The sequence below is a fragment of the Pelmatolapia mariae genome, linkage group LG13 (assembly GCF_036321145.2).
Source record: "Pelmatolapia mariae isolate MD_Pm_ZW linkage group LG13, Pm_UMD_F_2, whole genome shotgun sequence".
In the NCBI taxonomy this organism is placed as follows: domain Eukaryota; kingdom Metazoa; phylum Chordata; class Actinopteri; order Cichliformes; family Cichlidae; genus Pelmatolapia; species Pelmatolapia mariae.
Genome location: NC_086238.1, coordinates 11,280,621 through 11,336,684, shown reverse-complemented (window position 1 = coordinate 11,336,684; position 56,064 = coordinate 11,280,621). Strand labels below are relative to the sequence as shown.

Here is a 56,064-nt window from a genome sequence, read left to right as displayed (position 1 = left end):
GGGTGCTTGAATAAAAGAATAGAGCATACAGAAGTTTAAAAACTTCCTAAGCAGAATTAGGTTTAGACAAATACACTGAATCGTCAGAGCATTTTCGGCGACTTTTGTTGGGCGAACTCAATGGTTGGCTTTCTTTAAGATTTATTTTACCACCTCCAATGCGTTTATTTTGATCGATCGTGAAAAATATCTCATGTAAAACATATATAGTCGACATATTCATACATCAGCAGAATCTTTAACGATGCGAAATTTTTTATACGCATATATTTCTTTTGGTTTTGTTTGGCAAACTATTTAATGTGTAATTTTATCAGGAAAATTGTCTGTCATCCTAAAGTCATCCGACTTTAGGATGACAGTTGGAGTGACAGTTTTACAACTTGTTTTGCTGTTTTTTGTCGTCTAAGTAAAGTGTGGCAATGACTGTTTGCCCTTTGCGCCTTCAGTTTTCTGCATCGTAAATCCCACAAACCGGTCACCGAACTGAGATGCGTTAGATCTGAACCAGCTGATCACTGAACGGTATATAATAATAACAACAACAATAATAAAAATAATAATGGTGACAATAATAATTATAATAATAATAATGATCTGTGGGACTTGATTGTAATTATTTATTTACAACTTAGTTTGTTTTTACAAAAAATACAAAACGAACAAACAAGAACAATCCTCTTCATGTCAACATTTAAACGTCATGAAAGTCAGTAAAAAGTTGTTCCTTGTCATATAATCTTTAAACAGAGGCTAATATTTCCAAAGCGTATAGAAGTTAAAAGTGATATCTATAATATATATATATATATATTTACATATATATGAAATGTGTGAGTGTTCTTTTAAAGTAGATTTAGAGATAGCGACACTTTGTTTTAATTTGTTAAGGGATGCGGATACTAAAACACAAACTATTATAACAAAGATTTTAGAAACACATTACATTTATGTGTTTATCCTGAAAGGCAACAAGTACAGTTTTTCAAACTGTACTGCACCGAAAACAGGTGGCGATGCTGCCATCTAGTGGGGAGTTTAAAATTGTAAATAAAAAAATAACTAAAAATAATAATGAAATAAGAGTCTGAGCTCTGCACTAACGCACAAACTGGCACACAACACAATGCAGTATTTCTTTCTATTCATTTGGTTACTTGATACACATCCCAATTTTTCTCATTTAGTTTCTTTTTTGTATTCAGCTTCTGTCTCTCTACTATTTAGCAAGTAAATATCTTCCTCTGGCGTAGCTGTAGGGGCTCTATCGCATGAATCATAAATGACTGGGCATTTCCTGCTTTCTATTTATAGAAAGCAGTAGAAAGCAAATAAGCGAGGCTTACGTCAGCATTTGTCATTTATATTTAAGGTGCCAGCTCACAAACACACAAACACACACACTTGAATTCCTCTCTCTCTTTCTCTCTCTCTCTCGCTCCCTCTCTCTCCATGTTACCCAGCTGCTCCATCCATCCCATCCGCAAACCACGTGACCCAGTTCTCCCGTGTCCTTCAGCGGCTCATTCAGCATGATGGCTGCGGATGCTGCGGATGCTCTCTGCAGCATCCTGCATCCGCGCCGGCTCTCCCTCCTCTTTCTTACCGTCACCATCTCCTCCCTGCCGGCCAAGACAACGGCGCTGCTCGGCGTCCGGCCTGAAGACACCCAGAGCGGAGAACTGTCCGTGCAGGACGGGATACTGAGGGCTATCGAGGGGACCCGCTTCATGCTGAGGGTTTACTACTCCGCTTCTCCAGGTACCGAAAATCCCAACAGCCTGAACATCAGCGGCAAACCGGACGCAGCACCTGCCGCTCCGTGGATCGCGTTTATAGAGGAACCAGGTGGGGACATTGGAGATGCAGAAAGTCCACTCCTGTCCAGGGGGAATCCATGCGAAGAGGAGAATGCCCGGAGCTCAGACATCGAGCTGCTGGGTTCCTTCAGATCCACCTCAAGTCATAACTCAGTCTTAGTGGAGCTGCTCGCCAAAGACCTGCGGAGAGACGAGGTGATCAAATACTACTCCATGTGCGCGTTCGATGGAGTGAAATGGGAGCACTTGAGCACCAAAGACTTCTGGTTGGCGGTGGTGGAGAGACCTCCAGAGGCAGATGCTTGGCTGCAGGCAGGAGTCTCTGTGCTCTTGTTGGGGCTATCTGCTCTATGCAGTGGGCTGAATATTAGCATGCTGTCTCTGGACCCGGTCGAGTTGCGGGTCCTGCAGAACAGCGGCACAGAGAAAGAACAGAAATACGCGCGAAAAATAGAGTCAGTGCGTAAACATGGCAACTACATCCTTTGCACTGTGGTGCTGGGTAACGTGCTTACAAACACGTGTTTTGTGGTGTGGATGTGCCAGATCTTAGGAATGACCGCTCTCTCCACTGCCTCATGCACTTTGGGGATATTTTTTATTGGCGAGATTTTACCTCACTCGGTGGCATCCAGGCACAGTCTCGCCATCGCATCCAAGACCCTGTGCGCGACCCGCCTGTTGATGCTGATATTTTTCCCCATCGCCTACCCGGTCTCCAAGATTCTGGACATTATGCTGCACCAAGAGATCAGCAACTTTTACACCAGGGAGAAACTGGTGGCCATGCTGCGTGTCACAGACCCCTACCACGACCTAGTCAAAGAGGAGCTCAACATTATCCAGGGAGCCCTGGAGCTTAGGACCAAGACCGTAGAGGATGTGCTGACACCGCTGTCAGACTGTTACATGCTGTCCTCAGATGCTGTGCTGGACTTCTGCACCATGTCGGATGTGATGCAGAGCGGTTTCACACGCATCCCTGTTTATGAGAACGAAAGGTCCAACATTGTAGACATCCTTTTTGTCAAAGATTTAGCCTTCGTGGATCCTGACGATTGCACTCCTTTGAAAACAATTACTCAGTTTTACAAGCATCCCATGCACTGCGTCTTCAGTGACACCAAGCTGGACGTGATGCTGGAGGAATTTAAGAGAGGTAACTCGCTTCACTTTAAATCATATCAGAGGTTTGGTCTCTGCAGTCTCCATATCTCCCTGTGTGTCCTGTCTAGGACCTATACACAACTTATGAGTAAGAAGTCAGCTGAGCATGTGAGACGCCATATGTTTTAAAGCAACCTCCCACCAGTTAGGAGTTAAATGTTCTTTGAAGTGACTGTGCACTTAAGAACTACATTTTCAGTCCAGAAGTCAATGTATACATCAGCCCACTGGCTCAAAGTGGGCCTGCCAGTAAAGCCCTTTGATCCCCAGAGCAGTGAGAGACATATGTGAAATCTGATACTGTGTCACACAGTGTGTTTGGTTCAGCTAGAGTTTAGAGGCTACCATAATAGGGTTATCTTAAGAATTTATGTGATGAGAGAGATTTAAGTCGCTTTCCCATGACAACACTGTGAACTTCATCTGGCCCCAGGCTCGGTACCCCATTTCTATGCAAGTATCAGTTATCGGCTCCTCACTTAAAATGCTTGAAATGCTAAACTGTATCAAAAAAGGAATTTTGCACGATTTGCCTACACCAGAATCCGTCTTTCTCTCTCCTCTGATATCCATCTTTGCTGATAAGTGAATTGACAGCATTGCCACACATGCAGTGATAGCATCAGTTTACTATAGAGGAAAAGTGCATTGCCTCTCTTTAGGGACTATGTTCAGTCTTGATAACATTAAGTATGATTCAGATTTAGCGCTCAGTAGCGAAAACCTCTGACTCCTCGACTGAAAGTGTCACATTGTAAAATAAAGACACGCTGCCACAGCTGTTATGCAATGAAATCTGTTTTATAGACAAAGAAAGGGCAATACATGTCTGCTGAATGCAGCTGGCCTTGGCAGGGTAATGAATTATGTTGCCACTTACAGTTCAGGAGGTCCACTACACTTCACCGTGCCTGGGATTATGAAATATAGCTTTGGTCTGGCACAAGTGATCCATGAGCTCACACTTGACCCACATGTGTGTCGGCATCGCTTGTGTGTCTCTCTTGGGTGTGAAGCCTGGTTTCACCTTTACATTATTTGTGCACACTTAATTGTCAGCCCACTGTGACTTTGAAGTTCCTTCCACTCTGTAGGTCATCGCCAACCAACCCTGCAGAGCAACCATGAAAAATTCAGCTCCAACCTTTCCCTTCCTCTCTCACCTCCCTCCGACTTTGCTTTCATGGCTAAAAGCCTCCTGCTGGTCAGGAAGCCTGACTGGAAGCTGTGATGATGTCTCACTGAGATGGTTGGTGGGCAGAGGTGAGGTCTGTGTTAGAGTAAAGAATGGAAATGTCACCAGGAAGAAACTATCGTCTGCAAACATACTGTTGAGTGGAGAACTTAGCCATGCAGACAGTTAGCATTTTTCAGTTTTTCAGGCCTCAAAAACATTCAAGTTGAAATAGAAAGATTCTTCAGTCTCAGCTACAATTATCTTTTTTTATTTTTTAAAGTTGTTTGGTAAAAAGGTGACAGAGCAAGTGAAAAAGATAATGCAGTTAAACAAGTAAAAATCTATCAGACAAATATAAAAGTCTTTCCAAAATCGATAGCAAAGAAGCTGCTTTTCTTGTGGATGTTCATGCTGAAGAAAACCCCCCTTTATGATTGCACAGCAACTCAAAAATGCTTTCCACAATGTTCTTTAGAGGCATGTTTTTCTTTGTCAGCCATCAACAAAGAGAATACTTAATGACCACAACCTCAGACAATTCAACACGAGATACAAAATTCTGCAAACATCTAAAATAAAAAAAGATGGAATGCACTTTACAAAAACATACAAAAGGAAGGCCGGGGGAGTCGTGGAAAGCAAATCCTAAGGATTGTTGAAATAAACATCAGCCTCTATCCAAATGAAAGAGGAAATACCAGAGAATAAAAAGAAACAGTTTATGAGTCAAAGCATACCACCTCATATGTCAAGCATAGTGGTACTCCTCTTATGGCTTGGGTGTGTATGGCTGCCAAATGAACAGGCACGCTGGCTTTTATTTATAACTGTCTATTTATTCATTCTGCTGGTGAAGGGCCAGGATAAGTAGCCTGCTCACTCTGAATCATACGCATCAAAACTCTCAGGGTGAATTTTTATCAAGCAACAGGACGGTTATTCTAAACACATGACAACAAAGACATTTTCAGGGTGAAGAGGTGGGATATCCTCAGCTACCAATAAGCAGAATCAACTGATTCCTGAAGACCAGAATAAAGATAGTAAGACTTCACAACGAGTATGGCTCGTTTGAAGATGGCTGCAGTAAAAGTCTGGAAAGCTTTACCATGGCACCTTCTTGTGTTTGTGGGTCAGAGCCTTCAGGCTGCAAAAGATTTTGAATATAACAATTATTATGTTATCTCTCATATTATTTGCGAACATCCAACCCTTGGAAAGTACACTATAAGAGGATTACATTCTCAAACAGTTGCTCGTATATTGATGTAAGCCTGCTCAATGTAAAGCTAACACACGGCACTTGGCAGTCAAATTGACTGAGCTGATGTACGAAACCTGAACAGAGCAGACTTCCATTTATACATTTAGGCTTTTGCAGCCAGAGTGTTTTATGCTGCTGTAAATATTTGATTTTTATAAGGAAAAGACAAGGTTATTATTCTTATATTATTCTTAAGTAATAGTAGCAACACCCCTATAAAAACACTGCATTATAAATTTTACTAGAATGCATTAAAAATAGTAGGTTTTTCCTTTTAATATTGCTTTTGGTTGAACTCTAAACAACATTATATAGAATTATAACACATTTATCATGTGTGTGTAAAGACTTGTATCTAAAAACAGAACCGAATAGATTCAATTACACATATTTTGGAAAATAAGCCACTTTAATACAGCATCATCCCTGCAACGACTCGATAGAGTGAATGTCACAAGAAGTCAACGCCGCAACTACACTACAAAAAATAGGCTCAGACTCAATTAACAAACCACAGAAGGTAGACACAGTTTAAACCAACTGTTTTCATAAGCTGTTTGTGCATCAGTGTAGATAAAAATGACTGCTCCAGAGACATAAAATGAAATATTTTATTCCAGATCTCATTACAGCTTTAATGCTGTGGTTAAATATGCAGATAGAAATGGGTACAAACATATGAGCAATCTAAAACACAGTTTTCTAACATAGACTGACGGAGCCACAGAAAGTGGTAGAGCAGAAACGTTTTGCAAAAGGGACAACCATGGAGGACCCAGTTTTGCTCCGGGCATGTGTGTCTGCGTGTGTGAGTAAGTGTGCGTCATTCTGCAAGAGTATTATGTAACATATGAATGATGTAATGCGGTGCCCAGGCACATCAGCAGCTGAGAGCAAATCCGTCGCTGACTCACCTGAGCTCTGCAGAGACATCGACCTGAGTGAGTGCAACCTCACCATCTCAGTCAATCCCTCACAACCCAGAGGTTCATGTTTGGATATGACTGCCAGTCAGTCAATCAGATTTTTTTTCTCTTGTTGCAGTGGATTAAAGCATTTGATCCATTTTATCCCTTGGCGGTGATCCCCTAAATCGGCCCATCTTATTTGAGCCACAGATTTTATTCAAAGTGAGGCTGGAGACTTTTTTTATGTGTCTGTTGGAACCTGTGGTCTAGTGACATCATTTTGGTTAGGTAACTTATTTGGTCACCAGACTAACTTGTGTTGATGAAAGCAGAACAGACTGATGAGTTCAGCATATTTCAACATATCTGATTTTTAAGTGAGTGGAACAGAAAATAATGATAATAAAAAAAATATCAATATAGAGCAACTTGTTTGTGTTGATAATTATTATGTTTTTTACTTTTCTGTCCTTGTATGTTCAAGTTTGGTTGCGGCGTTGACTTCTTGTCACATTCGCTCTATCGAGTCGTTGCAAGGATGATGTTGGCGAGCTACGTCATTGTGTCCGACAGGCTTGTCGCGTTCAGCTAAACACAGTCGCAGTGAGCCCTCGGTTTGCTCATGGATGTGTACAGATGTGCTGTGGGTGTGTGTACGTGCAACACAGCGTGTGGGCATGAGTGTTTACCGAGGTGGCAGCAGCATGGGCAGTTTATTCAGCAGATGCAGGCATCCCCAGACTGATTGTGTAATCTCTGTGTTTACGTAAGGAAGCCAAGTCTTCCAACTGTCAAAGTGTCTGGAGACTAATCCCCCAATGTCCACTTTCTTTTTGTCTGAGAACACAAACAAGGGCAAGTCTGGCATTGAAGTCATTTTCAATTTAACCTCTGGGATAGATCCCTCAGGTTTTTAGTTGGTGAATTAATGCTGATTTTCATCTTGACTGCACAGAGCCAGTTGGAGGCTGTTGACTGGAGTTATTTTTATCTGCTCACTTTGCCTCTCAGCACATTGCACGAGCAGTTTTTAGCCTGAGCTCCCATTTTGAAAACATTCTAACCTGTCCTCTTCTCTTTTGTGATGACTGCAGGAAAGTCCCACCTTGCAGTGGTGCAGCGGGTGAACAGCGAAGGCGAGGGAGACCCCTTCTATGAAGTGATGGGCATCGTCACCCTTGAGGACGTTATAGAGGAGATCATCAAGTCTGAGATTGTGGATGAGACAGATCTGTACAGTATGTATAAACATAGTGTTTATGAAGCTCTGCATCAGGGCTGTCTTATTGCTTCCAGCTCCCCTACTGAGAAGATTTTCGCTTAATTTATTGCAGCAGCTGTCACATTTTGTTCAGCTTTGTGCTCTCCATCAGTCACTGGAAAATGCCCAGATAATCAGCATAAATTCCCATACCAGTTATTAGGACAGCAACTAATAATGCTGTAGTATGAATTGTGAATGGAATGGGGTTTTTTTGTGGTCCATCTACTTTGCTATTTTCTCATCCCGCTATTGGTTCCACCTTCTCTCCCCTGTTGTTCCCAGCTCCTTCCTAATTCTTAATTAAATAATGTGACTAAATGACCCAGTCTTTTCAGATAATCGCCATAATCCCCTTATTTTTTTAATTGGCTGGAAACGCTCTCCACGGATTCAAATGAATTCAAATGCAAAGCTCCCTTCATTTCATATCTAGTCCAGTCTGCACCTGCTTTCGCTCACTGAATTTTAGTTTCCTTTGTTATTCTCCTGTACGTTTTCACAGCAGCCCCTGCTCTCAGAAGACATCAAGATATAATATAAGTGTGCTGCAGTTGAAATTATATACAGTGTCTAAAGCAGTTTCTGTGAGTGGTGCACCTGTGTGTCTGCATATAATGTTTGCGTGTTTATATATAGCACGAGGGACCTAATCTCTTCAAGCTTTGTCATACAGTTTTTCATGAACCCAGCTGTTCTAGAAATAATGTTGTAGCAATAATGCATTTAATGAAAAATATATAAATATATATATAATACTCTGCAGAGGATAAGCCAATTTATCAGTCAGAGGTTACAGCACTGGATAATCTCCAGCTCTGTACAGCTTTAGATGAATATACTAAGCATGCAGAATATAGAGGTGCACCAATTAATTAGTGCCACATCAGAGTAGTTTCTAATTAATTATAGTGCAAACAAAAACATTGACCTCGCTCTGCATATATGGCACATTAAGTAATTAAACCTAATTAATGAGGTAAGAACTCTTTAGCTTCTCTAACTTATCATCAGAGAAAGTGCTACATTTTTTTATGCACTTTCTCGGATTTGTGTCTGTTCATAGCTGATAATCGCACAAAAAGGCGCGTCTCCAACCATGAAAGGAAACAGCAGGACTTCTCTATCTTCAAAGTGGCAGAAAATGAGCTGAAGGTGAAGATCTCGGCCCAACTGTTGCTTGCAACACACCGCTTTTTGGCTACAGGTAGCATTTGTGTGTTTGTCTCCATGAGCTGAATGCTAAGCATTTGCAAATAACATGAGAACAAAGGCCGGGGGACGTGGTGTTCCTCCCTTGACTTGTGTTGTTTCACAACAGAGGTGGAGCCCTTCAGGCCGTGTCACCTGTCAGAAAAGATCTTGCTGCGGCTGATCAAACATCCCAGCGTTGTGCAGGACCTAAAGTTCGACCCCAAGAACAAGCACGCTCCTCAACACTACCTCTTCCAGAGAAACAAACCTGTTGACTACTTCATCCTGATCCTGCAGGTACTTCTAAACTGATAAAAAGGGTTTGAATAAGAATTAGGAAGCAAGCAACAATTATCTGTGTGCTCAGCGTTGTTCTGGCAGTGAATTTGCATTTGAATGTGCATTTTTCCCTGCGTGGGACGCTCCATTAGATGAGTAATCAATTGACTGTTCACATTATTAGCGCAGTGCTCAGACCTAATCCATGTAAATGGCTGTGTTAATCTTGCAGGGACGGGTGGAGGTGGAGATAGGAAAAGAGGCTCTTCGGTTTGAAAACGGAGCATTTTCCTACTATGGCATGCCAGCGCTCATCCCACCACTGCCTATTGGTAATTCACTGGAAATATGAAGCAATATGGATGAGTAATTTTGAAGGTTCTCACATGATGAAAACATGCAGTGCATTGGGGGAGGTGAAGTGTTTTTCCTGCCTTAATGCCACCCTGTGTCTGTATAGTGTCAGCCTGCTGAGCAGCAGCAGCCGTGGGAAGTAAGTAATTAAAAGAAGAGATTTCAGAGAATTTCCCAGTGGAAGGACATGACCTGCACAGGATTATATGAAATCCAGCTAAGACTGCAGAGCAAGTAGAAAGCCTGTCTTTTGCTTTCTCTCCCTGGTTTCTTGTGGCGGTAGTGTGTACATTTTTTACGTGTGATGTTCAGGGTGAGCTTAAAGCTATTTGCGAGACCTCATTAAAAATCTGAAAATCCCTACTTAGGACATTTCAGAATTTTCTCTCAAACAGCTGCACAATCATCACATCTCAGAAGAGCAGCTTTTTACAGTTTTTTTTCTCTCTTTCCGACTCATCGCTCTGCAGTGAACTGACAAAAATAGCTTTTCTTGCCATTTCACTAGACAGTGCTGAACACAAAAACAGGCAGAAAACAGTGTAGATGAATTAAAAGGGCCTGCATGACCTTCCGTAAAGCATGCTCAGTTACTATTCAAATACATTTTTACTGCTCTCTTGTAAAGCAGGGGAGATATCTTTTTTTTTAATTGCGAGGGAGTCACTTAAAATGCATTTGGGGTTCAAATATGACTTCATTTTCCAAGCATGAAGTAAAAGATGAGGGTGGCCAGTGCAGCATACGGCACCATGGAGGGTCCTGTTGGACCACTTCACCCACTGTGTAAGTAAAAGTTGCAGCACAAGGGCCCAATTTTTAACTTTTGCCTGTATTTTTAAGTTGTTACACACGAATCACATCATGAGAACGATTGTTGACGCTTTTAATTTTTATCTGTGCCAGAAATCTTTTTTAGCCTATTTTTCTGACAAAGACATTACCCGTGGCTGCTGTGCTACACTGAAATAAGATGATTAAGCCAAGGAGCTGAGCCAGAGTGTGTCTTTAATGTAGTGACAGCAGATTGATTAAATGTGGAAGACTGACATGCACTGTTGAGATTGTGCCTAATTTCTCTTGACAGATTGCTGGTTATTCATCATTTGTTTTGCATATGAATGGCTCATTAAACGAGGACCTTTTTAACACTGAAGGAAAGAGATTAAAAAAACATTATTATGCAATGGTTTTATTGTATAATGTGGTCTAGTGACATATTGTATAATAGTTACAATTAAAGTACCTCAAGAATAACTAAAACTTGAAGGAGAGTTATGAGATTTGCTTAAGTGAGCTTAGAAATATGACTCAACACTTTTTCCTAACTGACAATTGAGCATTTTGTTGAGGTATATAGAAGAAAAAGACATTATAACTTGCACTTGTTTGTGTGAACTCTTTATGCTTATTCTGGTTAAGGATTTTGACCCTTTACAAATGATGTATGTAGAAAAAAACAGACCTCAAAATATGTTTCCTTCTTCTGCTCTGTTCAGGTCAGAGGTATAGCTCCCGGGCCAGCAGCCTGAACCAGTCGGATTCATTACTGAGCGGAGGCAGTGTGGGTCAGCTCACTGCAGGTGGAGGGGTCTATTTACCCGACTACTCAGTCCGGCAGCTCACAGACCTGCAGATCATCAAGGTTACAAACATAAACGGCTGCACACACATAACCCAGAAAAATATGAAGAAAACCACTGTTATTATAGGCTAAATTAAATCTCTAATTTCCTGCGCACTGAAGGAAAAAATTGGGACCACAAAGGAAGAAAATGCATTTTTAAGCTCCCTCCATTTAATCTTGAAATTTCCCAAAAATGCTTCCGCTGCTGCTGGATTTGCCTTTGATATGTCCTGATCCCCGTTTCTGACTGAACACAGACATCCTGTCTCTAACTCTCCCACCACACAGCCTCTTTCCGCTAATCACTGTGGATAATTGAGCTCCTTTTCAAGCATGAATATCTTAACCTTAAATGATACATGTGCCCTCTCACTTCACCTCACCTCCCTTTTCTTAAACACAGTGCACGCTTCCTCTCGGCCACATGCGCAACTCTTAACGGTGGCCGCACACACAGATCTAACGCTGATGATAATGGCAGATTTCTTGGCGCCCCACAGATCACTAGAAACCACTACCACAACGCCCTAACGGCCACCAGGATGGACAGCAGCCCACAGACACCAGAAGCGGTGGACCCTGATGGCAAAGGGAGGCCTCCGGTCCCAGAGGCCCGCTCACACAGCATCGCCCTCCCCCTCACGCACACACACACTCGACTGGGACTGGCACGCCTTGCACATCTCCATCCCCATGGTGGCCTTCGCAGCACCTCGCAGCTCAATGAAAGAAACCGTATTGTTCGTAAGTAATATAGATGCCTTTATTTAACAAGAAGTCAACTAAAAACTGTAATTTGTTCATGAGATTTCTCTCAGGCAGCACCAGGTTTTTACACCACCTAAACTTGAAGCATGAGGAATTTCCTTGTGTTGGTAAAATTTTCTTTCAAAGAGGAAGACGAGCTTTAAATGCACAAATTGAAGTTTGTGCATCTGAAAGCAGGGATAGAGAATTTTAAAGAAACACCATTGATTCATTTAACTATTTTAAACAAACATACTGATGGCCCGTGATGTGGAAACACAGCTTGTTGTTGCCCAAGTTGTTATTTGAAGATGAGCTATTCTGTCAATAATTATGGCAAAACTAAGAAATTAAATGAAATCAGCTGCTCATAATAATAAAATTTCATCCTCTAATCTTACCCTACTTGTTCATAAGTATGCATGTGTGAAATCAGCACATAACTTGGAACAAATAGCTTCTTTTATACAGTACAAAGACTTCTGTCCCTGTACACCACAGCAGTGGATTGTAAGTCAACATGTGATTGAACTGCAGACTTTCAACTTCACTTCAAGGAGTGTTACAAAACTTTTGCACAAACTGTTTAAGAATTGCACTCATTTTTATACACACTTTCCCAATTTCAGAGGTTCAAAACTAATGAGACATGCTGAAATAAATTTAAAGATGTTTTTAATACTTGAAAAATGTAAAAACTTGGCTGCCTAGAACACGCCAAACGTTACCAAATGTTGTGTTTGCTCTCTTGAGATTCTCTGCCAGGCCTTTTCTGCAGCCAGTTGTTGCTTGTTTGTGAGTCATTCTGCATTCATCACACACCGATGAGTTGAGATCAGGTGACTGACTTGGCTGTCGAAGACTATCTAATTTCTTCACGTGGAGAAAGTCTTTGTTGCTTTTGCACATAATGAGCAGATAAACAGTGTGGCATGCTCTGGATCCCAAGCCCTTTCTCTCCTTCTCCACATTTTTCTCTTCCCACCATAATCATTCAAGTTCATCTTGTTTTCATCTGGTCGAGTGATTTTTTTTTTTTTTTTTTTTTCAGAACAGTGCAGGCTCTTTTAGAGGTTTTGTTTTGGCAAAATCTAATCTGATCTTTCTATTCTGGAATGTAAATTATGCTTTGCACCTTGTTGTAAACCCTTGAATTTCCATTCATGAAGAAGTCTCTTGATTGTAGGCTTTGACAGTGATACAAAACCTCCTCAAGAGAGTTTTTGACTTGGCTAGATGACGTAAAGTTGTTCTTCAGGTAGGCCTTTTGGTGTTGCTGAGGTTGCCAGTGCATTCACTCTTTTTAAGAATGTATCAGATTGTTGTTTTTACCATCTCTGTGAGGTTTTTACTGTCTCTAATGATGCCAAATGATGGTGTTTTTTACTTGCATTAACATTTCATTGGGCCTCATATTTAAAATCTGAGAAAAATTATAACGAAAAGCTATAACATAGAAATTCAGCACTTTGAATGGACTTCATTTGTCATGAAATAGCAAAGAAGCAGGTCTCATAAATGCTTTGAAACTGCTGGTCAGTCAATTTTCCAGTTAATTTTGAACCTTTAAAAATGGGAGACATGTATAAAAATAGCTGCAATATTTAAACAGTTCATGCTAAAATTTTTGTAAAACCACCATTAGAGTTGAAAGTCTGCACTTCAGTCACATATTGATAGTTTGATTTACAATTCGCTGTGGCGGCATACAGATGCAAAACAACATAAACTTATGTCTTTGTGCAACATAATTATGGAGGGCACTGACAGACGTAAAGAATGACTCACAAACGGCAAATATTCAAAATGACTCACTCACAGGAGTCATTCAAATGTGACATCAACCATTCTGTACTTGTTTCGAGGCTTAAAGAGTGTCCCACATACCATCTGTCTTATGCAGAGCCCGCCACCCACTTTTGTGTGTTTGTTAGTTCCATTAAGAAAAGTCGCGGACAGATGGTTCCACTCTGGTTGTCAAAAAAAAAAAAGTGTTTACAGCTTTAAATTACCATGTAAGAATTAAACCCCCTCTGCTAGTTGTAGGTCCTCTTTAGCTCGATTTAAACTTTTTACTTTTAATCCTACCCTGGGTACTATTTTTAATATTCAGCCTCTTCGTTGGAGGCCCCCAAAACACTTGAATAATACTAAGCTCTCTAGCTCCCTCTTTAGGTAGAGTTACAAATATGCTGCTTCTTGTTTTTGGTGATTTACTTGTTTAATTTCATTTTACAGGCAGTAAATCCGATGGGCAGAGAAGTCCAAATGATACCGTGTTCCTTCGCATGGATGAGATTCCCTATATCCATGAGGACCGGCCAGAAAGTCATGGAGAGGATGGTGAGTGCAGCTCGATACAGCCAACAATCAAACATTTAATTTTTTCATCTTCAAAAGAAAAAAAAGTTTCCAGAAAACGTTTTTTTTTTTCATAAGTAAAGAGATACATTCATTGGTCACTTTATTAGATACACCTGTTTCTGTTTAACACAAATATTTTTTCATGTAGCAGTAATTAGGCTTGTAGACAATGTCTGGACAACCTGAGCATAAGAATTGGGAAGAGAGGTGACCTGTGTGGCATGGTTGTTGGTGCCAGAAACTGCTAAGCCCCTGGAATTTTCCTACACAACCATGAATGATGATGAATGATCAGAAAAAGAGAAAACATTCAGTGAGCGATGAGTCTATGGGAGAAAATGCCTTGTTGCTGTCAGAGTTCAGAGGAGAATGGCCGAGCACCTTAGTATCAGCGTTTATAGGATAATGTGACATCACACAAATCTTAAATGATGTCAGACTGTTCTACTGAACATGACAGTGAGTTCACTGTACCCAAATGGCCAGCACAGAGGTGAATCCAATAGAGGTCCATTTGGATGTGATGGAATGGGAGATTCATATTGTGGATGTGGAGTCAACAAATCTGCAGCAGCTGGGTGGTGTAATCATGATCATTTAATAAAGAATTAAGGCAGTTCTGAATGCAAAAGGGGGTCCAATATGGTACTAAGTGTACCTAGTAAAGTGGCCATAGAGTGAATATAGCTCTGTATTTCATGGTTTTCAAGCTGTGGAGGATGTGTTTATTTTTTCTTTTTACTTACGTCACAAGTTAAGGAATCTCAGTTTAAAGCTACTCTACCAAATCTTTTGCAGAACTTGTCACCTAGTGTGGGCCGTGTATCTACGTAGCATCCCCCTCCCTTTCACTCTCTAACTTTCTCCTTCAGATGTGCCTACAGAGTCTCAGCCGTCCACCTCTCCCTTCATAAGCTCTTTGTCTCTGTCCAGCTCTGAGGAGAACATTGGCAAGAAGCTATTGCGTAAATTGAGTGAGTAAGCCATTTGTCATGAACACTAATGCGACAGCACTCCCACACATGCTGTCAGATGTGCCCCAACTTTTCTGTCAGACATAGCGACAGTGCCGAGTGTATCTTAGCAACAGGTGATGTGCTACGTCCTTCTCAACAGCCTGCTGCTTCCTGCAAAGCTCATTCTCCAGATGCAACTAAGCCATTCTGGCTCACATACAATATGACACAGTTACTTTTATTTATTTATTTGAGGATGTAGCTCTGCTGTACTGTACATCTGATGTTATATCAGTTTGTGACAAGTTTAATTTAAAACTAGTACAAGTATCATGCTTTTGGTCTTTATAAAAATGAGAGCTGCTGCATTTTCACAACGTGTTCTCATCTGTTTCTAGGTAACAAGAGGAGGAAAAAGTCTCGGGATGGAGAAAACAGTTTGGAGGAAGGTTCAGAGCAACAGCCAGTGACGAGCTAGCACAGCGACATATAGGAAGAGGGATGACGCACACATCCTCTTCCTCTGTATCATTCACAAGATTAACTACATTAACTACAACCTCTTCGTATACCCCCTTCAACTCTCAGGATACTGAGCCATCTTATCTGCTGTAGCCATCAAAACTACTCAGGTCCCAGCCTTGCCCACTTGATGTATAAAACGTGATTGGACGGATCTAAACTGTAGTATTTGAGTTATCCAGCTTTGCACCAGTACATCTTTTGTAGTTACTGGCGCATCCTTCTTTTGTTTGTTAGCTCTATCCACAAGGTTAACATTTATTCATAACATTTAAACTGTAACTTGTTTTTGAATTTTGTCACTATAAACCCAACGAGGGCCTTAGATAGTATCTGAGCCAGCTGATACACTGATATTTATTATTGAGTTATGTTAACAAGGCAGTTTCCACATACTGTACTGAAACCACTGTTTGCACAGGGAACTGTCCTAATGTTGCCATAAGGGTGCCACCTACTGCCACACAACCCAACACACACTAACCAGTGGCGGAAATAGAAAGCCAAACAATAAGAGCACAACTTTTTTTAAGAGAAACATTGTAACTATATACCTATATTTAAAAAAAAAAAAAGCCACCAATTAATCCTCAGCTTGAAAGACTACTTGTTGTATTCAGTGACTCAGCAACGTTAGAGGGTTATAGTCACATACCCAAGTTTTTATATGGAACTGTGAGGAAAGTAATTTAAAGATAGCAATATAAGTCCTCCTAAATACTGTAAATCGCTTGGATTTATCGCTGCACTCCACGTTCATTCATAAAATTCATAAATGTAGCTGCACAGACACACCTTATGTGTTTCTATCAAGCAACCACCATTCCACCTTTTTTCCTCGGTGTCTTCATATTTTAGATAAACAGTCATTAATCTGTTGTTTGATTGCATTCAGTAGAACACATTGTCTTTTGTGCATTTCATAGGGAGCATAGAAAGTTGTCTATGTACAGTTCATTTCACACAGGGTCACTCACTAAAGCTGCACACACCAATTAAAAATAAGCTAGGGGTTTATGGGATTTGGATCTTTGGGTTTGGGGATCCAGATGAACATTAGGGGCATTACTGAAGAAGAAGTTGCTACTTGCATGTTTCTCTGTGCTGCTTTTACTATAGAATTACCCCCTGCTTTTCCATATGCATGACTACAATGCATGACTAGGCTGCAGTACGTTCTCAGCACTGAGACGCTGTTTGACTTTCCTGAATCCTAAGTAGATTTTAAGATGGCTTACACATAGGCAGCAGACATCGGGTTTTAATTGCTAAAGTTGAAGAGAATCAGCAAATGCTGCCAGCTAATGGAGAAGCACAAAACAAGGCTGCAGACTTCATAGAAGGTTCCGCTTTAACAGCTACTAATGATGTACACGGGGTTTGGGGAATTCAGAGGAAGCACGAGAAAGCTCCTCAACAAGGAATAATTTAATAGGAAATAGGAAATAATCTCCTACGGCAATAGTAAATGAATTGACTCTATTTAAATTGTGAGTTAGTCCCCCAGTGGACTACGCTGATCTCTTTTCTTGAAATCTTGAACCTGAACAGAGGGAGATTTGCCTGACGAAAGCAATATGACATACACTGACGTCAAGCCACCGCCTCTTTTCAAATGCACACAAAGGTGGTGTTCTGGTACGCTCAGTGATTTAATTCAATCTGCCTGGTAAGGCTAAGTACAAAGGTTATTGCACTGCTAAGCTTTTTACAATGACCCCGCTGTACCAAACACACGGGGGGAGTGTGTTTTAATCCGTTGACTCTAAGTGTGAATCTGGAACTTTAAGGGCGATGCTTTTACAGAATTTGCAGTTGGTTTCCACCTCTTTATATTTGTAAGGATTGATGTACAGTTTGTTTGGGCTAAACTAACAAAGATACATTTTGTAATGCAAAATTCAGAGGAATATATTAGCAACCCAAAGATATCAAGAAATGGATCAATCATTCTACATAAGGGTAAATTAATTTATTAATAAATCTACTGGAGTATTGCTCTTGTCTGCGTCATTTGTCTTCATCTGCAGGGCCTGCTAAAGGTCAGTGCTTATATGCAAACACTATCACTCAGTTTCACACACATCTGTTTGACAGTTTTTTATTGAAGTAGTTCATTCATTTGATCAGAATGTCTGAGGACATTTTCATTGCTAAACAATACGACTGTTTCGTAAATGCCCTGCGTAGTAGTGCGACAGCAACCTGGTTGATCATTAGTTTGTTTGTGCTGTGACAAACGAATGTTGCGTAACAGTGCCCGGCTGCTATGAACAGTCAACATCCACTGGCAGGTACCTGACAGAACCAGAAACATCAAAACCCTTCAGCATGCAGTGACGACCCCAGGTTCACGACACCTGTTCAGAACGCTCAGTGTCATTTGTGCTCGCTGAATGTCAACTGGAAGCAAAAAAAAGACTCTACAAATACAGATTAAATGTGAGGTCATTAGCATAGAGCCTTGTCATGAATATGATTACATAGTTCAGGCTTAAATCCTCCTTAGAACATTTGTTCACATTTAATCTAGAAATGACAAACACTGCCTCTTTATTCTTCATTCATCGTCGAGGTGGTAAACACAAATATACAGATTAGTCATGTTAATATTCTCTTTTTCTCATTCCCCTTAACAACTCTTACTGCTGTCCACACAAATAATTATATTTCACACTTTGAATGGATGAGTCATGAACAGTATAACATTTTTAGACTGTAGAGTCAGCGCTGCTGAGGTAATCGTAATACAGCCACAGACTTGTTTCTAATGATGCATAAAACTTGAAATACCAAACACATATTTTGAGCTACAAACAATACATTGGGGACTGAGATAAGGGTGAAAAATTATGAACACAATTACATAAGTACTACAGAGTTTGGAAAATTGTGGCTCTTAAAAAAGATCCAAACCATCTTTGTGCAGTCTATAGAGAACTTGGTCCCAGCATGCATTTAGCCTAGCATAGCACAAATACTGAAAAAGAATGAGAAACCAGGGGCCTGTGAGCCCTCTGTGCAAATGAGAATTTGTATTTGCTCCAGAAAAATCTGGAAACCTGGATGCAAACACATTCCCTGTGATCAGGATGGATCAGGAATGGGCAGCAGGAAGTGGTGAGAATTGGAGGTATGGTGCCGTTCTTCTACTGGACCTTGGTGACGGCCTCGTGGATGGACTCGGCCACGTAGTCGATGTTCTTGGTGGTTAAACCGCACATGTTGATGCGACCGCTCGCCATTAAGTAGATATGTTTCTCCTTTATCAAATATTCCACTTGTTTGGCTGCAGGAAATTCAACAGATACTGGTTTAGATTTTACTGACTGTGCTGTACTGTGAATCATTTTAAGATCTTTTTAAAATCGACCCCCCAAAAACTAAAACAACTTAGATGCCCTGAAATTTTTAGTTAACCTGACTAGCTTCTAGTGGAATGTTTTTGCAGACCTGTGATTGTGTGCATAAGGAAGCGGCTGCTGTACTCACGGTTGAGGCCTGTGAAGCTAAACATGCCAATCTGGTCTGTGATGTGGTCCCAGGTCCCTGGTGTCCCCAAAGCTTGGAGCTTAGCTTTCAGCTGAGATCTCATCAGCAAGACCCTGTTAGCCATGGTCTTCACATTCTCTTGCCTAAAGTCAGAGAATGAAAACACTCTGCGTGTCTGATATCGACTGCTTTTTAATATTGCCTCATGCACAGGTAGGAGTCATCTTTTAATGATGCTATTTTACACTTACCATTCACTAAAAAGCTCAGGTGAGGTAAGAGTGATGGTGACAATGCGAGCTCCCTGAGACGGTGGGTTGGACCAGGTGATCCTGACAATCTTCTCCATCTGGGAGAGAACTCGCTTCAGGTTATCCGCATCGCGAGCCACAACGGTCAGGTTGCCCACACGCTCGTCTGATGGGACAAAAACATGTCACAGTTAAACAATACAGCAGCTAATACCTATTACCTGATGTTTAGGTGCAGTATCTGATAAACAGCTCCTCCTCTGGTGAATCTGAGACTTGCTAAAAGTGAATTTTGTGGCTATTCCCTTCAATTTAACAGAGTTTTTGATGTATTCTGCGCACATTATACTCAGCATAATCTGAAAATAAAACCGATGTATATTAAGATTACTCTTCCTGCAAAGTTTAATCCCTGCAGTTGATTTAGCTTAGGTTTTTCTGTAGATTCATACCAAGCACACTTTACATAGAGGATCACTCACTGTAGAGTCCGAAATTCTTGGAGAACGACTGGGCACAGAACATTTCAAAGCCCGAGGAAACAAAGTAGCGCACCGCCCAGGCATCTTTCTCCAGACTACCTGAGGCGAATCCCTGATAAGCCGAGTCAAAGAACGCAAACAGCTTCCTCCTCTGTGAGAGAACAGGATAAAAGATCAAAGGGTTATCGTACTGAGATAAACACTGTGCATGCAAAATGATATCCTGTTTAAAATGACACCTTTTGCCAGTAGTGGCAGTTCAGACCACAGTACAGACACTTTGTATATGTTTGCATGCACTTTATACGCATGTTACCATCATAACTTCAGCGATTTGTTTCCACTGCTCCTGCGTGGGGTCTGTGCCTGTCGGATTATGGGCACAAGCATGTAGGACAAAGACTGAGTGCTCTGGACAACTCTGTAGGAAACGGAGACATGAAGAAGCAATGTGAAACCCAGAAGACCAAAATGTAGTAATAAGTGAATAGTACGCTGCCACGCAGTACTTACTTCCAAGTCACCAAGGAAGCCAGCCAAATCAAGGCCTCTTTTCTCCGCGTCCCAGTACCTGTACGGACGAACATCCTCGAAGCCAGCGCTGCTGAACACAGCATTGTGATTTTCTGAGAAAAACAGCAAGAAAAACTCTGAGGGCAGTGTTCGATTTTTATCATTGTTTTCTTTAGATAAAAGAGTGAATAATGTTTTTTTAAATGCTCCTCACATCCGACCTGATAATACAGCCAAGCTCACTGATAACATGCAGCTGTAACAAGACATTTATCAATAGAACACTTTATCAACAACTACAGTTTAAAGTCTATGGAAAGTTCACAAAACAACCTGTAAATTAAAGTCCTCTACAGGTGTGTGCTACTTCACTGCTTGTTTGTGGGTGTGCTTGAATGTACCCCAGGTAGGTGCAGACACATAGATGGGTGTTTTGGTGTTGTTGCTCCCATTGTAGAACCGCCTTAGAAACTCTGCGCCTATCTTCAAAGCGCCCGTACCACCCAGACACTGGACAGCCCCGACCTAGCAGTAACATTCAAACAGTCAGTTTAAATGTAAAAACATTAGAAATTCAAAGAGTGTAGTATGGCTTTTGACTCCACAAACCCTGTTTTCCTGGATGGCAGGGCTGTTGTCTCCCAGTACTATTTTGGAGGCTGAGGATCTGAACTCAGGCAGGCCCAGGATGGGCAGGTACTCGTGGTTTAGCCTGTCATCATGCACAATGATCTTCTCCACTTTTTTCACCACCGGCAAAACCCAGGGCTGGCCTTCATCTGTCCGATAGGCTGCAAGGAACAATGCGATTTAATGTTACAGAAAAAAGTGAAAGAATGGCTTAATATAGTAGGAAGCGGCCCTTCCCTCCTGCATTAAAATGTTGTTTTTTAGTGAGTTTTAAGCAAAAAGAAACCTCTAAGTAAGATTAAATATAACATTCCTTAAACAAATTTAAATTGCTCAGTAAACAGATACAGCAGACAAAAGTGGTTAGCTTGCGAGCTTAACACCTGTACCTTGGTAATCCTGATGTTTGTGACTTTATGGGACTCTTGAGTCATAATAGAAGTGCAAAGATCACAGGGTTTTGTGACAGGCGCACTTTCAATATCTGTTGGGTGATTTAGTCAGGTGATGTCGACGATCTACCTTTTTCTCTCTGTTATGTCCACTAGCTGGAAAGGCACTGATTATCTGTAATAATACATCTAAATTAAGATCTAGGGCCAGAACTAATGACGACAACATCCCACTAAAGTCACGTGTGACAGAAAAGTCACAGAAAAGCAGAAAATCCTTACAGTCAAGGATCTTTTTCAGATCTCAGTGTTTTTTTAGGTAGAGAGAAATGTGTGGCCTACATTTCCCAGCTGCCATTTAGCAGCTGACCATCTGGAGAAAGAAAGGGATTACGAGGCCTCGGCCTCCTCTGCTAATCACAGGACTCAGGTATCCTTGTCCTGCCAAAACAGAGCTAAGCGGTCAACGCTTCTCACACTGTTCCTGTGAAATGCAAGCAGCGAAGAAATGACTCCTTGCAGAGAGGTTTAGCACAGAAAACAGCTGCTCTCAAGGACGAAATGTGGCAGTGGTTTGTTTCGGAGAGAAGCACGACTGAGCTGTAATACATTTAAACTCCTGCTTGTTCTTGTGTAATGACAGAACAGTAATCCAATCAGCTGCCTGGTCTGCTGAGTGAGAGGTGCAGGATAGCAGACACAGAGATGATTCAGCTCTCAGTGTCACACTAATTGCAGAACAAAGATATATTATCAACAGAGCTGCAATCGGTAGTTGGTGTGTGTGTGATGACTGAGCAGCCTGTAGCGTGGCCAGATTAACGGATCCTCACAGTCTCTATGTTAATCCGAAAATGAATTTAAGCAATAGCAATAATTACAGCACAGGTGAGCCATCACCATTCTGGACTGCCTGTTGTACTAAACTGATTAAAGCTACATCTAAATAGCCTCTGTTTAGATTTTACAGCTCAGATATCAGTCAGCAGGCTGTTTTAACTATTACTGGGCTTAGTTTGAGCCTAACAGTCAACTGACTTTGTGTCTCTTTCTGATTATAATGACAACAACTTGTTAGAAATTCACATGAGGGCACCATCATACAAACATAGATGAATTAGGTGTAAGACAGGCTGGAGAACTTTTCCGCTCCGGGATACAATGAATGACTGACAGCAATGCACAACTTACCTCCTACTCCGAGGTTCACCTTATTTGGAAACTGGTCGTTATTGAAATCCTGCGTCAGCTTGAAGACAGCCACAGGGGCAGCCTGGGGGACTTCAGAAAACAGCGACATTTTTAAATATATATATATATATATATTTATTTATTTTTTTGACTTTCTTTGCACTGTGGGAGGCTGCGGCAGCACGAAGAGACGAGCTGTCACTTGATCAGCTGGCTGAGCGGGATGATGGAAGACTTTCACCTTCAACTTGGATTTGGTCACTGCAAAGTGGGTGTGAGTGGATTTACCAATAGAAATCGCTCTCGGCGTTGATCCCTGTCATTTCAAAGGTCAATAAAACAAACGCACAGGCGCTGTTGCCCAATGAACGCCGCGGGCAGGGGATTGACAAATCCTCTAGCTAATGTGTGGGGTTGAGAAAGCGTCACTGCGAGTGGGCGGTGCATGAGATTAGCGCATTTAATTTCTACGCCACAAGGTGGTGCTATAAACCTGCTTTAAAGCTCATATCTAGAGCATCTAACCAGAGCTTTTGTTGGCATGACTTGGTACAGAAAGAATTCTTCCATTAATAAATAATAGAACACAAATTAAGGTCAGAGCTCACAGACTGATTGCTGTATCTGTATCAGTATCAGAAGACGCATCGTCATCATAAATGTAAATACGAGCTGATCAGACAGCTATCACGCTTAGGTCACCACGCTCTGCAGACGAATATGTGCAAGTGTCCTAATCTGTTCTGTCCTGAGGGCCTCGGCTGAGCTGTGGTGTAAACACACTGGCTCCTCTGTGCTCTCCCCACAGCTGTCTGCAGGAGCTGAAGTGGTTGATAAATGAAGGCCACTCCAGCCTGCTCTCCCGGACCAGGAGGGCGACATTGTGGGAAGACAAGACTTAGTTATGTTTTCTGTCTAGTATAATAAGAGTGCAGTTGCACGGCTCGACTTTAGTTCTGTAGTTCAAAAGTTTCGCATTATGACAAATGATGGGTTGTAAAAGTTTATGTGGGGTGAAATTAAATACACATATTTGTCTAGTGCTGAAGTGCTGGCTTTGAGTGTTTTCATGCTACTTACATTTTTTTAAATAAATTATTTTATTTTTTCTATTTTATTTAACTGTAAGCCATTTTTAACATATCTAATTTAAAGTGCTTTTGAAGATTAGATTTAAAACATGAACAATACAATCAGATTATCCATGCACTGATGGACTGTTATAGTTTAAAATGCTGATTAGAGTACAAAATACAATTTAGCTCCACTTTCTGCATGGACAACATAAAAATCACACTTACATGTCCTGGATAATAATTTGCGATGTGCAATAATTTGCACAAAACATATTTTAAGGAAATATATTTTTAACATTCATTTCCAGATTAGGAATATTTCTCTTCTCACATTAACAAGTGTGCATTTTAGCCTTTTTTGCAAAGGCATCCATACTATATTTGTAACAAGAAGTAACAAGAAGATATCCCAAGCATTATTTCTTTAGTATTTTGTGACAAACCAGTTATGTTGGTAATCTTATTGTAAGGAGAAGTTATAAGTCATTAATTGCTGTTAATGTCTCTGACAGATAAAGTAGAGAACACCACATGGACCAAGCCGATGTAGTTAAGACTGTGCTTATTATATTTCTATACTACCATTGGCTCAAATGACACCACCAAATCTGAAGCAGCTCACTTATAGCGATAAATGAGCTGCTGAGAACTGTCATCCTACACTAGTTCTTCATTTTTCTTTGTTTTGCTCCTGCAGCTTTGCTCTTTTTATTCAGTCCCAGGCCCATCTGCCTTGATTTTAGCTGCAGCAGGATGATATCTTCACTAAGAGGTTCTTACAAATCTCTTGCGAAATATTTGCCCAGCACTAAACAGAAGACAGACAGAGTTGGCAATGGGTATAATGAAACGTAATTGCTATAGATGATTTTTCCCCTCCCAGCATTTAGTGGAGACCACGAAAACAGAACAGGATTAAATACAAGCAGCAGAAATTTATTGTTATCATTAAATCATGTGATAAATATGTACACAGGTGTAAATAGTCTTAAATATATATTGCTATAAGCTGATAATATACTGATATTATTTTTAAATATTGCTTCTGTTCCTACAGTTAACCAGGAAAAAATGCTTTAAAAAACGTTTGTGGAATCCATTTATTCAAGGCATTCATGCTTTATGACTCTGAGAAGCACTACTATAGACAAACTTTTAGGTGGAGCAGTGGTTAGCTCTGTCTCCTCACATCGAGAAGGACTCTAGATTTGAACTTGCAGAGGCCTTGCTGTGTTTTAGTTTGCATGCTGTCCTTGTGCTTTTGTGGGTACAAGAAGCACTGTGGGTGCTCAAGACAATTCCCAAGTATTTGTCCGGATTCTTGCATCCAGAAAAACTGAATCAACGTTCTGCAACACTGTAAGCATTCCTCCTTATACAAATACATGGCTATTATATTAATTAAGTGTGAATATGAAGTAATGCTTTTGGAGCATACGCATTTTTCAAATGTATTTTCACAATCTTCACCTCCCACCCTACCCCTCCTAAAAAAAATAAAATAAAATAAGATAATGATAATAACTAGCAACAAAGTCTAACTTCTGATCTTTCAGCCGTGGACAAATCATTATTTAAGCATTTTTTTTAATCTTTGGTTAAGCCTTATGAACCCCTTACAAAAACATACCTAGCTAAAGTGCTACAGTTAATCCCACACCTTGCTATCACACAACACCCAGTTACTATTTTCCCCAGTGTTTTGTCCCACATGTTGCTAACTTTCCTCACCACTTGGTCCCACCCCCACTCATCTCCTCACTTCACGCTGACAGTAGATGTTTTCATTCTTTCCAACCAGGTGAGGGTGTCTCGTATGTTAGCTATCACTGTCAACTCTGCAATTATGGGATTTGAGCTCCCAGAACAAGGCTTGGGGGCCTGGGGCGGGGCTCAGTGTGTGCATACAGAGGAGGCCCAGGGCCACGATCTGGGCTGTGATGTGAAGCGTGAGTCAGAGCAGGGAGTGACAGAAGTAGCCTCTGGCAAGACAGTTTCTCCAAAGAGAGTGTGTCACAGCTAGATCGATCAATTACTCAGCCCAACATTCACCGGCACTTTCTCTGCATTTCCCTGAGAAGGAAACATGGAACATTTGTTTTGGCATCCAGCAGAGTAACACAAATATGACCAAAAAGGCAAAGTGTGAATGGGGTTTTGTTTAATCTGATTTTTTTTTTCTCTTTAAAATTTTGCATGCAGGTTATCAGCGCTGCTTATAGGAAGCTGACACTAAAACACACAAAGGCACACATTCAGGCACAAGACAGTCACATTCCAGCTGCGGTATCACTGAAACACAAACAAGAGCGTGTGCGCACACCACTGTGCATTCCTAGGGCAAAGTTTCAGCGCTGTTCACATGTTGCTCTGGCCCCAGTGTCTCTGGGTCAGAGAGCTGTGGTGAGTGACCACCTTTTTAGCTTCCCGCCTTGTTTGTTTTCTAAAGACAGTGTCATCAATTCTCTAACAAGGAACTAGACACAGCAACAACAAAGAGCACAGGACCTCCCTGTTGCTCCCTGAGCAGATCAGTGACTGACGGACCGTGCATGCAGTAATAGATATCAGTAATCTCTGTGTCAGACTACATTCCAACCAGAGTGCATGAGCGTATGTCTGTGCAAGTTTAGGTTGCAAATGTCTTTTGTGCTCCATTTGATATCATGACATAAAATCTCCTTCTTTTTTTTTTTGTGCATGCAGATTTCTACCCTGCTGACAGAAGATGACAACCTACAACTGGACTCAGTGAACTACCGTAGTATGAGCCAAGAATACATCCAAGTGCAAACTTAGTTGAATTGTACTGGAAGATGCAAAATCTCAGACATCTCATGCCTAATATTGCTTTGACGGGGTCTGTATGTTCCACAAGTTCAAATGTATGGATCTCACAGCTGGAGGCGCATTGTTTCCACAGTTAAAAACATGGAGGCAAAAAGCAAACTCACCGACACAAGGGCTACACACCATTGGAAGAAGCCTGACAATATGAGACTGCATGTGCCACTCACGCAAAATAAAACAACACCTAAGCGCTATAGGGAGCATATTTCAGATGGATAAGAAGATATATAGTCGTCTTGCACCTGACAATACAGAAAAGGGCAAACTGCCAGCAGTTAGTTTAACACAACTGCTAGAAACAGATAATAAGATACAGGAAGTCCTATATTTATTTTACATAACATTCTCCTGAAATTTGTCTTAATTAATCAAACATTTCCAAAAATACAGAGTTAAATCAAAACAAACCATTAAAATGCCTTAGCTGTTTTGCTGGAGTATAGGTTGGTATGTATACATTCACATACAGTGAATAAGAACGTGTACACAGGGCAGTATGCAGTCTTGTGAAACTTTCAGAGAAACTGCAGAAAAACTAGAAAGCTACATCTCAGACTCTACAAACCTTAATTAGCATGTTAAATGTTAAAGTTCACGACAGTACAATTATGAAAAGACTGAATGTTTATGGCTTGTTTGGAAGAGTTTCCTCTTTCTAAAAAAGGACATGGCAGGATGGTTTAGGTTTACAAAGTTGGAGCTTGCACTCATTGAGTCGACATTGAACCCCTCTGAATAGCAAAGTATTGTAGAAACAAATGTGAGGCCATCTGTCTAAAAGCTAAAGCGTCGCTAAAACTGGGTCATACAACAAGACAGTGATTCCCGGCACAGCAACAAATCCACAGCAGAATGGATGAAGAAGAAAAAAATAAATCAAGGCGTTGCAATGGCCCAGTCAAAGTCCAGACTTCAACCTGATTGAAATACTATAGAGGGATGTGCATAAATAAATGCCCACAAACATGAACTGAAGCATTAATGTAAAAAAGAGTGGGCCAAAATTCCTTCTTAGCGATGTGAGAGACTGATAAAGTTAAACAGAAAATTATAATTTCGAGTTACTGCTTCTAAAGGTAGCCACTGAATCATTGGGTGCACTTTTTAACAGGACTGCATTTGGACTTTGAAGGAATATTAAAAATGTTTGTGTCTCATTGTTTTTCAATGATGTGGCCTTCAAGCTGGGTGGAACCTCAAACACAAGGTCTACGTTGTGTTGTTCCACTTGATTGATTTTGTCTTTTGACCAACTCAGGCACTTTGGCTTTATACAAATATGCATGCTAAGACACAAAGACAGGAAGTGGAAGACGTTTTTTAGTTTTTTTTAACCCAAAGTACTTGCTTTTTTGTCTGCATTAGGTAAAGAGACACAAAAATGATAAGTGACAAAGGAAACAAACTTTATCTTTCATGACTTCTAATTATGTTGTATATTTTGAATCCAGATGGCGAGACCAATTTTCCCTTTTGCAAGGAGGTCAAAGTTCAGGGTCAGCTACAGCTTCATATATGAGGATGAATGCCTGCCAGCGCTGGAGCTTGTAGCAAAGCTGTCCGATTGAAGGCCTGGTCAGCTTTGATCCTAATGGTTAATCTGAGCATCAGCTTTGCCAAAACCCGCTGCGTGCTGAAGCTGCATTGTTAGATATTTTATACAGTTAGTATTTACAAAAATGGGACTTTATTGATAACTAGTCAGATATTCGCCAAAACAGTCTGTCACTTTGATAGAAATACCACCGCGGTTGCTGGACAGACGCTAATATTTTCTCTCAAGGATGTTTACCTCTGGAAGCCAGGATGCACGCATACTTTTATTTTATGGTAACATTGTCCTTCCCAAGAGAGCTGTTACTGATTCAGCAAGTTAGAGAGAGTTCCTCCAGCAGCAAGCTGAACTTGATTCAACCTTTTGATAATTTTTTTTTGAATTTTTCACCAGCTCTAGCCAAGTGGGACAGCGTATATAAGCAACTAGAGGCACACACATCCTCTCATTTGAAAGCCTGCCTCCCCGCACTGTCTTTATCTACATTGACTGCGTGGCAGCAGAGAGGATAAGCATATTTAGGTTGCTTGTTTCCTCCCAAACTACATTCCCAACACCGTAGATCATAGATATTACAACCCTTACATCCCCCTCTGTTCGCACTCATATATACAAACACACACCTGCTGGGGCAAGGCCGTCTGGGAGGGAATTACAGCAGCCTAATTTATGAGGCCCAAGGGAGGGCAAAGGGCAGGGGGTCCAGACTGGCCTGACCTCACTTCCTCTTTTCATGGTCACTAAGTTAGAACTGTGATACACAGAACAAGGTGTCAGCTCTCAAACAAATCACCCTCTCACAGTCTTTCAAACAAGGCAGCTAATTAGGGTATCTTTTTTCCTAACCTGGTTAACACAATGAGCCCTGAGGGAGTGTTAACTATTATCATAGGCCTGCCATTGTGGACTATATGGCTCTATCAGAGTCCAAAGTAAGTGGGTGAGAACAGGGTTTTTGCTGAAAAATCTGGCCCGACGCGGGCTCGCCTTTGGCCTCCTCATTTCCTTCAATGAGAAGGTGCTGTCATCCGTCACTCGGTCCCAGGCAGCGGCACAATAGCACAGTCTGGGTCCTGGCTACTGACACCATCACATGGGTTGCTGATAAGACTCACCTTCCGGGACCCAGAAGAACTGAGACATTACTGCCACACAACAGTTTGGTCCACTGCCATTCTTTCTGTTGACCATGAAATTAAAGGAAAACGGAAAGTTCATTATGAGCTACATGAGGCGGACACACTCTGTAGCTGCTCTCACAACCTTTTCAAGTTTTTTTTTTTGTAATGCACAGCCTCATTATTTACATATTACATGCCCTAATGCAAGATGGGGAAAGCGTCACACCCAGTTAAATAATCCTGTTGGACTTGTTGGACATTGGGGAAAACGCACTTGAGCTAATCTATTTTTCTAAAGTAGCAATCTATTGTTGTTATTGGCTGATTAAGAGCACTTTAAGACAAATGGATAGTCACACTTGAGTTCCTCGTCACACATGCTGTTGGTAGAGCCTGTTAATAATCACCTCCATTGTAAAAGGATTGTAAGTGCTCTTCTACACAACTCTGTCAAGTCATAATATCAAACCTTCATTCTTTCGTAAATAAACAGCTGTTTGCATCAACCAGTCAGACACAAAACCCAGAAGCAGCGATGGATGATAAATGTCGTTATTTCTTCAAACGTCTGGTCTGTGCTCTGTGCACCCTGTATCTCAGTGGTGTACTGTACACCTGCCCCTCTGATGCCGAAGCCCTGCTTCAGTATACGTTAGACTGCCAGAAATATGGAGATAAGGAGGGAAACAAGAAGAGACACGTTAAGCGCTGCTTGGCAAAACACTAACTTTGAAGAACTCACCAGAAAGTGAATTGTGCGGAGTGATTGAAATTTGACTCCCACGGAGACAGAAAGCAGATCGGGTTTTTTTTTTTTAAGTTATTTTTCAAAATCCCTTTAATTTTTTTAACGCTTAGGCCTCTGCAGCCTGTATCCGCTCTGACCTCTGCTGTGGACTCGACCTTACCGAGGCTATCAAGACGATTCAGAAATGAAGATGATGTATTGGGGAGTCGCATTCACCAACGAGTAGCTCCTTGACACTCTCTGGGAGTCTGGGTTTTGTTAAAGGCAGGAAACAGACTCTTCCGCTCCGTAAACACGAGTCTTTACTTGGCCACTTTTGGACTGCCGGTGGCACGCGAAGCCCGTGATGATGGTCAGTTGGGGGCTTGAGAGGCCCTGCGCACTCAAGGTCGAAAGCGTGGTGACTCTGCTCGGACCCGTGTATACAATTAATTGTTTTAACCGCGTAATCTCTTTTGGGGTATTAATAATTTTCTCCTAAACACTTTAAATAAAACAGAACAAAGCAAACCCCCCCCCCCCCCCCCCCACACACACACACACACACACACAGCTATTACGCATTTATGTCTATGTTTGGTATGTTTAAATCATTGCACTCATTAAAAAGGAATGGGTAAATATTTGGGAAACAAAATGACCAGATTTACTGCCCTTTGGGTTGCTTTACGAGCTAATTCTATCACATAAATTCCACCTAACTCGCGCAAACTTCCACTGTGTGGAAATGATTTTTCCTTATTAGTAAATCTTGATAAATTATTTAATGTTTAAATTTACGTCCAAGCAGCACTAAGTGACCACTATATTTTTGCAGAGCGCACAGAGAGTTACTGTGACCCTAAAGCTTTTCTTTTTTTCAGATTCAGTTGAGCTCTTGACTTAAACTACTCCGCTTAAACCGGCCTTTTTTGAAAAGACGTGCATCTCCATGGGAGGGGGTGACGCTATCCATTTCTAAACAGCGCCTTGTTGATGGTGAGCGAATGAGATTATGTGGACATGCTCTTCTTTTCTTTCCACATGGTTTGAGAGCAAAGGGCCCTCAAACCCTGGCGCCTGGACCGGGCCAAAGATAGTCGACCAGAAGAGAGGTGTCCCGTTTCAGCACGTTTATCCCTTAAGCACAAAGGTAAATTAAAATGAAAGCTCAGTGTATTAATATACAATATAATATAATTATTAATATAATAATTATTATTTTCTTTCCTTGTAGCGCTTGAAGCTGATCATTTATTTATTTATTCAAAAAAGGTTTTAGCTTTCCTTTTACCAGTGTCAAGGGGAACTATTGTGGCCAAATTTTCGTGGCCAAATCATCCTAAAACTCCCACAAATAAATAAGCCATAAATAATTCACAGACAACAATTTAGCGCTGACCATTCTTTATGCCTCTCACGGTTGCCGGATTTATCTCATTTCCCACACTCTCGTTATATGATATTATCAAGAAATTGCCGTGAGGGGAAACAAGGATAGGCCTAATCTTAAAAATCGCCAAATCTGCGATGTTGTGGGACCGTCCAAGAAATAAGTGAAATTCTTTAAAAATAAAAAATAAATAAACGAATAAATAAATATTGGTTCCATCAAGTTAAGTATTTTTGTAGGCTATTTGCATTAAACTACACAACATAATATGCTTTGCCTAATTATTACAATTGTGTGACAGCGTTGATGCAGTTTATTAGAAACACTTAAAGCATGAATTAAGAAGTTCCTTACCTTTCAAAATATTTCCCAGTTTCACTGCAGTCGATGGCATCAATATTATTTCATAAATTAGGGATAACTTCCTGACATATGTAGGCTACACCTAAATAGAACAGAGGGGGAAAGGGGGAGGAAGAGTGCGAGTGAGAGAGAGAGAGAGAGACCCTACCAATCCCTCCTCCGCTTCAGAACGTCACTGAGAGGGAGAGGACAGCATCTTGGCTGACCCTCTCTCGCTAGATAACTGAATTCAGCCAACCAAACGGGATCGACCTTTCTCTTGCTCTCTCAGCCATCCAGCCACAGACGCATATGCAACTAAGAGGGATGTCACAGCTGAGAGAAAATCAGTCGTCATCGGTGTGTACGCAAAAACAACAGAGCGCGGCCGTTCCTCGGGTTTACGCACGTCTAATTTTCTTCTTTTGCGCGTCCGGAGGCGAATCGGTCCCGTTCTTGGACTGCTGATCGGTATATTTTGCCATCTCTTTCTTGGTGGTAATAATGATTCCTAGTCCGGTCATAGGTTCGTCCTCCACGCCTTTTTCTGTGAAGGACATTCTGAAGTTAGAGCTCCAACAACAGTCTCAGCAGCACCAGCTACAGCTGATCTCCTGCTTCGGTCTCTCTGGTGCGCTCTCACAGCCTGGAGCTCTATTGAACAAATCCTTCCGTTCTCACTCGCCGCCCTCCTGCATGCTGGCGGGCAGAGACACCCCAAGCCCCATCAGCTCCTGCCTGTCGGAGAGCGAGGAGAGGATGGCGTACCTCAACTCACTGAATGTGCAAGACCGACTGACGGACTCCGGTATCCAGGTGGAGGTGTTCGGCAACCTGGGGCAAACCCACTCTGCAGACCTCCGGCCGGAGACAGAGCAGGACGAGCATGACAGCAGTGAGTACACAGTCTACTGAAGCGAGTTACTCTGAGGATGTTAATTGTATAAAAATGCACATGGACGAAAATGCCAAAGGAGAAAATCAAATCATAAAATATGAATTAAAGTTTCCTACGAGACAAAAAAAGGCTCATCTAATCTGACATTGATACACGTTTCTGGAGAAACGTTTTCCGATTTCTGTTTAAATTATTATAAATTGATCACCTAGCACAGACAACAAAAAATAGGCCCCTGGTTAATATAATATACATAATATATATTTTCATAATAGGACCAAACAATGGACGGCAAAGAACAACAACAACAACAAAAAAAGATTATTATTTCATACAATTCATTAGCTGCCAGCTGAGTAAGACTGGCAGAGATTAAAGTGTTTACATTTGCAAGCTGCTAATTTATGTTTGCTGAATATATTAAACTGATGATCCAAATTGTCACGCATTTAATAAGACGTAGACACTTCCAGAAACACAAGACAGAAACTATATTTAGCCTCATCTGATTTTAATGTATCAACATTCACGTTTAGTTAATGTTCGTATATAACATGACGTCATTATTGGTATGCCTCCCTAATTTTATTTTTCAATACATTTTACTAGCAATTTTCAATTAGGCCACTTCCAATACACTTGTACAATAAATAATAATAATAATAATAATAATAATAATAATAATAATAATAATAATAATAATAATAATAATAACAATAATAATAACAATAATAATAAAATGATTAAATTTGTAAAAGTAAATATATACTTGAAAATAATCAAGATGCTAGCTCTGATGTGTAATTAAACATGGTTTCTCCATGCAGGGAGCTGCGGTGTCTTGCCGGGTGAGTGTGAGGATCCAGACTCGGAGAAGCCGGCCACCAAGCAGCAGAGGACCAGACGGAAACCTCGCGTTCTCTTTTCCCAGGCTCAGGTGTTTGAGTTGGAGCGGCGCTTCAAGCAGCAGCGTTACCTGTCCGCCCCGGAGAGAGAGCACCTGGCCAGCTCCCTTAAGCTCACCTCTACCCAGGTCAAGATCTGGTTCCAGAACAGGAGGTACAAATGCAAGAGGCAGCGGCAGGACAAGACCCTGGAGATTGCGGGTCATCATCACCACCATCACCACCCACCACCGCCTCCAAGGAGGGTGGCTGTGCCGGTTCTCGTCCGAGACGGGAGGCCTTGTCTGGCTGGATCTCAGAACTATAATCCCCCTTACACAGTCGGAGCTCCCAATCCGTACAGCTACAACGGCTATCCAGCCTACAGCTATAACAACTCGGTGTATAGCAACACTTACTCTTGTACTTATTCTAGTTTCCCTTCTCTCCCGCCCAGCAACGCCTCTGCCAATGCTTTCATGAATATGAATTTGGGGAACATTAGCGGGCAGACGCAAAGCCAGGCTCCCCAAGGACCAAGTGTCACACCCTGCCAAGGAGCTCTGCAGGGCATCCGGGCATGGTAGCGCGGTCTTTGCTCACAATCAGAAGCCTGTCTTGATGGATAGACTCGAGCATGTAAACATCTTCAACTAATGCCGTGAAAACCACAATTTCAGATTTCGTAACACATTACAGAGCGCAGGGGTCAGTTTGTTCTAACTCCACAGGCATATGAAGAAAAATGGACTGAAATAAAATATATCTATTATAATTTTTTTCCCCCTCTGAGCCACATGTGTTTAGAAAACTTAGTGAAGTTGTTGTGTTATGTTTGACGGAAATAATTGTGCAGATTGGCCAAAACTAATGGTTCAAAGCTGATGTATTGTGCTTAAAAAATAAAGGAAAATCCCATGTAAATTTTCGGTTACGCAAAGACCTATAGATTTCATTAAGAAAGTGAAGTCTTTCATGAATTTTATTTGGATGCATAAAGTTGCAAGAAATTAACATGGATCACAAATGCTGGACAATTTAGCATTATTTCTATTAAGCTCTTCCCCCCTCTTTTTTAAATTTGTGTGACTTGGGTTTAACCTTAAGGCTTTGTTTTTTCACTCCAAAACTAAGTGAGTGACGCTGAAAGCCAATGAACTGATTAAAAAAAGAGGCGCTCAAATAAGGCTGTTTCTAGGCTCGAGTTAAAAACCACAAAACGATGCAAGTTATCAGCGATGGTGGAATTAAAGGGCATAATAACTGTCATGGCACGACTGATTGAAGTGGAGTGTTCTTTGTGTGTGAGTCTGTACGTGTATCTGTTCTTTTTCTTTTTTTTAATGATGTTGACTGAGGTTTATTCCAACATTTCTTATCGTCTGAAATCTTTTCTCAAGCCAAGAAAACGGTTTTTTTTTCTTGTGTGAGAAAGCTTGCACTAGACTTCGGCTTGAGACAAGAACCAGAAACAGAGAGAATTTAAAGGCGAGCTAATGTCCGGTCAGGATTCAGAGATGGACATTAACCAGACGGCCAGCATCCCCGGACCCACAGAGCATAAAAACGAGAAGAGCATTGGATGATAAATACTCTTAGGACACCTCTTCTTTTGCTAAATAATAATAATAATAATAATAATAATAGTAATAAATTACCTAAATCTGTGTCACATTTATAATTACAATAATGTCATAATTACATAATAAATACTGATCTGCACTCACTCACAGTGAGGCAAACCCAGACCACATATATACTCTTTCTCCAACTCTCTCTAACACACACACACACACACACACACACACACACACACACACACACACACACACACACACACACACACACACACTTCGTTGTTTAGAGATGGACTTAAGCAAAGCCTTTACCCACCAGGCACGGCCGAATACCCTGACGCTATTAATGGAGATAAATGGCAAAGTAAACAGCGTGTTTGTCTCCCCTGATAGCCTCACTGGCCACTTCCCTCGGCTACTGCACTGCCGGTAGGACATACCTGGTGTCAGCTCTAAGTGCTGCAGAGTCACTAGTGTAAATAGAGCTGGCGACAGGACGGCGATGCCTGAGGACGCGGCTTGGCCACGGGTTCTCTGACAGACACTGCTGCGATCGCTATCTTCTGCTTCCAAAGATAGCAGCTCAGCGGCTCATCGCTGCGCTGTATAGGCGTGGAGTTTCCTAAAACAAAGTGTCCAGAGGCAGACACTCAAGGAGCTCACAATAGAACCGAGGCCCAAATATAGAGAAGGAAAGAAAGCGGGAATAAAAGCTCTATCATCGGTTTCATTCTGGCTGCACCCTGTCAGCTGTGCTAGGACATGTTTTCATGTCTACAGCACTATTACCAAGTATACTGGAACCAAGTATACTGGAACATTAATATTCAGTTTAGCGTAAAACAATAATAAGTCATCAAAATTCCGCGTGACTTGATTGGCTTTTATCTGATATAGTATTAAATATTTTTAAAAATAAAAGGTTTTGACTGATAAAGCCAGTTGATCACAAGTCCACAAACGTTCAAACGTTATACTCTTTCTGTGTGAGCACAACAGTAAACTAAATCTTTCCTCACAAACCAAATCTCATCAAAAATATCTCTTTTGGTAGAACATATGCACTTGCAGAATTTCACGCTTAACACTCCTCACTGGACAAAGGCAAGTAGGGTCGAGGTTTTATTTGGACACGTGTAATGACGCCTATGTGTGCGAGACTTTACTCCATAATTATAATCAACAAGACACCATTGATTTCAAACAGTTTTTGCAAAATGAATAATAAACTGCATTCCGACGCTGATTTGCAGAATTCAGATGTTCTATTTTGAAACTGTTAAATGACATGTTGTGGTTTGAACACAGGAAACTGCGCTAGGATTTTAATTTATCCCTCCCAGACACTTAAAAACACCCTGGAGGGTGATCTGGCTTTGAGGTACAAAGGGAGATTTTACTGCAATTACGAGAAACAAAACAAAACAAAACAACATGGAGGAAGCAGCTCGCCGCATCTGTCAGTACATCTCCTCACCTGAAAGGTAGATTGTGTAATCCTGGTCTTTATGGGAGTGCGTATGTACATGTGCGTAGCTGTCGTCTTTTATTTTGACTCACGTGTAACTTCGAAGACCAAGAATCCTGTCCACATGGCGGCGCTAGACACCTGTTCGAGCAACGAGGCAGAACCAGCAGATGTCCATCTTCACACTGGACTGAAGATGTGTTTTATTATAAAATATTAAAACATGAAGGTCTGTAGGATTCAAATTGTGCACAATTTTACCAGTCACATAATTCACAATGATAAAAAATGGACATTTAGTTTAATTAAAACTAAATAATAGATGGAAGTTTTTTTTTTAATCAAAATAGTCCTTTTTGGATTAGTTTAGACTCAAGTGGAAAGTAAACTTGAATTTTCAAAAGAGTTATTTCTAGTTTTTAAATGTAAATTCCTGTATTGTGAAATGCTTTAAAACCAAACTCACAGGTGAAATCCAGAACAGAGCGGCACTTTTACGCACGCTTAGTGAACGTAAACCGTCGGGTTTTCACACATGTACATGACATCTGATAGTTGGTAAACCTAAAGGAAACAGCCTAAAGAAGAAGAAAAGAAGAAGAAGAAGAAGAAGCTGTTAAGCAAACAAAGCAGCTCTGTGCGTAAGAATAACTGAAAACATTTTCCAATGGGTCTGATTCATGTTTAAGAATAATCAGCAGGTTCTACTTATTTTCTTTGGCTCTTACAGATTAAACTAGATTGATTTTACTTCTTTCTTTCTTTTTAAATCACAGTACTCATACCGAAAGCTAAAGAAAATAAAACCATGTAGCTTTGGGAATCAATGTCCTTCGTCCTTTCACTGACACTGAGCAAAGAGGCCAGCGTTAAAGCTGGGCGGTGCGAAGGAGGGACCAGCAGGCACAGATAACATCCTATCACAACTTAACTGGAGCTGCAGTTGAAATACTGCTTGACAGTCTTGACAGATCCTGATATAGGCTGCTCATTAGCACATTAGACTGTTCGCCGCAATTAAATTACAACGCGCAAAAGAGCGTATCAGCAGTGAGGGCTTGTTTTTGCTTTCCAGTGGCGGATTTCTTGATGCCTCCCGAGAAATCGCGCGAGAGAGTGAGGAAATACCCGTGCTCTTATCTGAATTATGACATTAACTTTTTCTTCCTTTTCCATCAAAGACATCCTCACCGGACTCGATGCCAACGGCAAGCCGGGAACCGCGGGGGAGTTCTGCGCAACGAAGGCGAACAACACGCGCACCGGCGATGGTGGCAGGGATGGCAACCACGTCTACCCGGAGATACTTCCCACACACCCCCGCGTTATAAGCGCCCAATCGGAGGTTTCTACAGAGGAGGACACAGGAGAAGAGACAGAGCTCATAGAAGGTGGTTTTTTTTTTTAAAGATCTGTAAAGAGTATCGGGAAAAAATCTTAAAATGAGGTGTAGGCGTTCTCATCTAAATTATATTTGCACAAAGCAGCATGTTGAAGGAACATAAACATTCATCACAACACTCGAATGTGTTTCACGCCATAATCACTTTATCGAGTTATTTATTTTGCATAAGAAACCGTTTTCACAAAAGAAAAAAATCCCGTTACCGTGTGTTTAAATTGAAGAACTGTGCATTATTTTCCCCATAAAAATACATCGATGTGTAATTTAACTAACTACAGTGTAATTATTACTGTCTCAAGAATTTGTATCTATTTATTTATGCCCCATGTGACTTTTTTGTGCGTAAAGAGCACATAGCTTGTGGGAAAATAAAACTATAACACTGCGTCGTGGAAATCTGTGGGATTTGTTTAAACTTGTTTAAAGCATTTATTCAGGTACATCCCTTGACTTTAATAGCATGACAGAAATACAATCGAAAGCTGTCATATTGGCCAGCATCAGCACCTTGTTGGAATGACCTATCAGCAAAAAACAGGGGCCTTTATCACCCTGACGTACAGAGGCAGCACATTTACTTGTGGTCACGGATTTCTATTTTATTTCAGTCGCTGCAGATGACCAGGAGCCGTGTAAGGAGCAGGGCGAACAGCAGAAAAGACCGCAGTGCGAGAGTGCAGAGGAGGAGGGATGTAACCGCGGCGGGGAGACCTCCAGCTGTTCGCCGGACGCGCAGCAGTGCAGGCCCGGTGCAAAGAAGCGCTCCAGGTCGGCCTTCTCTCATGCTCAAGTCCACGAGCTGGAGCGCCGTTTTAGCACTCAGAGGTACCTTTCTGGTCCCGAACGGGCCGATCTGGCAGGAGCCTTGAAGCTTACAGAGACCCAGGTGAAAATCTGGTTCCAGAACCGGAGATATAAAACCAAACGTCGCCAGATGGCGGCCGAAATGGCCGTATGCAGCTCCCCAAAGAAAGTGGCTGTAAAAGTTCTGGTGCGGGACGATCAAAAGCAATACCACCAGGAGATTGGAGTACATATCCCCATGACCGTGCCACTGTACCGGGGCTATCAGTACTACCCCTACCTGCACTACTACTACCACCAACCCTGGAACATGGACAACATGTTTTGTGGAGGGATGCTTTGAGGCTCCGAAGCTGAACTGTTTTCAACAAGTGTCACTTCAAATGCAAGCGTTCTGCTTTCTAGGAGGTTTCTGCTGACTCGGTGGATTTTACGATGCAATTGGACATTTTATACAGAAAATCCTCCATTTTTAAATCGGAATTAGTAATTTAGTTTAATATTTTGTCAGTTTCATATTGTGTAACTATTTGCAAGTTAGAAAAAACATTTTTTTAAAGGGAAATACTACTGACTTCTTCAAACCTCTTATGTGACAGGTATATTTTTGGCCAGGATCATGACTTTTAAATATTTCTTTTAACTTTTTAAAAAGTGATTTTATGACTTTTATTTCAAAACTTTCAAAAGTTAAAAAATATATATTTATTATTATGATTACGACGGGAAGAGGAGGTCATAAAAAGTGAAGGTTGCTAAGCGGAAGAGAACAGAAAGTTAACTACAATGTTATATTTCAACCTTTTCTTGTGGGATTAATAAAAGAAAAGAAAAGAAATACAACAAAGCAAATGATTTTCATTGTGTTGACGGTGGAAATCATGAAAGTTTGAACTTTATTTATTTTTTTATTCGGTGGGGGAAATAATTCTATGAGAGAAATTATTTCTCTCACGACCCTAAAAGTTTTCTTTACTCTGAGTTCTTCTTTCTGTTCATAAAAAACATTATGTTTGCAACAGATTTGTAGATCACCCATTTCTCCATGATGCACCATCTCAAATACTTAATGTTTTTATATTAAGATTTTTATTCGGGGGTTTTTTATAATCAAATCAAGGTCCCAACAGTGATAAATATAAGAGCTGTATTTTTTAATATCTATATAAGGATATGGATGAAAATAAAATATAAATAATGTAGGTTTTGTTGTCATATTTAACCTCTTACCTATACTACGGTGTCAGATGGTGCACAATATCTTAAATGCAATTTAGAAATTTGATGGGGTCATCTCTGCATTGTCTTAAAATGAAGTGTTGACTGGGTTTCTCACAAGTTCATAGGATGATATATATGTTGTTTTTTTCTTCTTCCCCCATGACTGCCAGCAACAGCTCATTGTGAGCGACCAGACAGAGCAGAAAGGAATCTGGAAGTTATACAAACTCAACAAGAGAAAGTAGCTTATCTTGATGTGTGAGAAGCTTGACCGAGGCCTCTGACACTTTTAGTGGGCATTTATTTTATTTATGGGACACCTTTATTGATCGTGAAACTTAACATTAACACCTGCAAGAAGACATTCTTCTTTCGCATGGTACTAAAGCAACAGATTAGAAAGCAATAAGGCTTCTTCACACGAATGTACTTATAACATTCTGTATCTCACATGGATAGAGTTTATGCTTTTAAAGTGTCTGTTTGGAAATGGGTGTTCATCTAGTTGGCAGACTACCTCCTCTAACATTTCAGCATTGCACAAACCTTTACATGATATTAGGAAGAAGAATCTTTGCTGTTGTTTTATACAAAAATTGTGGGGGGGGTTTCTTAATCCTTCTGCATAGGTGTGCTCTCTACTATGTGCTGCACTAGTCAGAGACGGTTAATAGACCGTGGAGATGTTGCACCATGGAGCCAGGCTGCACAAGACAGTGCACATTAATCATGCTTTACTGAAAAGACTACACCCTCATCATCACTCTCAAGGAATGGCACAGTGATCAGACTCCATAGGAAAATGAAAAACGTAATTCCTATACAAGGAGACCAGCATTTTAGTTTGGTTTTTAACTGATTGCATTTACCATCCAGAGGGAGTTAACATCTAGGCCTGTGTTTTATCAAAGGAGCTTGCAGATGGTGGAGAAAGGCAGGATGGTCAAATAAAATAATTTATCTTCCCCCAGAAATAATAATGAAAAAAAAAGGATACAGTTTATGTAGCATGTTTACTGATCCCCTTGACACTGCAGGGTTACAAAAGGTTTGCAAGGTCTTAAAAGCACCGCAGTGTCCTGTCTTTATAATCCCAAACAATATTATCATTACAGTACTACAACATTAAAGAGACATCAAAGAACTGGGATGTAACAGTGCTTCAGCTTCCCTTTTCCCAACGCAGGCAGCTTTGGCAGAGATGATCACCCTTTGCTGCACTCTGGCTCCAGCCCAAACCCCATCTATCTCTTGTATCAAAACAGCACTTCAGACTACAGTAAGTGGTTGGCACTGTGCACAGCAGGTTTCAGGGTGGGAGGAAAAACACATCTTCTTTTCAATGTCTAACCATAATTCACAGATAACTTATTTTCATTTGCGCACACTTGCTTTTAAAGACTTAAAAAAACAACACTTTTCAGCAGAAAAGGTCAGGGTGTAACACTGTTGCACCACAGTACGCCACTTTCTATGTGCTCTGATTATTCACATTGTGCTGGTAAATAGTTGGTCTAGTCAGAGCTTTCTACCGTGACAAGATAAGAGTTTTTCTTTTCCTGCACCTATTCTGTGATGCGTCACACTCATGTAAATTTCCACCCACAGACAACAAAACAGGCACGGTGAAAGGAGACTGCGACAAAGGATAAGTTTAAGGTTTTATACCAGTTAAAACTCATTCACAGGTGAGCTTCAGCTAAAAGGTCAATTTACTTTACTTTACATAATGACACTGTCTCCATCAAAGACACTGCTGAGCTGCTGTGAGCTGTATGTACCAGTCATACTACAAAGTTCAAGGTGCCCCCCCCCCCCAAAAAAAAAAAAAAAAAAAAAAAAAGAGCACAAGCAGTCAGTCAGACATCACAGAGGTTAGAAAACCAGTCAGGGGTTTATCCATAATATGTAAACTGCCCTATATGAATGCAAAACTAAAAGTAAACACATGCACCATCTGTATTTGCATTGAAAAAGCAGCATGTAAATGATATACTATATTAAGAATGTTAGGTCAGTGTTGGGTCAACCTGGTAGTGTTATTTGCACCCATTAACTTTAAAAAAAACAATGGAAAAAATCACCAATGGAAATATAATGCCAATGTTCATGTCCCCTCAGTATGAACTTCAATTACTGGATTGACCTTGGCCCTTACTAGTTTTATCAGGTCAGTTCAGTGGTTCTGTATTTGGTGAGATTACATCCATGCGCTGTAGTAATTATCAAAATATTGTTTGTTTGTTTTTTCATGGAAATGGACTGCCTCAGCTGCATTTCACCATATTTAATCTGTAACCTAAGATGCTTGTCTTTGAATCGTGCCGAGAGGAAACCCATGCAGGCACAGGGAGAACATGCAAACATGCAAAAAGGTGTGAGAGTGCTAACCACTGCATCACCATGGTGAATTCCTAGCATGGATTTAGCTCAGTGCCATATCATAACAACAATACCAGCATAAATTTTTATGTGGTATAAAAATGCCATGTCATGATATCATTGGTATTGTACTGCCATGTCCTAGTGCACGCAACACTGAGATAAGGCCGGGCATGTCTGAGAGCAGGAGCCGTATGTCACCACCATTAATGATTTATTACCCAAAACGGAAGCTACTTCAGCAAACTCTAACAAAGCACAGAATTCTGAAAAGCATAGGAAAAAAATCTCCTGCTAAAGGTGGACAAAACAAACATGTTTCATCATTTGAGGCAAAAGGAAAAAAAAAAACACAGCTGAGATTGACCAGGCTATGAAAAAGGAGAAAATTACTGGTAATGGTTACACCATAGAAAACCAGAGCTTTAAGCAGCTGGTTAAAAAACTTAACCCAAGATACAAGATGCCAGGTAGAAAATATTTTTCGGTTTTATGACAATATTGTGCAGCTCCTGAAGAGTTGCAAGGTTCAGTTGATTTAGTTATTGTTAAACTAAAGTGTTGTAAGGTTATTTCATACTTTTACTTCAAATTCCCAGAGAAAACACTTACCTAGGCTAGTTTTGTGCTCACAGTTCACTCATACCGTGTCCCTGGATATAATTCTGTGTTACTATTATTGCACTGCAGTGCTGCTTCTGCTGCTGGCACCTTATTTCAGCAGATTTGCACTTAACATAGGAAGTGTCATCAGTGACAGTGGCTCTTTGTAAAAGGATACAAAATGCCTTTCACAAATTACACAAAAAAACGTTATTTCAAATGTTCTTGCAATGCTGTGATCTAATCTTGAGGCTATATCACCCACTCCTATGTGGATTTCCCAAAAAATGTGGAGACAAGCTCCAAGTATTCATAGACTGCTGTGGTAATGCTAACTGGCATCAGGGCTGTGGATGCTTTAACTGGATTTGGAGATCTACAACTGAAGCTGCTCACAGTCTTTGTGGTACTTTTAGAGCATTTTAAGGCTTTTACTGCAAACAATGTAGCACATTAAGTTAATTTCTAGTAATATGTTAATTAGTAGTTTTTATGTGAATTAATTTCCAGATGTCTGAATGTGTGTAGTGACCCATGCAAAAATCTTACCCTGAGCATATTAATAGTACTTAAACTACTACTGTAGCTGATTCCCATTTTTCTATACAGTCTATTATAGCAACATACATCAGTGTTTTAAACACAAAGCCTTGCTTGAGTGGAGCAACTGCGTCTCATTTTAGCATTTTTCACACAAAATGCAATGATTTCCTAAAGGACAATCCCTCTGCTCTTATTTTGAGTGTTCACTTATTATTAACCAGCTACCCCGAGCCCTTGCTAGCTTATGTTTTTCCTACCAGCCTGTGTGCCATCGAGGAGCTCCTCCATGTCATTCATCTGCTTCTTCAGAGAGGATCTGGTGTCTGATAACTCTGCAGTTGGTGTTGGCAGCTGGTGTTGGTAGTCCTTGTTCTACTCTGGAGAGGCTTTTCAGTTTATTTGTTTATGTAGCACCAATTTACAACAACAGACACCTCAAAGCCCTTAATGCTGCGAGTTAAAGACCATAAATTATTAGAGCAAAAACCCCAACAGTCTGATGATCCCCTATGAGAAAACACAAGGTGACGGTGGGAAGGTAAAACTCCCGTTTCATAGAAAAAACAAAGAAAGTTAGATCTGGCTAAGAAATTGAGGAACCCAGTGCACTTACATGGTAGAGACTTGTCAGCAGTTCAAGAGGGAAGAGTTGAAGTTCATCTGTGGGATAAGAGAATCACTGAAAGGCAGCTGGTTACACTGCACGGTTATTTCTTTTAAATTATCTGATGGAGTAAATATAGAGATATCTGCAAGGATTTTAACCCCCATTCCAGATGATTGTGGCCTAAGTAGCAATTAGTGCATGCTTTACTAAGATAACCATAACACAGGCATCGCTTACTTAGTATCACTTTAAACACCGTCATTGACAGAATGTGCAATTGACACCTAAGAGTTTACCCAACAGGTAGCATCAAATTAAGACTTTTTTGCTCACCGTCAGCTATTGAGCTTCATAACTGTCATTATGGCATCTGTAAGACACAACTCATTACATTAATGACTCCTTTTACTGCTCCACCTCTAAAATTATATACTGGGGAGTTAAAAAAACTAGCTCCGCACTCCTTTGTCATTATCTGATAGCTCCTTGATTTGTTACCATCATACCAGCTTCACTATTATCACCAAAGTTCAACAATTGTTTAGAAGTGCTTGCCACCGTTTTCTGGGTAGGTCAGATGTTCTGTGGATAAGAAATTCAAACTCGTTCCAGGTACAAAACCGGAAACAACATCTCTTATCCGTTCTTTATTATCACTGCAGTGACTCACTCTAAGGTCACATCCTTTATCACTTCTTTAAGAGCATTTATGCCCGGGAATGTGCTCCAGCCAGTAGTCCACTGAGCTGTGAAACATTACTCTAAATGCGATGCTTAAGTATATAAACATTTTGAGTTGTGCTTTGTTTTTGTGTCTCCTCGCAAGCACGCCCGGAAACAGCAGAGAGAGTGAAAGAAAGGGAAGAGATGGCCAGACAACAGTGCAGAAGAACGTGTTTGTCCGCCTCTTTGAACAATCACTCGCACCAGCTCCCACAACTTAACAGACTATTGATAGCAGATTTAAATAACACTTAATAATGGCAGTGGAAACAGGTAATTACCTGCTGTCTTTTATGTTGCAGAGGAATGCCTTGAGGGTGGGGCTGCCTCTGTAGTGTGCAACACAGGAATGGCAGTCCTCACCTAATCCATGCTTGGCTGCGTTTTTAAGATACAGATCTATTGACAGAGCATTCTCACAAGGCTCCTGAGCAGCAATTATACATGCATTTCCGATGCGCCTATTGCAATAGGAATTATTTTCTTAAGGGCCTTGTTGATTTAACAATACCACGGTCACATAACGGCTGCTGGCACCGAGACTTCTCGGTGAAATGAACGGATTTAGAGCTCACGCCACACTGAGACTGGGAGAGGCTGCCCTCTCACGAGTTTGCCAGTTGTTGATTGTACCGTCAGAGACAGCCAAATGTCTTTTTCTGCTTTGGGAAGAAAATGGAGCAGCAGTGAGGTGCTGTTAACCCCCCCCTCCAAGGAGGCACAGGGCAGGACTCAGGAAAGAGAGGGGTCATGGTTAATCCCGAGTATAAAGACAGATCTGCTTCCCTTTGACCTGGTCTCTGTCTTTCTCTTCCTCTCTCTTTCTCTCTTGCACACACACACACACACACACACACACACACACACACACACACACACAGCAAATAATCCCACCCAGAGGACTCCTCAGGCTTGTCCCAGAAACTATTAGCAGATAGCATCAGTGCAAGTAGGAATGTAAACATTTACAGTAAAGCCAAAAGACATCAGCTACCCCAGGGGAAGGCCCATCCATCATAGGGCAGCCACATCAGCACTCACAGGCCTCGTGGTTTCAAAAGGAATTAGATATGACACCTTTCTGCACAATTTGAGCAGATTCCACATAATCAGTCCTCATTGTTCCTCTGGTATGCTGGTGAGTTCGTTATGTTACGTGATCACGCAGCAGCGTAAGAAGGTGTGATGTTTTGATGCATGCTCAATCACCAAGTTAAGGAAATCCCAAAAAGTTGATTCTGTTCGAATCGCTACGTCCAGATGAACAGAATCAACTTTTTGGGAAGAAGGTGACATGTTTTGTTTTTCTTACCCAAATTTGGCATTTTCTGAAAATGTGCTCTCTTTTTTTTTTGTTTGTTTAATTTTATCGGGGATATTTTGTTACATTTTGTTATATTAGTTACCCCACCACTGTGTTTGGGGACAGAGGTCATGGCAAGGATTAGAAAGGATACAGAGATGAGCCCACCCAGATCTTATAAAGAGCAGGGCCATATTTAAGGAAGTAGGTCTAGTCTTTATTGTTTGTGTGTGTTTCTACATGTATGTGTGTGTTTGTGTGTGCTGTGTCCATTAGGAACAGACACAGATAGCTCAGGGATGAGGGTCTGAGAGTTAAGTAGCAGTGCAAAGGTAAAGCTTGTGAGAAAGCAGGAAGTACCATAAATGGATTTGCCCCTCAGCACCTCTCAATTGTATTTATGTTTCTATGAACAGATTATATATGTATTGTTTAATGTATTTAGATATGAAGTGCTATTACATATGATGAGTAACAAATAATAAAACAGATAAAAATCATTTTGGAATATTAGCCTGAACATGCAGAAAACACAGCTGTCTCTAAATAAGTCTCTGCAGAAACAGCATGTCTGTCAGCTGTTGATAGCGAGTATGTGTTGAGCCCTTCTGTCCATAGATGGACAGGAAGTCTTTCAAGCTGCAACATTTCCTTCCTTTGACTCCTCTCCGCTCTCATGTCTCCCACGCACATGCTCAGACACACAGCAACTCCTCCAGAGCCAGCCAGAAGAATCCAAATGTTTTAATTAGCGGTGATAAGCAGAGACAAGCAAAGCATTGAACAGCTCTGACACACACATACACAGTCGTCTCCTATCAGCGAGTTGATAAAGGAGCTACTCGGGCTCCACTTATGGGCTCTCAAGCTTCCCTCCTCCTCCACTTCCTGGTCTACACCTCCAGGATGTTAAAGTTTGCGGGGCCAGGTGTCATCGCTTAGATATCATAAGCCTTACTTCCCACCTAACAAACACCAACGAATGCAAAGTAAATTAGGCATATCCTGCCTGGAGCTATTTGTCAGAGAGTGAGAAAAGAAAAAACATTTTTGGACATGAGCTGAGAAGAAATTTATGATTGTCACCTGTCCTGTAACAATATCTTCCAAGTGCAACACCACAAATCAAAAAAGAAAACTATAAAATGACAATAGCTGTCACTGGAGTTATTTTAGACAAGAGTGTGAATAAAACTTTTGAAATGGTTTGAGAGCTTCCCGTGAATAAATGAATAGCTTGTAGTTTTTGCCAGACCAGTTTGTGCTGACTAGAGCTTGAAGGCATAACAGTTAAGCTTATTTGACAGGAAGCAAAAGCAGCTTTCTTTTCAAGATCAAGTTCAAAGGGCAAGAGCGTTGTTTCTTCCTCGGTGTCCCTGACTGCACCTGTGTTGCTTCCACACACACACGCGCACGCACACACACACACGCATGCACATGCAAGGAATATTGTCCACGCTGTTTTCCCTCCGCTGACAGATAACTTCAGTTTTGGTCTAAGTTTGCATGCATTAGCTGTTGATGTATCTTTGTACTTGCACATCTGTTGTGCAGCGGAAATTTTTAATTGTGCAGGTGTTTGGTTCTGAGATGGTTTTATGACCTCGACTACCTTTTATTCACAGAATTTGTCACAACATTCAAGGCAGAAGGAAGGTCTGAGGAGAAAGAGTGCTGGACACCTGCAATGATCTGTAACAATGCTGCAGTTCATCAGACCCTGCCAAGGCTTCACTCCCAAAGGCCCAAGGGTTTGCGTGTGCATGTGTGTGTGCATGTGTTGGTGCGTGCATGTGTGCGTGTATGGCCTTTGCTTTGATCATGACAGTAGCATGGCAGAGTAAGTTTTTAATCGGTGGATTCCTCCTGAGGCAAAAAATACATTTCCATCTTTAAACAAAGAAGTGTTCCACAAAGCATCGTTAGGTCTTTTATAGGCCATTGAATTCATTTTTTTTTTTTTTTTAAATAACACATCTTGGCTTTGTTGCTCATTTTAAAATATCAGCGTCCATGTTGTAGGAGGATTACCCGCCTCTCCTTATTCTGGCCCATTAGCACTGGCATTTTACTATACTGTAAACACTTGGCTTTATCAAGGAGCTTTGTATTCAGTGCAAGTCTTGCATGTTGTTCTTTTATTGCACGACAAGTGAAAAGGATCCTGTTTCAAACTAACACGCACGCCAAAGCCGCCCACAACGTCGCCCCGTTGCTTGTGTCTTTACATCCCTGAGTATGAATGCTCAGAATCAAAACAGCTGGTGTGTCTTTATCTCCAACCTTCTCCCACAGAGTTACAGAGTTACTATGTGTGAGCATGTGTAAGCATTTTATTGCGTTTCACTGATCATCTTGTATCCTTGGCAGTGGTGGGAAAATGTTTCCTCCCCTACTTGTTCTCTTAAGTGATGACAGGAGCTGTGTCTCCCCCATATCGCAATTCTTTATAGCTCACACACACACACACACACACACACACACACACACACACACACACACACACACACACACACACACACACACACACACGCTATGGGAGACATTGAAGTCACAACTGGCACAGCAAGTTGGTGATCTGTGAGCTATTTTAGTTGATATTTTGGTTGTTTGTGCTTCATAATTCACCCCGATGTTGCCATCTTTGGAGTCATGTCTGAGTTAACAAGAAACAGCCAGAAACCATTTGTCACTTGTCTCTAAAGGTTGAAAGTGGTATGTTTGGAACTTTGTGAGAACATCTAAAAAGAAGCGAGACGAAAAATGTCTGTTCTCATGGATTTATTCCAGGAATGATTTTGTGTTTAAAGAATCCGGGGGGTTTTTTTTTCATTGTATTTTCATGTGTAAACACAAAAAAAACCTCAATATTCCAGCTGGAGTTTTCTTGAAGAAATTTGAAAACTGTTGCACAAATCTTATTGAGGTTTCTGAAAGCGATTAAATGTGGGTCTTACTAAACAAGACAAAGTTGATCAGACAAATGTGGGCAGCATTTAAGTATTTTACCATTTCCTTTGGAGCACTGAAAATACTGGAGGCCAGCTTAGAGCTGATTTGCAGACCCTTCTGCGTAGGGACTTGTCAGTTTGGAGCTTCATATTATGGACTTTGAATGAAAAGACTGCAGGCCCTGTGACAGACTGGCAACCTGTCCAGGGTGTACCCTGCATCTTGCCCTAAGACAGCTGGGATAGGCGAATGGATGGATGGATGGATGGATGGATGGATGGATGGATGGATGGAGACTGGATGCAGTGACTTCTCTTAACCCTATTTCCGACCCTACCTCTCGTTAACCTTAACCCAAATTAAGCCTCAACCTCACCTTAAAGCATGCCTTTACTGTAAAATGTCGTTATTTATGCAAAGTGAATGTGTCATCCATTGGATTTTGTCCCATAGTGCTGTGTGTGCACAGCAAAAATGACCAAACACAGAACATGCAAGAACCTCATGGAAAAATGTTTTTCAGCACTGCAAATAATCTTCCATTCAAAGAATTAAAACACCACCTTGTAATCTGGCATACAAGCAATTTAAAGACAAGTGAGTGTGTGCCATCTTTTAGTTTAACTGTCTTTAGTAAATTTGTCACATGTCCTTTTTGGATTCCTTTTAGTATTCCTGCTGACTGAGAGCCATCATTGACTTTTTGTCTGTTACGCTTACTGTCTTGTCTGTTTATTCTCTTATTATAAGAATAAACAGACACTCAGTACTGCTGTGTTTGTCGTTAAGGTGTTAAAGTAATGAAAGGCAACACCCTGCAAACCTCTCTTCAAAGGTCTGGATTCATCTATAATCTGCACCTCTGTGCTTCACACCTCATCCAAACCAAACACCAACATGACACCTTTAGGTACAGCCTGTTCTTTGTATCAAAATGCAGTTTTGAGTATTTTATGGTAAATGGCCTGTATTTGTATAGTGCTTTACTTAGTCCCTAAGGACCCCAAAGCGCTTTACACTACATTCAGTCATTCACCCATTCACACACACATTCACACACTGGTAATGGCAAGCTACATTGTAGCCACAGCTGCCCTGGGGCGCACTGACAGAGGCGAGGCTGCCGGACACTGGCGCCACCGGGCCCTCTGACCACCACCAGTAGGCAATGGGTGAAGTGTCTTGCCCAAGGACACAACGACCGAGACCGTCGGAGCCGGGGCTCAAACAAGACGAACTGCCAACTCTTGAGCCACGATTGCCCTTTTAGCTGATGTCACAAAGGAAGACTTAATATTTTTAATTAATAAGGTTAATAAGGTTTTAAATATCAGCATTTTAAATCACCTGGTCCCTAACAGGTTTCAAAATTACTTCAATACAACCTGATATCAACAACACATGACATACTACACTGTGTCATTATTTGTGTAATAAAAGCAAAACCACAATACAGAAACTGTGTGTGGGAAAACTATGCACACTCCATAATTCAGTAGCTTGCAGAACTGAATTTAGAAGCAATAACTCAAAGTAACTGTTTTGTACATGACTTTATCAGCTTCTCACATTGTTGTAAATAGTTTTATTCATTACAATGTTGTTTCTGTAAATGAGGTTCGCATTTAATTATTATTGTTATTATTTATTCATTTATTTGTTATTTTTTGCACAACTCTGTGAAGGCCCCTTTTCACTCATTGTTTGAGGACTAGTTTGGATTAGTTCTCTCCTTTTTCAGCCATTCTGTTGCTGCTATGTGGGAGATCATTGTGCATACTTTGGCATACAGAGGAGTTCATGTTAGACTCAGTAAGTGTAAGCATGCTCAGGTCCTGTGGTTACAAAACAAACTCAAGTCATCAGGCTGTATCGATTATTTCTAACTTTACTGTTATAAATTTTGACAATTAACATGCTAACTGAATCCTGTAGAGTCTAATATGAAGGTTTTGGTTCTTTAGCAGTTTCTCTAAGCATACTGGAGTTTGACCTTGGAATGAATTTGCTAGAAAGTCCACTCCTGGGAAGACTGCCTTCCTCTTATAAATAATCTTTTTTGTTGTAGAATGACGGACTTCAAATTTAAAAAGTTTGCACATCAATGTTTTCTTTGATGTGCAAGAACAACTGGTTCACTGTGTCATCACCCACCTGAATGCTCCAGACCAGCAAACTGTCACAAACCTCTCCCTTTAAGTGCTCACACTTGCTGATGATCAGTTAATCAAGTGCATTTGATTAGCAGCATTTTGGCAGCTACTTATCCAGTAAGGAGGTGCTTGGTTTTTCACACACTACTTCAGCATTTTGGCTTCATTTTATCAGATATATATTTACACAGTGTGATATGTAATGCGTTGAGTTCATATTTGTCTTATTTTCCGACCTGCTAGGGACTAGATGATGATTTTTTATTATTATTATGTCATGGTTCATAAAACCTTAGGATTAAAAGATGGGGTGCTTTCTTTGTCTTGTGACTATATTTTTACACTCATGTGGATTTAAATTCTGAGACTGAGGGGTGGGGGTTAATGCTTCAGCATCACTTTAGCAAATGAATTAGATTATAAAACTCCGGTTAGCACTCTACTAGAACCATGGATATAAAACAAGAGATAACATCTCAATTCATGGCTGCAAAGTGATTTCAGGTTTTACAGAAAGCCAGTGAATAAAACAATCTAAACAAATTATGCCAGCCATAAATGGATATCACATGATCTTTTATTCACTAACACCAATTATGTTAGCTCCTTTCTGCTTTACCGGCTTCTCCTCCTCTCTTGGCTCCTTGCCTTCCCTGCAAATCTGCCTAGAGCTGGAGAGACTGCAGCAGCCAAGGGGATTACAGCAACAGCTCCTTTATCCAGCAGCACCCCCAAGGAGCGTGAGATCACAAACTATATGTGTCTGTGTGTATCCCAGTGAATTAGATGAAGAGACCGTAATCACACCTCATTTATTATCAGTTGGCAAGTGTGGAAATAAGTGGACATTATGGCATAATCCTGTATCACCCTGTAATTCATGCTGAGTGGTCCAGTTGCGATTTAGCTTAAAATATGGAGAGAGATCTGACAAGAGAAACAACCAAAGAGCAATACAGGGGGAGAGAAGACTACTAAGCTACTAAGGGAGAAATCTTGTAGGGGACCTGAGTCCTTCAGGCGTTCACACTCCTAATACCCTTGTTGTGTGTTACTGTGTGTGTAAAAACACCGCTCCACAGGTGCTTGCTGTAAGGGGCTTTGACTGCAGGCTTGAGTTTCCAAAACATGGACTTACGCTAATGTGCAAGGGAGGTTATGTATACCAGCCCTTCAGCGTTTTGTAATCTTTTTCACCAGTCACTATGGTGAATTATTGTAATAGAAACACAACTGCATGAATGTGTGTGTGTCTGCCTTATTGTCAAAGCAGTCGTGAAAGATGTCCTTAAAGCAGAGATAATATTCAGAGGTGAAAGTACTCCAGGTTTGTTTAGGGCACAGCAGCTACTAAACCACACACTTACACGTTATGCCTAACACACGCACACAGACACACACACGCCCACTGGGTAAACACCTCGGCTTAATTATGACTGAAAGTGTAAAGGGCGTAGCACTGTATCTATATAAATGGGTAATTGTGAAAGTAATTTGCGCTGTTTGTAGTGTATAACTGCTGTAATAGGTGATAACACATTAATTATCATATTGGTACCCAATATTATCAGAATTACAGTGCTCTATTTAGAGGCTGATCTTTGTAAATGCTTAAATGTTTGACATTTTAAATAAACTGCCAAACATGAGAATGTCTTTCTAAGTCAGGTTATCCAGCGTTTTGTTTCTCACTTCCATCTTTGACTCAGCAATTTACTGGAGCTCAGTCTCACCATAAAACCGGCCTGTGAATGAAAGTACGAGTCACAAGTTTGAACACAACTTTTTATTTTAGGTTTTTGCATTATTTTTAATTTCTGCACTGAATAAAAATACTGAACATACAGAAAGTGTAAAAAGTAGTTTGAATTACATTCACTGGACACTTCATTAGGTACACCTCTCTAGCACATTGAGCTTTGTTTGCCATCATAACTGCTTTAATTGCTTCTTCATGGCATAGATTCCACAAGGTGCTGGAAAATTTCCTTAGAGATTTTGGTGTTTATTGAAATGACAGCGTCACATCATTACTGCAGATTTGTTACACATCCATTACGTGAATCTCTTCCCAGAGGGGCTCTATTTGATTGGTTTGGAGGCCATTTGATTGCAAAGGGATGGACACGGTCAACAGAAATACTCAGGTACTGCATTTAAACAATGCTCAATTGGTTCTAAGGGGCTCAAAGTGCATAAAGAATATCCTCCACACCAACTACCACCACCCTGATCTGTTGGTAGAAGGCAAGAAAGATCAATGCCTTCATGTGGTTTACACTAAATTCTGACCTGACCATCTGAATGCTGCAGCATAATTGAGACTCATCAGACCAGGCAGCCATTTTTTTTCAATATGAAGTTCCAAGATGCTTTTCTGTAACTTGAGTTACTGTTGTCTCACTTTCAACTCAAAGGAGTCCGGTATATAATAGGTAAAAAATGAAAATGATGTGTGTTAATTAGGAACAAACACACTTCATTACAACAACCGTGTTGGAGAAGCTGTGGAGATGTAAATGTAAATCATTCCCATGTGTTCTGGTTCTGTCCCAAGATCGCAAAATTTTGGGAAGATGTTCATTTAGTTATAGGTAAAATTCTGGGTTATGCTGTATCTAAGTCTTGTACATTATTATATCTTGGTGTCATTATGGGAAATGTGTTGAAAGAGGATAGATACATATTGAAAATTATGCTTGCAGCCTGTAAAAAGGCAATCACAAGAAAATGGTACAAGATAGACCCACCATCGCAAGATGAATGGATCAAAATTATAGACGAAATACAAATTATGGAACAACTGATTACAGAATAAGGACTCAGGAAGATCAACACCATCGAAAGTGGGAGAAATGGACTGATTACATAAACTCAACAGGATAAAGACCATCACATTGATAATGAGAAACGATCAAATTGTAGAAACATGTTGACCCAACACGTTCTTTTTTCACCTGTTTTATTTATTTATTTATTTTTATTTTTTTATGTTATATTTTTTTCTTTCTTTTTTCTTTTATTTTTTAATTTAATTTAATTTTTCTTTTTATGTTCTGTTTTGTTGTTACCCTCTATCTCCCCTGTATAATGTTTAAAGAAAAACAATAAAAAGAAAGTATCAAAAAAAGAAAATGATGTGTGTTTTTCCAAGTAGCCACCTTTTGAGTTTAGCACAGACTTGATGTTTTCTCGACCACCTTCATGATGTCATCAACAGGATGCAGTCTTGAATGACTTCACACATACAATGAGCACTTATTTTTCCTGCACACTCATCCCAATCCACCATCAGCTGGGTTAAGGTTAGGTGATTGTGGAGGCCAGCAAAACCAATCTCCCCACCATTAAACCTCCTCCTCAATGCTCCATGATGAAAACCACATATGCAGATACCATCAGTTCACCTTCTCTCTGCCTCATCTGTACACACTGGATACCTGGTTAAAAGCAAATAATGACACATTTCCATCCCTTGTGTTTCTTGCTTAAAGAAGTCCTCTTTTTCTTATTGGTCTCTTATTAGACTGCTTGCTTTTTGAACTCTAGGAAGCACTGACAGGGGTTTCAATCTGAGGTGCCAATATAACACTATAATTAACATCCTTGGTGCCACAGAGGTAACTATTTTTTAAGTGATTTTGCACTGTTTTGTTTATTCGCTGTTCTTGTCATAACATGGATTAAAACGTGTTTGCACTACCTTGCCATAATACAGTTTACGTATTATGTTTATGTTTAGTGCTGAAATGCTATCTCAAATTCTGACTGATTAGAATGAATAAGTTACTTACAAAATATTAAACTGCTTTCATCTAGTTGGACAGAATTTGCAGATCTCTGCAAAACGCTTAAGTCATACTTCTTCCCTAAAAACAAATTTTTGCACAATGATTCACTTGCGGTGCCGAACGAGGCAGAGGTTAAACTGCGCAGATGTCATTTCTTAAACCCAACAACTCACAATTGTTTACACTTGTTGCTAATGATGTGACGATACAAATATAAGCCAGTTCAGAGTGCTCAGTCTGGAAGGGTGTGTTGAAATTTGAAACCAGCAGTGAATAGAAACAATCCGAGAGGCAGACGAGGAAGGCAAGGAAGAGGAAGAAGATCCAGAACAGTAATATACGATTACATTTGAGCAAGTGCTGTGGGTAATGTTTTTTGCTATATGTAACGGCAGCCCATATGAAAGCAAACTGAAGAAATGTAGAGAATGAGACATGATTTTTTTTTAATTAAAATGTCCCCTTTCATATATTTCTTACATAACATAATGGCTACTTTTAAAATTATAATATGAGCCATATACTATGAGATTCACAGTATAGATAATAGTAGACATTAACTACACGTTACATTCTTGAGTAAAACACGGGCTCATACTGTCAAGAGTGGGAAAACTGTGGTTTCTTCTTAGCTTACTTTTTTGTGCTTTACCTTATTTCACTTATTTGAAGAGAAGAGAAGAGAAGAGAAGAGAAGAGAAGAGAAGAGAAGAGAAGAGAAGAGAAGAGGAGAGGAGAGGAGAGGAGAGAAGAGGAGAGGAGAGGAGAGGAGAGGAGGGGAGGGGAGAGGAGAGGAGAGGAGAGGAGAGAAGAGAAGAGAAGAGAAGAGAAGAGAAGAGAAGAGAAGAGAAGAGAAGAGGAGACATTGCAGTCTTCCACATATTATTCAGGCATATAATGGATTAATGTCATATAAATATACAGTTATATACTCCATTTATCTTCATTGAAGTGCACATATGCACACACACAAATATAGTAAGAAAGAGGCGGGCAAATGACCAGACTAAATAGTTTACTCCTCTCAGACTGCTGAGATTTGGAGCAGACATGCTTATTCACACAGAGAGAGGGAAGGAGATACAAGTAGACCAT

The 56,064-nt window shown here is 40.7% G+C and overlaps 4 protein-coding genes across 4 annotated transcripts; 3 read left to right on the top strand and 1 right to left on the bottom strand.

Annotated features, from left to right (window-relative positions):
- Positions 1 to 1,451: 1,451 nt before the first annotated feature.
- LOC134640361 (metal transporter CNNM1) lies at positions 1,452 to 18,480 on the top strand. The gene is made up of 10 exons (XM_063492099.1): positions 1,452 to 2,979; positions 7,431 to 7,574; positions 8,664 to 8,804; positions 8,919 to 9,088; positions 9,303 to 9,402; positions 10,924 to 11,069; positions 11,552 to 11,795; positions 14,037 to 14,141; positions 15,035 to 15,136; positions 15,517 to 18,480. The coding sequence occupies exons 1-10, from the start codon at positions 1,533 to 1,535 to the stop codon at positions 15,594 to 15,596; spliced, it is 2,679 nt and encodes an 892-aa protein (XP_063348169.1). The 5' UTR covers positions 1,452 to 1,532; the 3' UTR covers positions 15,597 to 18,480.
- Positions 17,726 to 22,828, bottom strand: got1 (glutamic-oxaloacetic transaminase 1, soluble). Its single transcript, XM_063492100.1, has 9 exons — positions 22,592 to 22,828; positions 20,988 to 21,169; positions 20,780 to 20,903; positions 20,379 to 20,491; positions 20,182 to 20,286; positions 19,866 to 20,016; positions 19,384 to 19,549; positions 19,133 to 19,275; positions 17,726 to 18,929 (listed from the first exon to the last, which is right to left on the bottom strand). The coding sequence occupies exons 1-9, from the start codon at positions 22,698 to 22,700 to the stop codon at positions 18,790 to 18,792; spliced, it is 1,233 nt and encodes a 410-aa protein (XP_063348170.1). The 5' UTR covers positions 22,701 to 22,828; the 3' UTR covers positions 17,726 to 18,789.
- A 9,331-nt stretch (positions 22,829 to 32,159) lies between these two features.
- Positions 32,160 to 34,024, top strand: nkx2.3 (NK2 homeobox 3). Its single transcript, XM_063491882.2, has 2 exons — positions 32,160 to 32,550; positions 33,381 to 34,024. Exons 1-2 carry the CDS (start codon positions 32,160 to 32,162, stop codon positions 34,022 to 34,024), a joined length of 1,035 nt encoding a protein of 344 aa, XP_063347952.1.
- Positions 34,025 to 37,629: 3,605 nt separating this feature from the next.
- On the top strand, positions 37,630 to 39,034 carry nkx3.3 (NK3 homeobox 3). Its single transcript, XM_063492210.1, has 2 exons — positions 37,630 to 37,873; positions 38,496 to 39,034. Exons 1-2 carry the CDS (start codon positions 37,630 to 37,632, stop codon positions 39,032 to 39,034), a joined length of 783 nt encoding a protein of 260 aa, XP_063348280.1.
- The last annotated feature ends 17,030 nt before the right edge of the window (positions 39,035 to 56,064 follow it).

What these genes read in the sequence shown, in the direction of transcription:
- LOC134640361 (XM_063492099.1), top strand. Translation starts at nt 1,533, where the DNA reads ATGATGGCTGCGGATGCTGCGGATGCTCTCTGCAGCATCCTGCATCCG. An exon ending in ACACCGCTTTTTGGCTACAG is followed by an intron (nt 8,805 to 8,918) that starts GTAGCATTTGTG and finishes GTTTCACAACAG; the next exon opens with AGGTGGAGCCCTTCAGGCCG. An exon ending in TGAAAGAAACCGTATTGTTC is followed by an intron (nt 11,796 to 14,036) that starts GTAAGTAATATA and finishes TTCATTTTACAG; the next exon opens with GCAGTAAATCCGATGGGCAG.
- got1 (XM_063492100.1), bottom strand. Translation starts at nt 22,700, where the DNA reads ATGTCGCTGTTTTCTGAAGTCCCCCAGGCTGCCCCTGTGGCTGTCTTC. An exon ending in GGTGAACCTCGGAGTAGGAG is followed by an intron (nt 21,170 to 22,591) that starts GTAAGTTGTGCA and finishes TGTTCCTTGCAG; the next exon opens with CCTATCGGACAGATGAAGGC. An exon ending in CCTGAGCTTTTTAGTGAATG is followed by an intron (nt 19,276 to 19,383) that starts GTAAGTGTAAAA and finishes CTCTGACTTTAG; the next exon opens with GCAAGAGAATGTGAAGACCA.
- nkx2.3 (XM_063491882.2), top strand. Translation starts at nt 32,160, where the DNA reads ATGATTCCTAGTCCGGTCATAGGTTCGTCCTCCACGCCTTTTTCTGTG. An exon ending in GCAGGACGAGCATGACAGCA is followed by an intron (nt 32,551 to 33,380) that starts GTGAGTACACAG and finishes TTCTCCATGCAG; the next exon opens with GGAGCTGCGGTGTCTTGCCG.
- nkx3.3 (XM_063492210.1), top strand. Translation starts at nt 37,630, where the DNA reads ATGACATTAACTTTTTCTTCCTTTTCCATCAAAGACATCCTCACCGGA. An exon ending in AGAGACAGAGCTCATAGAAG is followed by an intron (nt 37,874 to 38,495) that starts GTGGTTTTTTTT and finishes ATTTTATTTCAG; the next exon opens with TCGCTGCAGATGACCAGGAG.